This window comes from Equus quagga, chromosome 8, assembly GCF_021613505.1.
Source record: "Equus quagga isolate Etosha38 chromosome 8, UCLA_HA_Equagga_1.0, whole genome shotgun sequence".
In the NCBI taxonomy this organism is placed as follows: domain Eukaryota; kingdom Metazoa; phylum Chordata; class Mammalia; order Perissodactyla; family Equidae; genus Equus; species Equus quagga.
In genome coordinates, this window is record NC_060274.1 from 66,194,908 (window position 1) to 66,247,839 (window position 52,932).

Below are 52,932 nucleotides of genomic sequence, written 5' to 3' on the forward strand. Positions count from 1 at the left end.
CATTCCAGCACACAACAGGCACTCAAGACATGTTTGTGGAATGAACATGAGTGAATAAATCGTGAACCCAATACTCTAGACTTTCTACTACATTGATGGCCCACAATAAACTTTTAACGAAATTTAAAGTGATCAAATGAGCTAAAGCGTGCGAAGTGCTTGAAAACGACACCGCAGCTCTGACTGGCCGTCCAAGTCCGCGTACGCCGGATCCCCGCAGCGGCTCCAGGGGCGGGGCCTGCTGAGGCACCGGCGCGCTCGGCCGGCAGGCGGGGCCTCCCGGGCAGTGGCCCCGCCCCGGGGCGGTGCTCGCGCATGGGGAATTCCCCTTCCGAGGCCGAGGCTCGGGTGAGGCGTGGACCCCGGCCTGGGAGCCCAGCTTACTGGCCGCGCCCCCGGCGCCGCCATCTTGCTCGTGTTGGGACTCCCGCGGCGAGAGGGGCGGCGACCGGCCCGGAAGCGGCTGGACGCTGGCCGCGCTGCCTCCTCAGGTCGGTGAGTGCGGCCTGGGCCGCGTCTCCGCTCTCCTGACGGCCGGCCCCGGGTCTGTGGCTTGGGACGCCGGCGCCGTCGCGAGGGGCCCGGGAGAGCCCAGTTGAAAGGCCCGGGCGGGGGCGGAGCCGGGGCCTCCTCCGAGCCGAGGCGCGGGGCGCGGGCAGTAGCGTTCGGCGCGGCCGGGTGACCGCGCTGGGCCTCGGAGGGGCCTTCGGAGCTGCGGGCAGCCTCAGGGCGCGCGGGGGCTCCTCGGGGGCCGCGCTGCAGCGTCCGGCGCGGCGGGACGTGCGGCCCCGCGGCCTCGCCTTGGACGAGAGGCGCAGCGCGGCGTGTGGAGTGTGAGAGTCGCCCTCAGACTCCTGCCTTACCCCTAATAGCAATGCTCTCGGCTCTGGTTGTGCTCTATGACAGACCTCTTAAAGGGCCTGTCGCCCGGGTAACGCGGTTCCCTGATAGATAGGAGTGGTGAAAATTCCCTAGGAGGATGAATAAAGCTGCTCGCTTAGGCCACAAGCATTGCTAAATTGCTTAGCAAGTGACTGCGTTTGCAGGCGTTTTCTATAACAATATTTTATGGGGAATTTGGATATATACAGTGCATCTCCTTGAAGGTGGTGATGGTGGAAATTTCTTGAAACTGCTACTATTTATGTGTAGTGGTAAGAAAAGTGGAAGACAATGACAAAAAGGATGTGAAAGGGTGATTGAATACCTTATACAGTTAGTATTATAGATCTTCGCTGTCCAATAGCCACATGGGATTGAGATGTGCTCTAAGTGTAAAATACGGAATGGATTTCTAAGACTTGGTACCATAAAGTGTAAGAATTCTCACTAATAATTTTTACGTTGTTACCTGTTGAAAAAGATAATATTGTTTGATGTTGGGTTAAATAAAATATATTGTTAAATTTAATTTCTACTGTTTCTTTTTAGTTTTTCATTGTGGCTACTAGAAGATTTTAAGTCATATGGCTCACACTATATTTCTGGTGGACGATGCTTTTATAGATGTTCTAGTGAGGAACACAGAATTAACACGGCTTTCCTTTGCTCAGAAACCATTGATGGGAATTGAATACCTGTTAACCTTGAAGGTGATCTAAATGTAAGCTATAATGATTGCAAACCCCCAGTTTTTCAATCTCTCCAACATTTGAAAACACTAACTTCCAGGGCTGTTTAAGGGAATGGTACTGACACTAACGTGTGATGCAAAGAACTTACTTAATTTGATTGTCATAGCTTTGTGAGATGGAGATAGGATGCATTCTGTCTCATCTTGGACTATAAAGGGACTTGCTAGGGTCTAACTAGTGGCCAGAGGTCTTCGGCCTCCAGGTTCAGTTTTTTCTGCTCTCCACCATATTCCTAGTGTTAATGTTCATGAGTTAGGATCCATCTGTATTGTGTGTTGGATTGTAAAGAAATAGATTTCTTCAGAGGGTGCTTATAGATATACCTCTCTCTTCAGGGCTAGCTTCATGGCATGTAACCTGTGCAGTCATGCAAGGCCCATCGTTTAGAAGGGCTGGCACTTTGGTTTAATGCTCAGCTGTTACCGTCTTGAAATTCTTAATAATTTTTTAACAAGGACGCCTTGCGTTTTCATTTTGAAATGATGTAGCTGATCCTTTATGCATAATCTAGGGTGGGAGTTGGGAGGTGTTGGACAAGAACCAAAACATCTGATCTTCCCTTTAACTCCTGTGTGAAATGAGAAGGGTTTGCTGTTGGCTTTCTGGCTCTCAAGTTCTGTGATTCTGTACGTTACTGTAGTCATATTTTGTGGATAGTAATACAAATATTTTACATGCTTAACGTCAGAAGAAATGCTGCTAATTCTCCACTGAGAGTCATGTAAATCAAATAGTTTTCTAAATTACAGTATCAATTTCTATTTGTGTTTTTTAAGATGGGTTTTTCCATGTGGCACCAAATTTTCCTACTGTAGATCTTTTAAAGAGTGCGGTCTGCAATGGAAGTCTAGATAAAAAGTGTGTTTATTTAAGCATTTATCTTTTATTGAGATATGAAGATGGGCCAGCTCTTAGGACACTTCAAATTAAGAGGTTTCCTCTGAGGGCATGAGTATGAACACTTACCTGGCAGTATCTGCTCTTTTTATTGTCTTAGCTACTTCCTATTGCATGAGGTTCCTCTCTTCCTTCTCATTCTTAAATTTTTAAATTCTCTTTAAGGTTGGACATAACTTCAGCACCAGAATGAGGGTTTATTAGACTAGTCTATTTGTCTGCTTGGGCTGCCATAACAAAATACCATAGACTGGGCTGCTTTAACAACAGAGATTTATTTTCCCACAGTTATGGAGCCCAGAAGTCTGAAATCAGGGTGCCAGCATGGCCCAGTTCTGGTGAGAGCTCTCTTCCTGCCTTGCAGACAGCTGCCTTTTCGTTCTGTCCTCACCTGGTGGGGAGAAAGCTCTGGTATTTTCCTCTTCTTATAAGAGTACCAGTCCTATCTGATCAGAGCTCCACCCTTATGACTTCATTTAACGTTAATCACCTCCTTAAAGGCTCTATCTCCAATACAGTCATGGGGGATTAGAGCTTCAAGATATGAAGTTTGGGGGAACACAGTTCAGTCCATAGCAGCCAGGGCCTTATCTGTCACTGTTCACTACTGCATTCCCAGCATTTAGAACAGTGTCTAGAACATAGAGGATGCCCAATAGATATTTACAGAATAAATGAAAGGCAGTGTATTAGAGTGATCCTTTCTTAGGGTGGCTCACTGTATGCTCTTGCCAATCATGGGAACCAGTTTTGACAGTAGGCACATTGCTCTTGGCTGAAGCCAACCTATACTAGGAAGGGTAGTGGGGTGGAAGCATGAGATTGGTAAAATTAGGGGATAGCAGTGTGAGAAGTGTCACAAGGAGCATTTAACAAATAATTATGAAATATCTAGGGGCTGGCCCCATGGCTGAGTGGTTAAGTTCATTCTCTCTGCCTAAGCAGCCTGATGTTTCACTGGTTCGGATCCCAGGCGCGGACGTGGCACTGCTCCTCAAGCCATGTTGAGGCGGCCTCCCACATAGCACAACCAGAAGGACCCACAACTAGAATATACAACTGTGTACCGGGGCGGGGATGGGGGTGGTGGTCTTGGGTGTTAGTGCAGGTGCCAATCTTTAAGAAAAAAAAAAATCTACAAAGTGCCTAACACTGTGCTGAGTACTAGAGGTACAAATAGAGAGCAAAAGATACTTTACCTGCTCTTATGGAGCTTATAATCTCGTAGGAGAGACAGAGAACGTGGTTTAAATGGAAGAAATACTGTTCAGTGAGAGTATACATCTCGGTAACCTGACCTAGACCGGGGAGGGGATAGAGTACGGGTTGTTGTCAAGGTTGAACAGGTGTTAAAACTTGGCCAAGAAGGGAGGGAGAATGCTCCAACCAGAAGGAATAGCGTTTGCAAAGATGTGGTGAGTGGAGGCGGCACGGGGGTTACAGTCTAGGAATTTAAAAGGACGATGTAGCTAGAACAGTTTTCAAGAAGGAGAATGGGTGTGCCTTGAGGTCAGAGCAGTAGATAGAGGCCAAAGCACTTAGGGTTTTGTAGGTTGTGTTGAAGATTTGGAAGTCTGTAATAAGAGCAGTTGGAAACCATTAGGGGGTTTTAAGCAGCGGTTAGATAACCTGGTTAAGTTTGTGTTTCAAAAGGATCATTGTGGTATTATATAAGGATGAATTTCATGAAGGCCAGAGTGGAAAGATGAATAAAAGAATTGCTGAACCAGCACCACAGGCTAGACATGTCGTATACCTTAATTTCTTATGGAGTCAGTCTGGAGAGCCGTGAGACCCGGCAGCCTGAGTTGAGGAAAGAAGACGGTAAATAATTGGGTTAATCTAGGGTTGGGGAAGGCAAACCCAAAGTGGCAAGGACATGAAGAAGTTGAGTGTGCCAGTAAGAATATAGTTGAAATGACTGATTCTTGGGCTTCAGAACTGTTAAGGAAGGAAATAAGCCAGTATAAGAATTCTTAGAGGTTTTTTCCAGTCATCTAAATTTTATGTCTATTGAAATTCTAGACTGATAATTCCTGAAGGAAACTTTTACAAGATCAAAAAGTAAAGCAAGTATGTTTGAATTGAATTTATTTAGTAATCTTTAATAGGAGTCTGTGCCAGCGTCTACATCTGGTACAGAGGATAGAGAGATGAATGAACCGTAGCTTCACCTTCTAAGAACTGACAACATGGTTGTACAGGTACCAGTTGCCGTGAAGATTGTAAGTATCTTTGTTCATTTTTAATCCAGACTGTACCCTCTAGCCAGACTTGGTTAGAAACTGACGTTTAAATTTTTGTAGGCAGCTTTTATTATTAAATTAACATTTCTAACAGAGCTGTTTTTGGTTTGTGCTTAAAGTGTTAGATTTCTTTTCAAAAATCCCATTTCGATACTTATTCAAAGTTTATAGAATTGAAAACTGAAAGAGCCTCTAATGATCACTTAGTTTCCCAGAATGCGGTATGTGTACCACTGGTTGTAAAGAGGATGATTTTAGGTAAAACTCAAGCATGTTTAATAGTTATATATTTACTGTATGTTGGAAAAAATATAATTAGCATATTATATCCATGGTTTATGCATCTTATGATGAGGTAAAAGTTGATTTTCAGATTTTAGAAATGAGTCGATTTAAAGAAAAATTTTAAATGATGGCACAGGTGGTACTTGAATAATTGAAGTTTGGGAAACACTCATCTAAACCAACTCTTACGTTATACAGATGAGAAAACAAAAGAACCCCCAAACACAAGGCATTTCCAAGGCATATAGCTAATATATATCAGAGTTAGGAATAGAACTACATTCCAATGTTTATTCTGCCTTATAGGGCTGCTGCTTACTCTTGAAAGTTGAGGAAGAGACCTCTGCTTACTAGTAGCATTGTGCTTTAATGCTGCATTGCCTGTTATGATGGCCACGTGTGGCTATTTATATTAAGCAATAAAATTTAAAATTTACAGTAGGTAGCGCTCAGTAGCCACATGTGGCTAGTAGCTACCATGTTGGACAATATAGATATAGAACGTTTCTATGATTGCAGGAAGTTCTGTTGGATAGTACCGCTCTAAACTATTGCTTGGGAACGTGATTCATAACCCTTTAAAGTTTTATCCCCCTTCAAAGGGATGATACTTATTAATTTGGTCACCACACTGAAGTTGTTTTTAACCCTAAGGTTAAATTGAAGGTGCTGGTAACAGTGCAATTAAGATAATTGATCATGGGAAATAAAGCCAGAATGGAGTTTTCTGATTCCTACCAGTGCATGTTATTGGAGGAAGTTCTTCTTTTTCCCTTTTAATTAATAAATATTGTCTTGAATTCATAGCAAATAGAAGAAATATAAATATATTGAAAAACAGGGTACCTGTATAATTTCCTGACTTTCTGAATAGTTTATTCAACTTAGAATTATATTTTGTTGACATTTTAAAACTTTTTATTTTTAAACAGATTTTCAGTGAATGGACCTGACTGGACTCTTTGAGCACATCAATAAACATGAGTGGTACCAAACCTGATATATTGTGGGCACCACACCAGGTTGATAGGTTTGTTGTGTGTGACTCAGAACTGAGCCTTTATCATGTGGAATCTACTGTGAATTCAGAACTCAAAGCCGGATCTTTACGTTTATCTGAAGACTCTGCGGCTACATTACTGTCGATAAATTCAGATACACCCTACATGAAATGTGTTGCCTGGTATCTCAGTTATGATCCTGAATGTCTCCTAGCAGTTGGACAAGCAAATGGTCGAGTTGTTCTTACAAGTCTTGGTCAAGATCATAACTCAAAGTTCAAAGATTTGATAGGAAAAGAATTTGTTCCAAAACATGCACGACAATGTAATACCCTTGCATGGAATCCGCTGGATAGTAACTGGCTTGCTGCTGGTCTAGATAAACATAGAGCTGATTTTTCAGTGTTGATATGGGATATCTGCAGCAAATATACTCCTGATATAGTTCCCATGGAGAAAGTGAGACTTTCAGCAGGTGAAACTGAAACAACATTATTAGTAACGAAACCACTTTATGAATTAGGACAGAATGATGCCTGTCTTTCTCTTTGTTGGCTTCCACGAGACCAGAAACTTCTCCTTGCTGGTATGCATCGTAACTTAGCCATATTCGATCTTCGGAATACAAGCCAAAAGATGTTTGTAAATACAAAAGCTGTTCAGGGGGTGACAGTAGACCCATACTTCCATGATCGTGTTGCTTCCTTCTATGAAGGTCAGGTTGCAATATGGGATCTTAGGAAATTCGAGAAGCCAGTTTTGACTTTGACTGAGCAACCAAAGCCCTTAACAAAAGTAGCATGGTGTCCAACTAGGACTGGTCTACTTGCCACTTTAACAAGGGATAGTAATATTATTAGATTATATGATATGCAGCACACACCCACTCCCATTGGGGATGAAACCGAACCCACAATAATTGAAAGAAGTGTGCAACCTTGTGACAATTATATTGCTTCCTTTGCTTGGCATCCAACAAGTCAAAATCGAATGATAGTTGTAACTCCCAACCGAACAATGTCCGACTTCACTGTTTTTGAAAGGATATCTCTTGCCTGGAGCCCAATTACATCTTTAATGTGGGCTTGTGGTCGTCATTTGTATGAATGTGCAGAAGAAGAAAATGATAATTCCTTAGAAAAAGATATAGCAACAAAGATGCGCCTTCGGGCTTTATCAAGGTATGGACTTGATACAGAACAGGTGTGGAGAAACCATATTTTAGCTGGAAATGAAGATCCACAGCTCAAGTCACTCTGGTATACTCTGCACTATATCCTTTGCGTTGTGAATTTTGTGAAATGAATCAGATAGAAATGTTCTTGAAGTTTACTGAAAGGTCAGTGTGTAAATATAATGCTGAATGTTTTATATGCAAATACAAGTTACATAATACTAAAATTACAAAGTAAAATTGTTTAAAACTGTTGAACTTGAAATACTGCTTTGCAGATCATGTAGGAGGAAGAAACTGTATCTCTACAAGAGAGTAGAACCAGCTTACTTGCACTGATGCCTATTATGAATTGGCTCCAAATCAAAAGAAATTTAGCTTTGAAATTTTTATTATGCATCACTACTAGTATTTCCTATGCATTTAAATACTTATGAAGCAGTATACAGAGGATATGGATCAGAAGTCTCCAGGCAACAAAGGATCGTTGGTTTATGCAGGAATTAAATCAATTGTAAAATCATCTTTGGGTAAGAAAATTCCGTTTTATTTTCTGCAGTTGTTTATAATTTTTCTACTCTTATTTTTCCCCATCATTTAGCTATTTCAGGATAGTGTACATAAATGTTCTTTTTTAAAAATTTCTGATTAGATGCTTTAGTGAATTGTTGAGTTAAATGCATAATTGTTTTTATATCCAAAATTTTTTCGGAGGAAGTCTTGAATTCTTTAAGTGATATTGACTTTCTAAATCTATTCACTCATTTATTCAGTATTACTTTTTTTGAAGATCCACTTCGAGAGGTATTACATTAGATGATTTGCAGGATCCTGGTTGTTACTTCAGGTTTTATTACAGTATTTTGCTTTTATAAAAACTAAATTAAAAGATTTCTAATAAAGAAGTCTTTCTTTTCATTTTCCTGCCCAAATATTTTGCCTTAGCTACTTAATGGCACGGTCATTAAATGACATGAAGTATGGCCTTACCAGAAGGAGCCTTACCCGAAATAGTCCTTAATGATTGAGTGAATGTATGAATTAATGTAGGATGGGTATTGATAAACTGTTTAAGAATAAAATAAAGATGACAAAAGAGCCAAACTCATTATTTTTTCACTAACTTATTTAAACAGTTGTTCTTATTGTTTTTATTGGAATTAAATTGTGGGTTATATTATAATCACCCCCCCCAACCTAGGATTCAGTATCTAGCTTTTGTTAGCAATGGTATTTGGGCCCAAGTCAAGCTGCTAGAAAAGTAGCTCATGTTAGTTAGTCAAAGAGTAATAGTAGAAGTAAAAATCCAACTTGGTTTTTATAACTTGGACCTTCATAAATACTATACAAGTAATACAAAATAGAAAATAAAATGCCGTTTTTTTAAAAGAGTAGGTTAAGCATTTCAACTAAACTGTTGTTATAGTGTGTTTTGTTTTTAAAGGACTTTCAAATTGCTTTGGTCCGCATTGCTGAGAGATGCAGTAGACTTATCTGATCTGTTTCATTTTAGTGTTCTCTCATTAGCTCTCCACCAAAAAGTAACTTCTACTATAAATAATAAAATGAATGAATTCAATTAAACTGCCATTTTTGATAATATAAGTAAAAGGGTAGATTTACTATGTTACCCCTATAAATGAACCTGAATACCATGGTTCATGATCTTAGAACCACTGCTGTAATGAAACATCAAGTTTATAGAATTTTTAGTATTTTGGCTATATAGTAGGTAAGGCCACCTTGTTACTCTGAGGTTTATTTCTATTTTTGTTGTATTTTGGTATATTTTAGGGGAAAGCCAATGAACTACCTTTGAGGAAAAGCAAGGGAGAAGGTGGAATATCTTTATATGCTTCTGGTGCAGTAGAGACAAACTGAGTATATTGACTTGAATCAACAGTAGTCTTTACCCAGACTAAAAATGACTACTGTTGTTGGAAAGATTTCCTCATTGCTAGACTTTCAGCTTTTTGTTTGGTTTGGTTTATATTTTTGTTTCTCCTACCCAAAGGTGAAAAATAGATGACTGTCAAAGATGGCTCTCCTGCATCTTAGTCTTCTGTTTTATCTGGCTACACTTCTTTCTCTAATTGTGTCTCTAATAATTCAACACACAGTAAGTCAACACATTGAGTCATTTTGTCCACAGTAATCTAACGTACAAGTTTATTAGAGCACACAGCTAAATTTTAACTTTGGTGACAAATAAAATATATTGAGCGCTTACTATGAATTAGACATGCTAGTTGCTTTCTTCATGTTACTTTATGTAATTCTTACAACTACAGTGTAAGGTAAATTTATTCATTCAGCAAGTATTTGTTACTTGCTCACTATGTGCCAAGAATTGTCCTGGGAACTGGAGACATAACTATCAACAAAATAGGTAAGTCTCTTTCCTCATGGAGACTGAATAGATAGCATCCCTGCTCTTGGGGAGGTTACATTCTAGTTCAGAATATGGATAAGTAAATAAGCAGTTACAACATGAGGAAGAACAGTCAGTTATGAATAGAAGAATTCCTAATCTAGTCGTAGGGATTAGAGAAGGTTTCTGGAGGAGGAAAAGGCAAAGATGACGTCCAGGCAGGGAGCATCATATGCAGTGAGCCCAGAGAAGAAGGAGCATAACACATCCAGTATTACTGGAACAGAGCATGAGAAAGGACATGAAGAAAGAATGGAGGCTAGAAAAGCAAGCAATAGGGTAACTCAGGACTTAGAAATCATGGTAAGGATTTAGGGAGATTTATCATCCTGTAATGGTAAACCAAGGAAAGATTTTAAATTGTAGTGATAGAATTAAATTTGTGTTTTGGAGCTGTCACTCTGTGTGTGGAGTGAATTGGAGAGGATCAAGATTGATAGCATGGATCTCAGGAGCCACAGTAATCAGGCAAGATATAATGCTTTTCTTACTAAGGTTAGTGGCAGAGAAGCTAGAGAAATGTGAATAGATTAGAGGGTGGGACAAAATTTAATGATCAATTGGTTAAAGGGGATGGAGGAGAAGGAAAAGTGAAAGATAACATACATATATTTAGGTTAGGAAACTGAGTTATACTGGTACCAGTTAGGACAGGAGTAACTTATGAAAAGTGCATTTGAGAAGAATAGTTTATTTTTGAGTAAGCTGAATTTGAGATAGAAAGGTGGAGATGTCCAGTGGGCAAGAAATTTAGAGTAGGCTGAAGAAGTGAATTCATCCATTTTAAATAATTCTTTCAAGAAATTTGACTACATCAAGGAGGATAAAAAGATAGTAGTAGCAGCAGGCAAATCTGGGGTCAAGGGAGGCCTTTTTTTTTGCTTTGTTTTTGTTTTTAACATGAGATTGATTTAAGCATGTTTCAATGCTGGCATGAGGAGGCCCATAGAAAGAGGTTGAAGATGCAGAGGAAAGAGGGTGAAGAGTAAAATTCTTGGGAATGGGATCCAGAGCAGAGGTGAAAGATTATCTTTAGATAGGAGGATGTACACCTTCTTCCTGTTAGCCAGAGGGAAAGGGACAAAGTGTGCAAGTTGTATAAGGTTCACTGACGCGAGGCTGGGGGGTTTCCACCTGATCGTTCCTATTTTCTCGATGCAGTAGATTTGCTTGTTGAGTAGGAGCAGGGAGGTTGTGGAAAGAAGATACGGAGAAGAGGGAGTTTTTTTTGAGAAACATTGAAGGATTGTGGGGCAATGTTGTTTTACCAGAAGATAGAATAAAGGACAATGGGAGAAGGGAATTAAGGATACGAGCAAGAGAATGATTCATTTGTTGGTCCTTGGGATCTAAGTTGGATAGGGAGGAAAATGACAGGAGAAGACTGATAAATAAAGATATGAGTGGTCAAGAGATTGTGAGGTTGAAGAATATAGAAGTGAGATTTCTGAAAGGCTATGAGATTGTGGTTAGAATGTTGCTGTTTTGGAGGAGGAACAATTTGGAGTGTGTCCATGAAAGGAATGGGTAAAGTCTTAGAGGTGTAGACCACTGGAGATGGCACAGATGTTAGCTCAGGGCCAATCTTCCTCACCAAAAAAAAAACCCCACAATAATATCACTTTGCTTATTTGATAACCCTAATTACCTATAGGATAGTTATCATAGTTATAAGGAGGTCTCTGAGCAGCCAAAGTACATGACATAATGTCTATGCACTTGACTTACAGGATATCTTTCTGCCTCCTAGCAGTGAAATTAACTCTTTGGGTTCATATATATTGATCTCTATTCTATTCCATGATAGAATTTCTAGACAATAAAAACTGTAAAAAACTTGGAACATTATTAAACTGTGAGGAATTGTTTGAAAAATAGCTGTTTTTTATTTAAAATTATTATTTTTACCATTAGTTATCTTCAGCAATGAATCCAAAATTTATAGGAGAGATAGGAAAATAAATACAGTACATCTGTAGCTTGTTCTGCCTGAAATTTAATAGCTACATTCTGTCTAAACAATTTAGTTATTTGGGAAAATAATGTTTATTTTTTTTTTTTTTGAGGAAGATTTGCCCTGAGCTAACAGCCACTGCCAATCCTCCTCTTTTTGCTGAGGAAGATTGGCTCTGAGCTGTCATCCGTGCCCATCTTCCTCTACTTTATATGGGACACCTGCCACAGCATGGCTTGATGAGCAGTGCATAGGTCCACACCCGGGATCTGAACCAGCGAACCCCTGGCCACTGAAGCTAACCACTACGCCACTGCGCCGGCCCTTCCTTGTTTAATTTTTAACATGTGTTTATTAACTTTATTATTTATTCAAGGTTTTCTCATAGTTTTTAAATTTTTATTTGCATAAGTTAAAAGTGATTTTGACTCAACTGACTTCCCTCATGGTTGCTAACGGAGCATCATGCTTCCTCTTTTTGATGGGTAGGGGGTTCTCTTAAAGGAAGAAAATTTCTTTTCAGAAGTCTCCTCTAAAATCCTTGACCTGAATTGGTAACAGTTTCCAATAGTAAGGTTAAAAATAAGTAATTCTACTAGATTATTTAACTTTTTAAAATTTCTGAAATTTTACAAGTAACTCATCTTGAAACTTTTTCATAAAGCAATGATATATCATTTAAAATGTGTCCTAATATGAATAATATTGTAGACTTTTGCCATAACCTAACATCGTATAATCAAACAAGTTATTTAAAAGTATGAATTAGGTATGATGGAGAGTTTAGACTTTTCCTATGTACTGTTTTTACTCTTTCCAGTTACTTAAACTAAATGAATTTTAAGAAATAATGTTTTGCATTATACATATACACATATTTGACTTGCAAATGACAACTGATTTTATTGTTAGTATTTTCTCATTTTTGCTTATGTTTATTGCTTTAATGCCTTATCAGACTGAGTATAACTATAGTCACCTTTGTACAGTATGTTAGTTTTCTACAGTTTGCATTTATTGTCCCATCAGTTACATGGGTCCAGAGTCTGGGCGCAGCTTAACTGGGTCTTCTGCTCAGGGTCGCACAAAGCTAAAATGAAGATGTTGGCCAAGCTTTGTTCCTTTCTGGAGGTCGGAGTACTCTTTCGAGCTCATTTACTTGTTGGTAGAATTGGTTCCTTGAGGTTGTAGGACTGAGGTATCCTTGCTGGCTATCAGCCAGGGACCACCCTCAGTTCCTAGAGGCAGCTCAGGCTTCCTTGCCACATGGTCTTTTAACAGACCCTCCCACAACATGGCAACTTTTACTTTCAGACCAGCAGGAGGATCTCTCTCCTGCTCCTCCTCTCTTACCTCCGGACTCTCTTTTAAAGGTTTCACCTGATTAAGTCAGGCCCACACAGGATAATCTCCTTTTGATTAACTCAGAGTCAACTGAATAACTTTACTTACACCTGCAAATGCTTTCACTTGTGCTATATTCTCTTGTTTAGAAGCAAGTCATAGATTCCACCTGTACTCAAGTGGAGGGGATTATACAAGGGTGTGGCTACCAGGGGGCAGCACAAGCCCATTTGCCTACCAGACAAGTTAAATTATTTCTTAAAACCTATGTATTTGTTAGTGATGTAGTTATTTACAAATTTATAATTACTGTATCGTAGTTATATAAGTGTAGAATTACTGTAAATTACAAATGTAAATTACTGCTAATACAAGACATTTGTAATGTTGGACATTTTAGCTACCTAATTTCTAATTCAGTTTATTCTGAAAATCCTTTTTGCTAAAATAACTATAGATAATTACATAGTGGCAATTTTGATGGTAAGAGTCTCTAAAACATTTAAAAATTTGAGTTGCATTTAATAGAGTCCTTAACTGTTGTCTTTGTTTTACCTTTATTTGACATGAAGTATCATCCTAACTGAAATTATCCTGCTATTAAGATCAGCTGCCTTAATTGCAATCTAAATAATGCTACAAGAATTATTTAGATTCCTTATGAAAAGAGAATGAGAATATAAAGTCTCCTGATTTAATAAGGGGGAAATCACCTTCAGATCAGTCCCATTCTATTTAAGCTTTAGTACTTACCTTAACCTTTCAAAGTACTTTAATGTTTATGGTGTCATTTTTTCATATATAGGTTTATACACATACATACAGAAACAGAAAGACAGACAGACAGATGGAGAAAGTAGGGGAAGGAGAGAGAGCAGCAGCGTCTGCTGGATCTCAAGCACTGGGGATACCTTTGAAATAAAACAGACAAGGTGCCTGCCTTTTTGGAGCTTATGTTCTAGTTGGAGAAGAGATAAGACTGAAAGATAAATTAGTAAGTGAAACATGGGAGCCTATGTTAGTGCTGAAGGAAGTAGAGGAAACAATGCTTAGTTAGATGACAGCAGGTGGCGCCTATTTTAGGTTAGGTGGTCAGGGAGGCTTCTCTGAAGCAGTGACTCAGCTTGGTCCATGGACCATTCACTCTTGTTCCAGTAGCTGTTTTTGATAACTCGAGAAGCTATTGTAATTAGCAACATGTAAAATATGTTTTGTTTGTGGCATATTTTATATTTATGCTGTCATAAAATTGTGGCTGAGAAGTCACATATTCAAAATCTGATGCTGAAATACTTCTCTGTAAAACTGACTTTCCAAATAGATTTCAAAAAATAATAAGCAATTAATACAAAAATGGTTCTCTTTTTAGGAATGGTGGAAAGCAGCAGACATAGTTGGAGTGGACTGGATAAGCAAACTGATATTCAGAATTTAAATGAAGAGAGAATCTTAGCTTTACAGCTTTGTGGGTGGATAAAGAAAGGAACAGATGCGGATGTGGGGCCATTCTTGAACTCCCTTGTGCAAGAAGAGGAATGGGAGAGAGCTGCTGCTGTGGCGTTGTTCAACTTGGATATTCGACGAGCAATCCAAATCCTGAATGAGGGGGCATCTTCAGAAAAAGGTATTAGGTTATATTCTAAGATACTTGTAGTTCATAGAATCCTTTAAAGAAAAGATGCTGATAATTTTCAAAAATCTTATCAGTATTTTTATGTAAATATTTTGAAAGCAAAATTAGCACAGAACTGTAGCTACGAAAGTAAATGTTAGCCCATCCCTTTTGTTTATGTGTTGGTTTATGTCTGTATAAAAGAAAATATGTCTTGATTATCATTCTAATATAAGGAATGCTCAAATGTGTCCATTTTCAATTTTTTTTCTTTTAAAGATACATTTTTAAAATATTTTCTTGGAGATTAGGACTACTTTAGCTGGCAGGCATTTTTATGGCAAAGACTTGAGTATAGTTTAGTTTATACTTTGTCTTTTGGATGGTTATTTGTTGACTTTTAGGAAACTCTGACTCAGTGGTTTCAAAGAAGCAGCATTCAAAGAAGCTAATTGCTTTGTTGTTCGTGGTGGTGGTGGTGTTTAATCTTAAAAGATTTTAAATCTATTTTGATAGAGTAGGAAGAGGAAGCAAGCACGAAGTAACTTGGGGAAAGTTTATAGAAATGAAGAACAAGGCTATTAACATAAAGTGAGAAGTGCCATTTTATTTGGAAAAGAAAGAAAATGATTAGGATCAAGAAACAGAATAAGAAAGCTGCTATAATAAATGTAGAAAATACTTAAGAGTAAAAGTTAAAGGTGAATTTAGTTTCCTCTTTGGTAGCTATGCTTGTGTCAGAAGGCTAGGCAGCCATAGGGCTGACTGCCAAGTTAACAGCTTAGCAGCAGCCAGATAAACTACTAAGGACAAATGTTTAAAAGACTATCGGTAACAAATGTGTTGTTGCAAATGTGTCTAAATACAATTCTGTGGTAATTCTGATAGTTAATTTTGTCCTAGGAAAATTTAAAGTATAGTAATATAAGGAAGCTGAAATATTGGCTTTCAGTACCTTGCAGTTAAAACATAAACATAAGTATGTACATTAGGATATTTAGGAATCGGGGAAGAAAAGATTTTGAAAATTGCCTCCTGAGATACAGTAATATTTACTATCAATCCTTTGAAATATCACAACATTTGTGAACTTGTTGATAAAGTTTGCAATGGTTCTGGTAGGATGGTTTCACTTTTCTTCATTTAGGCCCTAAACGGTAACATACTGTATAGGAACCTGCCTGGAATGAGGACCTGAAAATTAAAAGATATACTTGTCCTGCACAGGGTTTGCAATGTGGGTACAGGTTTTGAAAGAATGGAAATTTTTGCTTCTGCTGCTTATCATATTTTCTAGTCTGAATCAAAACCCTTGTTCTAGTGGGCTTATTTTTCTAGGGGTAAAAGTCACCCTCTCATCTTTGTTTATGGTTTAAGAACTGGAAGGAGGAGATATTAAGCTTTGATGACTTTGATTAGCTGGCTGTTTCTAACCTGCAGGTGATCTGAATCTTAACGTGGTAGCAATGGCTTTATCGGGCTGTACGGATGAGAAGAACTCACTTTGGAGAGAAATGTGCAGCACTCTACGATTACAATTAAACAACCCGTATCTCTGTGTCATGTTTGCATTTCTGACAAGTGAAACAGGATCTTATGATGGAGTACTGGTGAGAAAATTTCTGTTTCACAAGACTTTCCTTTAAAGATAGGAGTTTTTATCTGTTAAAATGTTCAAATATCTGTTGCATAAAATATTACTATATTTTGATGCCTTTTATATTACTTAAAATAAACTATCTTAAACATTTTTGGGGCAACTCTTCTTGAATGTGATCCCCAACCTAAAGTTAATTAGCTGGTAGCAAACTGAACTTGATTTTTTTAATAGTTTTAATAATGTAATCTGCAGACATAGAAGGAATAGGATTTCATCCTTTAGCTTAAGAACCCAGCTCCAGAATTCTACAACTATATAAGCATAAATTTTGTATTGAAATAGAATTTTTCAGAAGTGTTTGTGGGGCTAGCTCTGTGGCTGAGTGGTTGAAGTTCCATGCACTCCGCTTCAGCGGCCCTGGTGTGCAGGTTCGGATCCAGGGTGAGGACCTACTCTACTCATCGGCCATGTTGTAGAGGCATCCCACATACACAGTAGAAGACTGGCACAGATGTTAGCTCAGGGCTAATCTTCCTCAAGCAAAAAAAGAGGAGGATTGACAGTGGATGTTAGCTCAGAGTGAATCTTCCTCACATACACACACACAAGTGTGTGTGTGGGTTTTTTTGTTTAAGTAAACCAAAATATGATCGGTTATGGTCAGAATGACCATGTATCTTGTCTGAATTAGTATTTGTCATTCTCAGACATGTCCCAGTTTGGAAGAGAAATTATATGATCACACTACTTATACAGACTGTTTTATTTTTTTATTATTTCATCTTTCATTGCTGTTTTTTCCTCTCTTGCTTTAATCACCTGTGACCACATCACCAAGTGGGTTTTTTATCACAAAGTAGGGAAGAAAGAATTAAGTGAGATTTGCTATCAGGCTCAGGTATTGCGTGTTAAGCTTCACATGAGTACCACAACTTTTTTCGCATTGCTGGGCAGCTTTCTAGCACTACAAAGAGCTTTCTAATGTGAAATTTTTTCTGTGTTTGACATTTCTTATAAAATATACATTTCTTGAATAATTGATTTAAATGTCAGTCCCTACGAATTTATAGAAACATGTACTTCTTGAGGTATTTTAATGAAAATTTTAATAAATGTTGTTAGTGTCCATTTTGGCAATTCCTTAGTTTATTTATTTTGTCCATTACTTTTAATAAAATACTATTGAGCTTTTCTGCAACTTCAAATAAATATCCAAGAGGATGTTGGGTTTTTTGTTTGTTTGTTTTTATTGTTATTACTTTTTTTTTAAACAGAAGACTTTAAATATTGTACCTTGAAGAAATAAAACAGTGCTTTCAGGAAATGTTAGAGAATGATGAAGGCTAGAAAAAGAAGTAGATTGTTCAAATTTTAAATTGGTAGAGAAGTATATTGTCTAAATATTAAATTTCTGTATTTTAAATTGTGACCTCTTATAATACTCTTCCTATACCTAAATTTGGGTTGTTAGGTAAGGGATACATTATTTTGAGTAGGAAGTTCATATTTCCAAACTGTTTCAAGAGTGTACCTAGTTATACTTTATGTGTAAATAATTATAATTAATGTTCTTTTAAAAAAAACTTTTAAGTTGTAATCTAGTGAAGAGTACTGAATTGGGAAATCAGAAGATAAAGACCTGATTTCTTGCTCTGCCACTTACCTTAGCTGGTCAGTTAAATTTTGGGTTTTAGCTTTCTCAGCTGTAAAATGGGGCAGATAGTATTTATAACTCTTTCTAGGATCAAAATTGTAACACGTGCACCTGAATCTAAGAGTTAAATTCAGTTTGTACCAAACATCTTCCCTCTTTAGGGCAGAACCATATTCATTTTCTCATGAATGAGAAAACACACTAAGATAGGTATCAACTGAAGTAATCTTATGTTTAAAGGAGGAAAACTATTTCAGAGAATGACTTCAATGGAAATAAGGTCTTTTTTTCATTTTTAAACTGTTTTTTACTTATCACAAAGTTGTACCTTTCCACATTTATAGTGAACATTTTTCAAAATAGTGTTTTATAATATTGACAAGTATACAAAAATTTATTTATCGTGCCTATGAAAATTTTGCCACAAACCACCTATATGAGTATTTTACTATAGCCACAAAAGTATGCCTATTTACTTAAAAGGATATGTTTTAAAACTTATTGCTTTGTATTTAGAAACATTTATTAATTTTCTTTCTAGATTCTGTACTGGTGTATTCACACTAGTATAGTCACTGGTAATTCACAGATTTCCTAAATTTGTTGATTAACTTAGCAGCCAAGGAAAGATTTCCTCACTTTTCCCACAACTAATTTCTATGATGGAACGATTAGATGGCACCTTAAATTTGATAAACTGTACATCATTGCTTTTATTTTATGTTGGAGTTATATAAGACTGAACTGGAATTTTTTAAAACTGAATTGGTCAGTATTTAAGAGGTGAATCTTTACTTTTCAAGGAAAATAATCTCAGCACTGAGTTTTTTGAGAGACAAATTAAAAATGGCATCTTAGGCAATCAACAGCTCTGCCAGTGTATACACAATAACTTATTAATACATTTGAAAATAAAATTGCATATTAGGTATATAAAACACTTAGGCTGCAAAGATTTAAAACTCATAGCACCTACAAGTAACTCCTTGCTCTTTCTCTTCTTTTCAGTATGAAAACAAGGTTGCTGTACGTGACCGAGTGGCATTTGCTTGTAAATTCCTTAGTGATAGTCAGGTAAGAACTGATTTAATTCTTTATTTGAAGTAATAATATTTACTGTCACTGGGTTAAGAAACTAATCTTTATGTATAAATATGTATGTGTGAGATTTATATATAAATCCTTCTGAAAAGTAAAGTTATAGTTTATTAGGTCACGATATTGTAAATGTGTTGTAACTAGATTTCCTTAAGAATGCTGACTTAATATTTTAGTTTGTTTCTGCTTTTGGGAATGAGATTAATCAGTAGATAAAGATGTTAAACTCACCTATTAGGGATGCCATAAAAGGATTCCTTCATTTTCTAATATAATAAACAGGTACTGAATGCATGTGCTATGTATATAGTGAGAGAAATGCACATAAACAGCTAGTAATACAAAAGTGCTAAGTACTATAATAAGCAGAAAGTGCTAGGGGAATATAGAGGAATCTTGGCTAGAGTTTGGGGTGGGATGAAGTGGGGAAGATGTTACAAGAGATGATCTTTTTATTATGTATTTTTGATAATCTTGAAGTTCCCTTCCAACTCAGATTCTATGAGTCTATTACATCTGGCTATAGTAGATGGAAAGAACTTTGCAGAAAATGAGGACAGTTCTCTTTAAAATTAAATTAGTAAACCCTCTTTTAGTTCTTTTATAGAATAATTATCAAAACATAGTGAATGCCTTAGCCTTTTTAAAAAAGTATTTTAAATTCTTGGATACTGTGTTGCAATTTATAATAGATGCAGACTTCTTAGAGATCACATATCTAGACTTTTGCAAAGGCTTTTGTTTTAAATTCTTTTCCTTTAAGAGTAAAATTGGTACAAATGTAGAAATTTTGTAGTGCAAAATATCTGGTAAAATGTATTGCTTCAGAAAAATCGTTTTGAATTTTCCAGTTAAATAGATACATCGAAAAGTTGACCAATGAAATGAAAGAGGCTGGAAATTTGGAAGGAATACTGCTAACAGGCCTCACTAAAGATGGAGTGGACTTAATGGAGAGTTATGTTGACAGAACTGGAGATGTCCAAACAGCAAGTTACTGCATGTTACAGGTTAGTGTAGTGTGGCAGCAGCTTAAAGAAAAAATGCATAACCAGCTTCCGTATTTTCTTCCCTCATTAGGTAGATATGCCCTTTTGCCTGCTTAGGATCTTTAGAAGGCATTTAGCTGTAACTTAGTCACTTGATCTACAGAGGACTTCTGCCTTGTCTTACTTTCTCTAAGTCTCCCTACATTGGGTTACCCAGTTTTTCCTTTCACTTTGGGGGAAGTGTCAGCCTTGAATTTATATAAAGCTCAAATGGAGCAGCAACATCTTTCTTCAGTTTCTCCAATTGTTGACAGAATACACCTTGTACGAAAGAGATTGCTTTTCCCTGATCTGAACTATGGTGTCACTTAAAGTACAGAGGGCAAATTATACTACAACTCTCTTAACTCTCATTTTCCCTTTTTATTATCAATAGGCATGATTTGGGGTATCCGGTTCACCTATTTTCTCTCTGTTTTTACTGTCCTGTGGTTAAAAACAGATTCCTGGCAAAGGTTCCCTTCTATTTTACTCTTGTTGGAAAGATGGTGAAAATTTAGGGCATTTCCCTGAAATTTCCTGTAGTCGTCCAATTAATCTTATCCTTTCATGTTGTCCTCTTTCCTGTCCTCATCCTTTTATACATTATGAAAGCATGCTGTGTGCTGGGTAAACATAATAAAATGCCCCCTCCCACACCCTACCTTCTTAAAAACAAGCATAGATACTGGCCCACATACCACAATGTGAACTTACCCTAAGTTATCAGGCCACTGCCCATGGAAGAAAAGATGTCCTTCTATAACATAATGTATCAGTTTTTTCTTACTGAGATGAGATTATGTCTATTAAATCAAACTGTAGATATATGGCTACATAGTGCAAATGGATTGGTAACCTCTTAACATTTATAAAATATATTTAAAATGCAGGCAGTATATAATTGGATCTTGCTTTTATTTTTTATTTATTTATTTTATTGAGTTAATGATAGGTTACAATCTTGTGAAGTTTCAGTTGTACATTAATGTTTGTCAGTCGTGTTGTAGGTGCACCACTTCACCCTTTGTGCCCACCGCACACCCTGCCTTTCCTCTGGTAGCCACTAATCTGTTCTCTTTGTCCACATTTTTAAATTCCTCATATGAGTGGAGTCATACAGAGATTATCCTTCTCTAACTGGCTTATTTCGTTTAACATAATTCCCTCAAGGTCCATCCATGTTATTGCAAGTGGAATGATTTTGTTCTGTTTTACAGCTGAGTAGTATTCCATTGTATATATATACCACATCTTCTTTATCCATTCATCTGTTGATGGGCACTTAGGTTGCTTCCATGTCTTGGCTATTGTAAATAATGCTGCAATGAACATTGGGGTGCATAGGACTTTTGGAAATGCTGACTTCAAGCTCTTTGGATAGATACCCAGTAGTGGAATAGCTGAGTCATATGGTAACCACCGATCGGTTCTCCATGTCTATATGTTAACTTCCACCTGTAAGTGGGGTCATACAGAGTTCGTCTTTCTCTGTCTGGCTTAATTTGCTTAACATAATACCCTCAAGGTCCATCCATGTTGATGCGAATGGAACAATTTGGTCCTTTTTTGTGGCTGAGTAGTAGTCCATTGTGTATATATACCATATCTTCTCTATCCAGTCGTCATTTTCTGGGCATTTAGGTTGGTTCCACATCTGGGCTATTGTAAATAATGCTGCGATGAACATAGGGGTGCATGGGATTCTTGGGATTGCTGATTTCAGGTTCTTAGGATAGATACCCAGTAGTGTGATAGCTGGGTCATAGGGTATTTCTATTTTTAACTTTTTGAGAAATCTCCATACTGTTTTCCATAGTGGCTGCACTAGTTTGCATTCCCACCAACAGTGTATGAGGGTTCCTTTTTCTCCACAACATCTCCAACATTTGTCACTTTTGGTTTTGGATATTTTTGCCAATCTAACAGGTGTAAGATGATATCTTAGTGTAGTTTTGATTTGCATTTCCCTGATGATTAGCGATGATGAACATCTTTTCATGTGTCTATTGGCCATACTTATATCTTCTTTGGAGTAATGTCTGTTCATGTCCTCTGCCCATTTTTTGATCGGGTTGTTTGTTTTTTTGTTGTTAAGCTGTGTGAGTTCTTTGTATATTATGGATATTAATCCTTTGTCGGATAAGTAGCTTGTAAATATTTTTTCCCAATTAGTGGGCTGTTTTTTTGTTTCAATCCTGTTTTCCCTTGCTTTGAAGAAATTCTTTAGTCTGATGAAGTCCCATTTGTTTATTCTTTCTATTGTTTCCCTCATCTGAGGAGTTATAGTGTCCAAAAAGATTCTTTTGAAACTGCTGTCAAGGAGTGTACTGCCTATATTCTCTTCTAGAAGACTTATTGTTTCAGGCCTAACCTTTAGGTCTTTGATCCATTTTGAGTTTATTTTTGTGAATGGTGAAAAAGAATGATCGATTTTCATTCTTTTACATGTGGCTGTCCAGTTTTCCCAACACCATTTGTTGAAAAGACTTTCTTTTCTCCATTGTAGGCCCTCAGCTCCTTTGTTGAAGATTAGTTGTCCATAGATGTGTGGTTTTATCTCTGGGCTTTCAATTCTGTTCCATTGATCTGTGGACCTGTTTTTGTACCAGTACCATGCTGTTTTGATCACTGTAGCTTTGTAGTATGTTTTGAAATCGGGGATTGTGATGCCTCCGGCTTTGTTTTTCTTAGTCAGGATTGTTTTAGCAATTCGCGGTCTTTTGCTGCCCCATATGAATTTTAGGATTCTTTGTTCAATTTCTGTAAAGAATGTCCTTGGGATTCTGATTGGGATAGCGTTGAATCTGTAGATTGCTTTAGGTAGTATGGACATTTTAACTATGTTTATTCTTCCAATCCATGTGCATGGAATGTCTTTCCATCTCTTTATGTCGTCGTCAATTTCTTTCAAGAAAGTCTTGTAGTTTTCATTGTATAAATCTTTCACTTCCTTGGTTAAATTTATCCCAAGGTATTTTATTCTTTTTGTTGCGATTGTGAATGGGATTGAGTTCTTGAGTTCTTTTTCTGTTGGTTCATTGTTTGTGTATAGAAATGCTACTGATTTATGTATGTTGATTTTATACCCTGCAACTTTGCTGTAGCTGTTGATTATTTCTAATAGTTTTCCTATGGATTCTTTGGGGTTTTCTATATATAAGATCATGTCGTCTGCAAACAGCGAGAGTTTTACTTCTTCATTGCCTATTTGGATTCCTTTTATTTCTTTTTCCTGCCTAATTGCTCTGGCCAACACCTCCAGTACCATGTTGAATAGGATTGGTGAAAGTGGGCACCCTTGTCTTGTTCCTGTCCTCAGAGGGATGGCTTTCAGTTTTTGTCCATTGAGTATGATGTTGGCTGTGGGTTTGTCATATATGGCCTTTATTATGTTGAGGTACTTTCCTTCTATACCCATTTTATTGAGGGTTTTTATCATAAATGGGTGTTGGATCTTGTCAAATGCTTTCTCTGCATCTATTGAGATGATCATGTGGTTTTTGTTTCTCATTTTGTTAATGTAGTGTATCACGTTGATTGATTTGCGGATGTTGAACCATCCCTGTGTCCCTGGTATAAATCCCACTTGATCATGGTGTATAATCTTTTTGATGTATTGCTGTATTCGGTTTGCCAGAATTTTCTTGAGGATTTTTGCATCTATGTTCATCAGTGATATCGGCCTGTAGTTCTCCTTCTTTGTGTTGTCCTTGTCAGGTTTGGGGATCAGAGTGATGTTGGCTTCATAGAATGTGTCAGGGAGTACTCCATCTTCCTCAATTTTCTGGAATAGTTTGAGAAGGATAGGTATTAAATCTTCTTTGAATGTTTTGTAGAATTCTCCAGAGAAGCCATCTGGTCCTGGACTCTTACTTTTGGGGAGCTTTTTGATTACTGTTTCTATTTCTTTGCTTGTGACTGACCTATTCAGATTCTCCATTTCTTCCTGGTTCAGTTTGGTGGGGTTGTAAGAGTCCAGGAATTTGTCCATTTCTTCTAGGTTGTTCAGTTTGTTGGCATATAGTTTTTCATAGTATTCTCTCATGATCCCTTGTTTTTCTTTAGTATCTGTTGTGATTTCTCCTCTCTCATTCCTAATTTTATTTATTTGAGATTTCTCTCTTCTTTTCTTGGTGAGTCTGGCTAAGGGTTTGTCGATTTTGTTAATTTTTTCAAAGAACCAACTCTTTGTTTCATTGATCCTTTCTACTGTCTTTTTAGTTTCAATATCATTTATTTCTGCTCTTATTTTTATTATTTCCCTCCTTCTACCGACTCTGGGCTTTGTTTGTTCTTCTTTTTCTAATTCTGTTAGGTGTCATTTGAGGTTGCTTATGTGAGCTTTTTCTTGTTTTGTGAGGTGAGCCTGTATTGCGATGAATTTCCCTCTTAGGACTGCTTTTGCTGCATCCCAAATGATTTGGTATGACATGTTCTCATTTTCATTTGTCTCCAGATAATATTTGATTTCTTCTTTAGTTTCTTCAGTAATCCATTGTTTGTTCAGTAGCGTGTTGTTTAGTCTCCACATTTTTGCACCTTTCTCTGCTTTATTCTTGTAGTTGATTTCTAGTTTCATAGCATTGTGATCAGAAAAGATGCTTGATATTATTTCAACTCTCTTATATTTATTGATGCTTGCTTTGTTTCCCAAAATATGGTCTATTCTTGAGAATGTTCCATGCGCACTTGAGAAGAATGTGTAGCCTGCTGTTTTTAGATGAAGTGTTCTATATATATCTATTAAGTCCATCTGGTCTAATTTTTCATTTAATTCTATAATTTCCTTGTTGATTTTCTGTCTGGATGTTCTATCCATTGGTGTTAATGGGGTGTTGAGGTCCCCTACTATTACAGTATTGTTGTTGATGTCTTCTTTTAGTTCTGTTAAGAGTTGCTTTACAAATTTTGGTGCTCCTGTGTTGGGTACATATATATTTACAAGTGTTATGTTTTCTTGGTGGAGAGTCCCTTTTATCGTTATATACTGTTCCTCTTTGTCTTTCTTTACCTGTTTTACTTTGAAGTCTACTTTGTCTGATATTAGTATAGCGACACCTGCTTTCTTTTGTTCATTATCAGCTTGGAGTATTGTCTTCCATCCCTTCACTCTGAGTCTGTGTTTGTCTTTGGGGCTGAGGTGTGTTTCCTGGAGGCAGCATATTGTTGGGTCTTGTTCTTTGATCCATCCTGCCACTCTGTGTCTTTTGATTGGAGAGTTCAATCCATTTACATTTAGAGTGATTATTGAAATGTGGGGGCCTACCGCTGCCATTTTATGTCTTGTTTTCCAGTTCTCTTCAATTTCCTTTGTTTCTGATCCCATGGTTTAGTCTGTTCTGATGGAGAGCTGCTACTCTCTGTTGTTGTCCTTCTACTCATCTCCTTTGCTCTTGGTTTTGTAGTCCCTTTCCTTTTTTTGATTTTTCAGGAATGAGGGTTTTCCTGAGCATTTCTTGAAGAGGAGGTTTGGTGGCAATGAACTCCCTTAATTTTTGTTTATCTGGGAAAGTTTTTATTGCTCCATCGTATATGAAGGATATTTTCGCTGGGTAGAGAATTCTCGGCTGCGGGTTTTTGTCCTTCAGATTTTTGAATATATCATTCCACTCTCTTCTAGCCTGTAAAGTTTCTGCTGAGAAATCTGCTGAAAGCCTGATGGGGGTTCCTTTGTAGGTTAATTTCTTCTGCCTGGCTGCCCTTAGTATTCTCTCCTTGTCATTGACTTTTGCTAGCTTCACTACTATATGTCTTGGGGTTGGTCTACTTGCATTGATAAAGTTTGGAGATCTTTTGGCTTCTGTCACATGAAGTTCCATCTCCCTCCCCAGGTTTGGGAAGTTTTCAGCCATTATTTCTTTGAATAGGCTTTCTGCCCCCTTCTCCCTCTCTTCTCCCTCTGGTATACCTATAATCCTTAGGTTGCATCTCCTAATTGCGTCAGATAATTCTCGGAGAGTTTCTTCATTTCTTTTTAGTCTTAGCTCTCTCTCCTCCTCTGGCGGCAGCATTTCTATATTCCTATCTTCCAAATTGCTAATTCTTTCCTCCATATTATCAGCCCTACTGTTCAGTGCGTCTAGATTTTTCTTAATCTCCTCTATTGTGTTCTTCATTTCCAGTATTTCTGTTTGGTTCTTCTTTATAGTAAATCAAACTCTTTTGTGACATAGCTCCTGAACTCGTTGAGTTGTCTATCTGAATTCTCTTTTAACTCATTGAGTTTTTTAATGATGGCTGTTTTGAAGTCATCATCATTTAGGTTGTATATTTCATTGTCTTTGGGATTATTTTCTGTGTGTTTGTCATTTTCCTTCTGTTCTGGAGATTTAATATATTTTTTCATATTGCTTGATGGTGTAGATTTGTGCCTCCACATAGAGATAGAGTTTAGTTACTGCTTCCCCTTGTTTCTACTGGTGTGGTGGGGGAACAGCTGTTTATACTGCACCAACCAGGAACCCTATCAGCTGTTGCTAACTGTGCCTGGGCCCCTCCACGCAGTCACAGTGATCCTGTGGGTTCCCTCTTCAGCTGTGGAGCCTGTCACAGGGGGGCTTCAGACTGCTGGTGCCTACTATTACAGACCACCTAGACGTGCTCCCTCCTTATGTTCTGCAGCGGTTTTATGGGCTTTCCCAGTGGCCAGGGGCAGGGTCACTTATATTTGCAGCTCTGTCACTGTCGGCGCCCACAAAATCTCGCTTGTCCACTATGGGTCACAGCAGAGCTATGGGCATTTTCTACAGTCTGTGGTTAGCTCCCCTGGCTATGCTACTTTTGTCCCAGGGTCTTCCAGCCTTGTGGTTGCCAGATGGGTGCTCTCTACTAGTGCTGTGCAGAGGCTATCGCTGAGGCTTCTGTGAGACTGTAGAGTTTCCCCCCTGGGCCACAGAGCCATGTCACTGGAACTCCACCCAGCCCCAGTCCTCTCCCCTAGGATCTCGGGGAGCCCATTGCCCTGACTGGGTGATAGCCAGATACCTTGAGTTCAGTAGCAGCTGGTCGGCTGCTGCCCTGCCTGGGATTCTCCTCTTTGGGACCCTCCCCGCGTTGTGGATGCTGGGTGGGGCCTCTCTGGTAATGGCAGGCAAAGACCCTGCCTGCCTCCTGGACGGAACTTCAGAGTTTCTCCCCCAGGCCGTGTTGCCAGCCGCTGGAGCTCCACCCAGCCCCGGACCTCTCCCAGGAGATCTTCAGTAGTCCCAATCCCCTCCTGGGTGAAAGCCCGGTCAGAGGAGCCAGCGGCGGCAGCTGGCGGGCTGGCGTGCCACTTGGGATTCTCTCCGGGGGCCCCCAGGCGTTGTGGATGCTGGGCAGGACCTCTCCGCTAATGGGTAGGGGTTTTCCCCACGGCCTCCGGTGTGTAACTCTGGAGCTTCCCTCTGGGCTCAGGTGTAATTGCAGGGGGCTTAGGTAGGGCTCTGTTCACCTGTTTCCACCGTTGCTCTTCTGGTGTGCGCTCCCTCCTGCCCTTGGCGTGTGGCGATGTTCTGGTGGCGTCTGCTGGAAGAAAGCCGCCCGCGGGCTCTAGGCTGTTCGGGGGTCGAGGTTGGAGAGTTTTCACCTATTTCCACCTCCTCCTGGAGGGAAGTCCCTCCGCCTTCCGATGTACAGCAGTGTGGGTCTCTCTGACGTCCTGAGATGCTATATAGATATCCTTTGTCAAGGGATGGATGTCCAGTTAGTTGTAGATTCGAAGGGGGAGAGACAAAGAAGTCTGCTCGTGCCGCCATCTTGGATCCTCTCAATCTATTTTTAATTTTTTGAGAAATCTCCATACTGTTTTCCATAGTGGCTGCACTAGTTTGCATTCCCACCAGCAGTGTGGGGGCTCCTTTTTCTCCACAACCTCTCCAACATTTGTTACTATTAGGGTTAGATATTTTTGTCATTCTAATGGGTGTGAGGTGATATCTTAGTGTAGTTTTGATTTGCATTTCCCTGATGGTCAGCGATGATGAACATCTTTTCATGTGCCTATTGGCTATCCATGTATCTTCTTTGGAGAAATGTCTGTTCATGTCTCCAGCCCATTTTTTGATCGGGTTGTTTGATTTTTTGTTGCTGAATTGTCAGAGTTCTTTATATATTTTGGATATTAAGCCTTTGTCAGATATATGACTTGCAAATATTTTTTCCCAGTTGTGGGTTGTTTTTTTGTTTCAATCCTGTTTTCATTTGCCTTGAAGAAGCTATTTAGTCTGATGAAGTCCGATTTGTTTATTCTTTCTATTGTTTCCCTTCTCTGAGAAGACATGGTGTCCGAAAAGATCCTTTTAATACTAATGTCAAAGAGTGTACTGCCTACGTTTTCTTCTAGAAGCCTTATGGTTTCAGGTCTCACCTTTAGGTCTTTGATCCATTTTGAGTTTATTTTGGTGAATGGTGAAACAGAATGGTCAATTTTCATTCTTTTACATATGGCTTTCCAGTTTTCCCAGCACCATTTGTTGAAAAGACTTTCCTTTCTCCGTTGTATGCCCTCAGCTCCTTTGTCAAAGATAAGCTGTCCATAGATGTGTGGTTTTATTTCTGGGCTTTCAATTCTGTTCCATTGATCTGTGCACCTGTTTTTGTACCAGTACCATGCTGTTTGGATTACTGTAGCTTTGTAGCATGTTTTGAAGTCAGGGATTGTGATGCCTCCCGTTTTGTTCTTTTTTCTCAGGATTGCTTTAGAAATTCGGGGTCTTTTGTTGCCCCATATGAATTTTAGGATTCTTTGTTCTAATTCTGTAAAGAATGTCCTTGGGATTCTGATTGGGATAGTGTTGAGTCTGTAGATTGCTTTAGGTAGAACGGACATTTTAACTATGTTTATTCTTCCAATCCATGTACATGGAATGTCTTTACATCTCCTTATGTCATCATCCAGTTCTCTCAGAAAGGCCTTGTAATTTTCATTGTATACGTCCTTCGCTTCCTTAGTTAAATTTGTCCCGAGGTATTTTATTCTTTTTGTTGCAATTGTGAATGGTATTGTGTTGTTGAGTTCTTTTTCTGTTAGCTCATTATTAGAATATAGAAATGCTACTGATTTATGCAAATTGATTTTGTACCCTGCAACTTTAACTTTGCTATACTTGTTGATTACTTCTCAGAGTTTTCCAATGGATTCTTTGGGGTTTTCTATATATAAGATCATGTTGTCTGCAAACAGCGAGAGTTTCACTTCTTCCCTCCCTATTTGGATTCCTTTTATTCCTTTTTCTTGCCTAATTGCTCTGGCCAGGACCTCCAGTACTATGTTAAATAAGAGTGGTGATAGAGGGCATCCTTGTCTCGTTCCTGTTTTCAGGGGGATGGCGCTCAGTTTTTGCCCATTGAGTATGATGTTGGCTATGGGTTTGTCATATATGGCCTTTATTGTGTTGAGGTAGTTCCCTTCTATGCCCATTTTGTTCAGAGTTTTTATCATAAATGGCTGTTGGATCTTGCCAAATGCTTCCTCTGCATCTATTGAGATGATCATGTGGTTTTATTCCTCAGTTTGTTGATGTGGTGTATGGATCTTGCTTTTAAAAAAAAACCATTCTGATAATCAGCTGCCTTTTAATTGGGATGTTTCCTCCATTTATATATATGTATATATGATCAAGATTAAGTCTACCCCTTTGCTGTTTGTTTTCCTTTTTGTTTTTCCTTCTTCTTTTTGTTCCCCTTTTCCTTTCCTGCCTTCTTTTGGGCTAATTGGATATTCCACTGTTTCGTTTTATTTCATCTGTTGGCTTTTTAGCTATATCCCTTTTGATTATCTTTTTTTTGAAGTAGTTGCTCTAGGTCTGATGATATGTATCGTTAACTCATCAGTCCACATTTTACCTTCTTATACTTCACATTTTACACCTGACACATCATGCTTTGTACTTCACTCTTTCCCTTTCTTACCTTGTATCTGACATGTTCTGCTTTTTGCTTCATACTTCACGTTTCACAAGTGTTACGACAGTGTACTTCCATTTCCACATGCTCCTCCTTTGTCCTATTGTCGTATATTTTACCTCTACATATGTTATACACTCCAGCTTACAGTGTTAGTATTTGTGCTTTGAACAGTCAGTTGTCTTTTATGTAAATTATGTGAAGCATGAAAACATGGGCGTTTGTATTTATTTACCATTGCTCATACTGTTTATTCCTTGCAATAGACCCAGATTTCATTTGGTATCATTTCCCTTTGATCTTTTTCTTTACGTTTCTTGTAGTGCAGATTTACTAGTGACGATTTCTCTCTGCTTAATTTTAACTGAAAATGTCTACTTTGCCCTTGTTTTCCTTTCAGCACTTTAAAAGATGTGATTTCATAGTCTGACCTCCATTGTTTCTGATGAGAAGTCAGCTATTATTATTCTTATTTCCCTTATGTAATGTTTCATTTTCCTTGGGCTGCTTTCAAAATTTCTTTTTGATTTTCAGCAGTTGAACCTTGATGCCTAGTTGTGGGTTTTTTTGAATCCTGATTGTGGTTCACTGAGCTTCTTGGATCTGTAAGTCAGTGTTTTTCGTCAGATTTGGAACGTTTTTAGGCATTATTTCTTTAAATTTTTTTTCTGCCTCAATCCCATCCTCTTCTTTTAGGACTCAATACACATAGGTTAAACCATTTGATACTGTCCCACAGGTGTCTGAGGCTCTGTTCATTTTCCTTCCATCTTTCCTTAATCTGTTCTTTAAATTGGATAAATTCTATTGATTTGTTCATCGATGCTTCTGTAACCTTCTCTCTGATGTTAAGTTTTCCAGGGTATTGTTTTCTTTTTGAGGAAGATTAGCCCTGAGCTAACATCTGCTGCCAATCCTCCTCTTTTTGCTGAGGAAGACTGGCCCTGAGCTAACATCTGTGCCCATCTTCCTCTACTTTATATGTGGGATGCCTACCACAGCATGGCTTGCCAAGCAGTGCCATATCCGCACCCGGGATCCAAACCGGTGAACCCCGGGCCACTGAAGTGGAATGTGCGAACTTAGCCGCTGCACCACCGGGCCAGCCCCCGGGGTATTCTTAATTCAGTTATTGTACTTTTTGGTTCTAGAATCTCCGTTTTTGTATAGTTTACATTTTTTCAGCTCAGATTCCTATCTGTTCACTATTTAAAAAACTATTTTCCTTTAAATCTTTGAATATATGTCTAATAGCTGCATTGAAGTCTTTGCTAACTCTAACATATAGGTTATTTTAGGTTTAGTGTCTTTTGACTGCCTTTTTCCTTGACTTCACACCACGTTTACCATTTCTTTATGTCTACTGATTTTTCATTGAATACTGGACGTTGTGTATAGTCCATTGTAGAGACCTGGGTTCTTTTACCGTTTTCTGAAGATTGTTGGTTAATGCTTTTGGGAATTCAGTTACTTGCTACTCACTTTGGTCTTGATACTGTTACTGTGGATCTGTCGAAAGCCCGAAGCGTTTCCCAAGCCCTTCTGATTTGGTCAGACTTAATCTCTGAACTGTTTCCTCTGCAGATTTTGTTGCACATTGATTTTAGATTTTCTCAGGGCAGATCTAGAAAAGACTTACCAAATATGAATTGACCAAATTCTTCCTTAGTTTATCCTTACTACCCTAGACGGGAAAGAGTGGGCTATGAGGATTTCTTATTTTTCTGTGAATTTTCTTTTTAAACCAGAGATTGTATTTTGCTTTAGTACTTAGTTCTGGCAGGTTAGTCATAATTAGGACTGGCGTAGATGTTTACTTTTTTTAAGAAATGAAATTCTCAACTAAAAGTTTTTCAGGAGGCCAGCCCCATGGCCGAGTGGTTAAGTTCACATGCTCCGCTCCAGCAGCCTGGGGTGTCACCAGTTTGGATCCTGGGCGCGGACATGGCATTGCTCATCAGGCCCTGTTGACGTGGCGTCCCACATGCCACAGCTAGAAGGACCCACAACTAAAATATACAACTATGTACTGGGGAGATTCGGGGAGAAAAAGCAAAAATAAAAAGGAAAAGATTGGCAACAGTTGTTAGCTCAGGTGCCAGTCTTTAAAGTTTTTCACATGTCTTTTAGCTAAATTTAACTCTGGTAATTGAAATTAATACCTAATTAATAGGTGAAAGATAGGCTCCTCCCATTCTGATGGAATGTCTAAAGATAGATTGTCTTTATTAGCTGTTAACAGGTTTCTTCCCTTTTCCCATAAGTAACATGCATACTAAGTTCTCTCTAGCATTTCACTTTCTCTCTGGCCCCAAAATAGAACTGGCAAAACTGGGCTTCAAATTGATGCCCATGGCATCATTGGAGGTAAAGACTTTCTCTGCTTTCTTCATCATGTGAAGTTAAGGAAGATATCCTGGATGGAGCTAAAAGCAGTCTGTGAAAGCCCAAAGTAGGCATAGGTGAAATATGGAATGTCCTGGCTGCCGGGGGAAATACAGCAAGAAATGGAAGTTCTTAATGAGAAGAAATCTAAAGTAAATTTAAGGAAAAGAAATTGTTCCTTTTCACTGTGGCCTAGGGGCAAAAGAACTAAGAACACTTTTGGTTTTGTTTTGTTAATTTTTAAGGTGATAAATGTATGTTTTAATTGACGGCAGGAGAAAGAATAGAGAAGTTTAACTTTCAGATAAATAGGTATACCAAAACAGTATCTCAATTCACAGTACATTGCTAGATATGAAGGACCAGGTTCAGTATTATTTTAAATGTGATTGAGCAGTATTTGGATTAGATAGTAAACAGATTTTGTGAACCCAGAGGTTTTAATTTTGGGGACAAAGAGTGTTCACATCACTTTTTACTGTATTCAGCCAGGAGGTGAATTATTTGCTTCTGGGGTCTTTGAACTTAAATAAAAGAGAATTACACTTCTCTGGCTAGGTATAATGCTATATACAGTACTTATTTATGTCATTAGTAGAGGCCCACTTAAAGTAAAATAATAGAACTTCCATCAATTATTTTATCTATATCCTCATTAGGAGCCAGCTTTTGGGAAAAAAGAGGCCTGTTTCTTCCATGTGACTCATAGTCAAGTGTTCCCTAGAATCCTCTGGCTTAGCCAGGAAATGTTATTTTTATTTTTATTTTTTTTTATTTATTTATTTATTTTGAGGAAGATTAGCCCTGAGCTAACATCTGCCAACCCTCCTCTTTTTGCTGAGGAAGACTGGCCCTGAGCTAACGTCCGTGCCCATCTTCCTCTACTTTATATGTGGGACACCTACCACAGCGTGGCTTGTCAAGCCGTGCCATATCCACACCCAGGATCTGAAATGGTGAACCCTGGGCCGCTGAAGTGGGAACATGTGAACTTAACCGCTGCGCCACTGGGCTGGCCCCAACCAGGAAATTTTTAAACAACTGAAATAATTCATGTTTCTTTTTAGGGTTCTCCTTTAGATGTTCTTAAAGATGAAAGAGTTCAGTACTGGATTGAGAATTATAGAAATTTATTAGATGCCTGGAGATTTTGGCACAAACGAGCTGAATTTGATATCCACAGGAGTAAATTGGATCCCAGTTCCAAGCCTTTAGCACAGGTAAGTACGTTGTTCGGGAGAGAATCAAATTGTAACATGTTCCCAATAGTCCAGCCAAAATAGAAGTGTTTACAGCATGTTACATAGGAAAAATTTGGAGTTCACTTTAATAAATCATTAGCTCATTCTTTTCCTTATATTGAGTTCCCATTGAAGTCTTTATCTATTCCAGACTGTACTTTGTCCTTGATCTTCCTGTTTTTTTGGTCCTGCCACTTCCTAATAATCATCTCAGTGACTTGAGCTTTAGTCTGAGAGAGAGCAAACTACAGGCCTAGAGGATCTTAGGTAAACCTAAATCAATCCTAGGACTGTCTGAGGTTTTCTAGGATATTCCAAACCCTTTCAGAATCTAAACTGCTATATGATCTTATAAATTCTACTTATATATTAAGTTTTTGGTACTATTTATATGTAATAAGGTAGGATTTGTTTTTTTCTCTAACAGTATATATCTATGTCTAATTACACATGGAATTTTTTAAATTTTAGCATTAGTTTAAGAAACAGATCAATTATCTCATAAAGCACATGACACAAGAACACCATATCTAAGACATTAAATATCAGGTATATCCTCAATGCGAGCACTGGATGGTGCTATTTCCTTATTTTAGAAAGTTGAGAAATAAGTGCTTACATTATATTATACAACCCAACTATTAGTAAAATAACATTCCATGATAAAATTTGTTACTAATCTATATGATAAGCATTTAAGAGCCTAGGAGTTTGATGTAAAAGCAAAATGAACAGTTCTATTGCTATTCTTCTAAAGTTTTAATTATTTACCACTGCCAGATTCTTAACTCCTTTTTATCTTAGGAAATGATTGTTTTCTTTAGAAGAAAATTTTGTTCAGGAGATTATATCATTGAACTTTGGAATCATAGAAGTCATAGAGGGATATTTGGTAATGTCCCAGTGTGAACTGTAAAGTCCTTCTTATTTGTAAAATGTTGGGATCTAATGTTTCCAAGTTTTTTCATGGACGTCAGTGGTATTAGGAAGAAAATAACTAAACAAAGGTAACAGAAGTACTCAAGTAACGTAACTGCTAAGTGCAAATCTTAATTGAGAGCTAGTCAAACTTAGCAGATAACAAATTATTTCATAATATAAAGTTTAAAAAATTATTCAAAAGTAATTTTTTAGGATCAAACTTTGAATTTTTAAATTTTATTTATAAATGTTACATTCTATTTATTCCTCCTTTCATTTGTCTTGTAGGTGTTTGTGAGTTGCAATTTCTGTGGCAAGTCTATCTCCTATAGCTGCTCCACTGTCCCTCATCAGGGGAGAGGTTTCAGTCAGTATGGTGTCAGTGGCTCGCCAACAAAATCGAAAGTCACAAGTTGCCCTGGCTGTCGAAAACCCCTTCCTCGATGTGCACTTTGCCTCATTAATATGGGAACGCCTGTCTCTAGCTGTCCTGGTATGACAGAATTCTACAGTATACTTTTCTGAGTTGGAATTATTCTTCCATAATTGATTTAATGTTGTAAATAAAAGACATACTAGATTGAGTTTATATTATTTGTCAGAGTGAGCCACTTTGCTGACTTGAAGATTTTTATGTTCCCTATAATTTATAAAATCTCTTCATTGAAAGTAAAATCTATATCCCTGATATCTCAGGTCATCTCACAAATGCTGGCCAATTTAAAGTTTGTGAGAAGCGCTTGAATATTAAGTAATCTTATACCGTTTTCTTAGCACTTTTTCTGAGAAGACTTCCCTCACATTTTATGTTTGAAAGTTGTTGTGCCCTCGTCTATTAACCAATACCTTGTTTGCATAAAGAGCTTTTGATAGTCTCAAAGCACTTTCACATGTTTTCTTATTTAATCTTCAAAAACATCCTGTGAAATACATAGAGAAATTATTAACCTACAAGTCAGAGACCCTTCCTTCTAGGTTTTGGTGCTGCTGCTTCTATATTTGTTAGTTACCTACTAAATATATATATTTATATACATATACATAAATATGTATATTTTTGTGTATATATATATATAAATGTGTACATGTAAGTATGCATTTTTAATGGTTAGACATATGTGTATAAACAAGTATTTTTTAATGGTTAGAAATATTAGGATTATTATTTACTGTTTATAGTAAACATACAGAAAAAATTTTGAGAACAGTAGGTAGTTGAATATAATATACCCAACGGCTAGAAAAATTCCAGCTATTTATATAACTTGAAAATGATACTAAATTTTAATTAAAAATATTTGACTATTTTGCATATTAGTGTAATTGAACAATGAATAAAGAACTGGATATAATGTCAGAATGCCTGTTTTAGTTCTAGCTTTGTGATTTTCAGTTCGTGACCCTGAGAGGTATTTTAGCCCTCTTTCATATAAAGTGTTGGAGTGGGAAATCCTTTCTAGTTGTGAAATTTTGCAGTTCTCTTCTGCAGCTGGTTCATGTAAATAGTCTATCTTATTGTTAGATTGACATCTCTGAAAGAGATTTGCTGGTATCGTTGGCTGAGTATTTTTCAGTCTTGATACCTTTTTTTTTGACAGGCAATATGTAATGTTTTCAAATGCACATGTTACTTTTGATTTAGATTTTAATCAAGGATTTTCATTTTATAAGTTGTATGTTGATCACTTGTTTTTATAGCCCTGATACTAAAAAATAGAAAGTAACAATTGTGAGTAAAAATCTGCTACAGATGAAAGAACAAGGAGACAGAATATAGCGTAAATAAATTTTGTGTGAACTGAGATACACAGAAATAAATTTAATACACCTTTTAGACCATAAGCTTTGGGAAACTTTAATGGCCTGAATGCTGTTCATTTTTGCTAAATATTAGCTTTCCAACCTTTTCTATTTTTGAAATAGATAAGAAAAGATAAAAACAATTTTCTAGAATTTGAAGAAAATTAAGTCATAAAACATTTCAAGCTCTCTACTGTGGAGGCTTAATTTTTTAAAATTATTTTATCGAGGTTATATTGGCTTATAACATTGATAATTTCAGGTGTACATTATTATATATCAGTTTATGTATAGAGTGCATTGTGCTCACCACCAATAGTCTAGTTTTTATCTCTCACCATAGGTATGTGCCCCTTTACCCCTCTTGCCCACTCCCCAACCCCTTTCCCTTCTGGTAACCACTAATCTGTTCTCTTTATCCATATGTTTATTTATCTTCCACATATGAGTGAAATCGTGCGGTGTTTGTCTTTCTGAGTCTGGCTTAGTTTGCTTAACGTAATACCACAAGATCCATCCATGTTGTTGCAAATGGGACAATTTTGTCTTTTTTATGGCTGAGTAGTATTCCATTGTATATATATACCACACCTTCTTTATCCACTCATCAGTCAGTGGGTACTTGAGTTCCTTCCATGTCTTGGCTATTGTGAATAATGCCACAGTGAACATAGAGATGCATAAGTCTCTTTGAATTGTTGATTTCAAGTTCTTTGGAGAAATACCCATTAGTGGCATAGCTGGATCATATGGTATTTCTATTTTTAATGTTTTGAGGAATCTTCATACTGTTTTCCATAGTGGCTGTACCAGTTTTCATTCCCACCAGCAGTGTATGAGGATTCCCTTTTCTCCACATCCTCTCAGTATTTTTTATTTTTTTGTCTTGGTAATTCTAGCCATTCTAACAAGTATAAGGCGATAACTCATTGTAGTTTTGATTTGTATTTCCCTAATAGTTAGTGATCTTGAACATCTTTTCATGTGCCTTTTGGCCATCTGTGTATCTTCTTCGGAAAAATGTGTGTTCATATCCTCTGCCCATTTTTTGATCAAGTTGTTTGGTTTTTTTTGTTGTTGAGTTGTATGGGTTCTTTATATATTTTGAAAACTTACCCCTTGTCAAATATATGATTTGCAAATATTTTCTCCCAGTTTGTGGGTTGTCTTTTCATTTTGTTTATGGTTTCCTTTGCCTTGCAGAAGGTTTTTAGTCTGATTACTCCCCTTTGTTTATTTTTTCTTTTGTTTCCCTTGCCCGAGTACACATGGTATTTGAAAAGATGCTGGTGAGATCAATGTCAAAGAGTGTACTGCCTGTATTTTCTTCTAGGAATTTTATGGCTTCAGGTCTTACACTCAAGTCTTTAATCCATTTTGAGTTAATTTTTGTGTATGGCGAAAGATAATGGTCTACTTTCATTCTTTTGCATGTGGCTGTCAAGTTTTCCCAATGCCATTTTTTGAAGAGACTTTCCTTTCTTCATTGTATTTTCTTGGCTCCTTTGTCAAAGATTAGCTATCCATAGATATGTGGTTTTATTTCTGGGCTTTCAGTTCTGTTCCATTGATCTGTGTGCCTGTTTTTCTGCGAGTACCATGCTGTTTTGATTACTATAGCTTTATAGCATAGTTTGAAGTTAGGGATTGTGATGCCTCCAGCTTTGTTCTTTTTTCTCAGGATTGCTTTGGCTATTTGGGGTCTTTTGTCGTTTCATATAAATTTTAGGATTCTTTGCTCTATTCTATGAAGAATGTCATTGATATTCTGGTTGAGACTGTATTGAATCTGTAGATTGCTTCAGGTAATATGGACATTTTAACTGTGTTCTTCCAATCTATGAGCACAGCATATCTCTCCATTTCTTTATGTCTTCTTCAATATCTTTCAATAATGTCTTCTTGTTTTCATTGTATAGGTCTTTCACCTCCTTGGTTAAGTTTATTCCTAGGTATTTTATTCTTTCTGTTGTGATAATAAATGGGCTTGTGTTCTTTACTTCTCTTTCTGGTAGTTTATTGTTAGTAGATAGAAAGGCAACTGAGTTTTGTAAGTTGATTATGTACCCTGCAAGTTTGCTGTAGTTGGTTATTATTTCTAATAGTTTTCTGGTGGATTTGTTAGAGTTTTCTATACATAGAATCGTGTCATCTGCAAATAGAGTTTTACTTCTAGAGTTTTACTTCTTCCTTTCCAATTTGGATACCTTTTATTTCTTTTTCTTGCCTAATTGCTCTGGCAAAAACCTCCAGTACTATGTAGGAGTGGTGAGTGTAGGCACCCTTGTCTTGTTCCTGTTCTCAGAGGCTTTCAGTTTTTCACCATTGTGTGCTGTTGGCCATGGGTTTCTCACCTATGGCTTTTATTTTCTGGTGAGCTACTTTCCTTCTATACCCATTTTATTGAGAGTTTTTCTCATAAATGGGTGTTGGATCTTGTCAGATGCTTTCTCTGCACCTATCGAGATGATTATGGGATTTTTATTCCTCATTTTGTTAATGTGGTGTATCACCTTGATTGATTTGCAGATGTTGAACCATCCCTGTGTCCCTGCTGTAAATTCCACTTGATCATGGTGTATGATCCTTTTAATGTATTTCTGTATTCTGTTTGCCAGAATTTTGTTGAGGATTTTTGCATCTATGTTCATCAGCCATATTGGCCTATAATTTTCCCTCTTTGTATTGTCCTTCTCTCATTTTGATATCAGGAGTTAGGAAGCATTCCATCTTCTTCAATTTTTTGGAATAGTTTGAGAAGGATAGGCATAAAATCTTTGAATGTTTGGTAGAATTCTCCAGAGATGTGACCTGGTCCTGAAATTTGTTTTTTATGAGGTTATTGATTACTATTTTAATCTCTTTACTTGTGCTTGGTCTATTGGTCAGATTCTCTATTTCTTCTTGATTCAGTTTTGGGAGGTTGGATGAGTCTAAGAATTTATCCCTTTCTTCTAGGTTATCTAATTTGTGGGCATATAGTTTTTCATAGTTTTCTCTTATACTCCTTTGTATTTCTATGCCATCTGTTGTAATTCCTTCTCTTTCATTTCTAATTTTAGTTATGTGAACCTTCTCTCTTTTTTCCTTAGGTGAGTTTGGCTAAGGGTTTGTCAATTTTGTTAATCTCAAAGAAGCAGCTCTTAGTTTCATTGATCCTTTCTACTGTTTTTTTAGTTTCTGCTTCATTTATTTCTACTGTACTTTTTATTTATTTCCCTCCTGCTGACTTTGGGCTTTGTTTGTTCTTTTTCTAGTTCTGTTAAGTGTAGTTTAACATTACTTATCTGAGATTTTTCTTGTTTGTTGAGGTAGGCCTGTTTTGCTATAAATTTCCCTATTAGTATCACTTTTCTACATCCCATAAGAGTTGGTATGTTGTGTTTTCATTTTCATTTGTCTCTAGGTATTTTTTTATTTCTCCTTTGATTTCTTCCTCAATCCAATCGTGGTTCAGTAACATATTGTTTAGTCTCCACCTATTTGTGACTTTTCCAGCTTTTTCTTAGTAGTTGATTTCTAGTTTCATAGCATTGTGGTTGGAAAAGATACTTGATATGATTTCAGTCATCTTAAATTTATTGAGGCTTCCCTTGTTTCCTAACATATGGTCTACCTTTGAGAATGTTCCATGTGCACTCGAGAAGAATGTGTGTTCTGCTGTTTTGGGATGGAATGTTCTATATAAATATATTAAATCTATCTTGTCTAGTGTTTCATTTAAGGCTGTTTCCTTGTTGACTTTCTGTCTGGATGATCTATCTATTGAAGTAAGTGAAGTGTTGAGGTCCCCTCCTATTACTGTGTTGCTGTCAATTTCTACCTTTAGGTCTGTTAATAGTACTTTATATACTTTGGTGCTCCTGTGTTAGGTGCATATGTATTCATAAGAGTTATTTTCTTTTGGTGGACTATCCCTTTTATTGTTATGTACTGCACCTCTTTGTCTCTCGTTGTCTTTTGTATCTCGAAGTCTGCTTTGTCTGATGTAAGTATGGCAACACCTACTTTCTTTTGTTTGCCATTAGCATGGCGTATCGTCTTCCATCCCTTCACTCTGAACCTGTGTTTGTCTTTAGAGCTGAGATGTGTTTCCTGGAGGCAGCATATTGTTGGGTCTTGTTTTTTAATCCATCCAGCCATTCTGTGTCTTTTGATTGGAGAATTCAGTCCATTTACATTTAGAATGATTTTTGATGTATGAAGGCTTAATACTACCATTTTATTGTTCATTTTCTGGGTGTTCTGTATTTCCATTGTTTCTTTTCCCTAGTATTGCTGATTGCCATTTCAGTTTTGTGGTTTTCTGTGCTGGTGTTCTCTTCATTTATGATTTGTGGCTCTGCTCTAATTATTTTTGTTTAGTGGTTACCATGAGATTTATATAAAAAAATCTCATACATGAGATAGTCCATTTTTTCATAGCCTTCTATCTGCATTAGCCTAAGCAAGTTCTATCCCTATCCTCTTCCCCTTCTGAGTTATTGTTGTCACAAATTCTTTTTTGTGTTGTGAGCTTATGACTAAATTGAAGTGTTTATAGGTATTTTTCATGCTTTCCTCCCTTTACCATTATGTCATAATTGTTTGCTAACCTTTTCTGATAGAGAGCTGCAGTTTTCTGGTTTTGCCTACTATCTCCTTTCTCAAAGTTTTGTAAACCTTTGCCTTTTTGTTTCAGGTAGGAGAGCTTCCTTTATCATTTCCTGTAAGGCAGGTGTAGTGACAATGAACTCCCTCAGCTTTTCTTCATCTGGGAAGGCTTTTATTTCTCCGTCATATCTGAAGGGTAGTTTTGCTGGCTAGAGTATTCTTGGCTGAAAGTTTTTGCCTTTCAGTATTTTGAATATATTATTCCATTCTCTGCTAGCCCATAAGATTTCTGGTGAGAAATCCACTGAAAGACTAATAAGGGTTCCTTTGTAGGGTATTTTCTTCTGCCTTGCTGCTATTAATATTTTTCTTTGTCATTGACTTTTGCCAGTTTTAATATATGCCTTAAAGAAGGTGTTTTTGCATTGATATAATTAGGAGTTCTATTGGCTTCATGTTGTAAGTCTGGTTCCTTTCCCAGGTTTGGGAATTTCTCAGCTATTATTTCTTTGATCAAGCTCTCTGTTCCTTGCTCCTTCTCTTCTCCCTCCAGAAATATCTTTTATCATTGTATTGCTTTTGCTAACTGAGTTGAATATTTCTTGAAGAATTTCTTCATTTTTTTAAAAATCATAGTTCTCTCTCCTTCTGCACTTGAAGCATTTCTAGGTTTCTGTCTTCTAGGTGACTTATTCTCTCCTCCGTAAGGTCAGCTCTATTTTTTATGGTTTCTAGATTATTTTTTATCTCATTAATTATGTTCTTCATATCCAGAATTTCGGTATGGTTTTTTTTTTAAGGGCTTTAGTCTCTCTGGTGAAGTATTCCTTCTGCTCATTAATTTTATTCCTGAGTTCATTGAACTATCTTTCTGAGTTTTCTTGTAACTCATTGAGTTTCTTTATGACAACTATTTTGAATTCTCTGTCATTTAGATTGATAGTTTAAAATGAGCATTTTTTGAGCACTAAAAGTTAGGTAAATGTGTGTTTGAAGATATATATGTATAGACGTGCATGTGTGATAACATTTTTCTTCAGTTTTTTTGTGAACTATAACACAGATAGGAATGCATATATCATGTTCTGTGATAAACATCAATGAGTTCCCTACCATTCTTAAGATAACATTGTCTATACCAGTGCCTTTGCCTTTGATCATTTCTCCCTGCTGAGTGCCATCTCTTTCAGTCTCTTGCTTGTCTATATAATTTTATCACATTAGTTTTGTATGTGTTTTAAATTCTATATAAATGAATCATACAGGATACATCCTTTACTTGCCTTTTTTGCTCAACATTGAAGTTTGGCTTATTTTTGTAGTTTCAGTTCTGCTGATGAATGTAGCTGTAGTTTATTTTTCATTGTTGAATATTTCATTCATTACTATAACAGTTCTCCCACTCTACTATTGGTGGACACTTTGGTTATTTCCAGATTTTTACTATTATAAGCAGTGCTGCTATGAACATTCCTGTATGTGTCTCCTTTTAGAACGTGTAAAAATTTCTCTAGTGTATTTACCTAGAGCTAGAATTGCTAAATCATACTGTTTGCTAATGTTTTACTTAAGATTTTTATGTCTATTCAGGAGGGAGATTGGCCTGTAATCTTCCTTTCTCATATTATCTTTGTGTGGTTTGTTAGCAGAATTACACCAGTGTCATGAGTGCATTGGGGAATTTCCCTTTTTTCTTCCCTAGTCTTTGGAAGAGTTTGTATAGATGGAAATTACTTGCTCCTTCAATGTTTGGTAGAACTCCTCTGTAAACTGGGCTTGGTATTTTCTTTGTGGGAGGATTTTAAACTACTGATTGTTTTTCTAAAGTTGTTAATTCAGATTCCTTCTTAGTAAGTTCAATAATTTATATTTTTCTATTTTTATTGGCGATTAAAAGTGTTAAATAAACTCCTTTTATATGGTATTGTTTTAATCGAAACTGGATCCCAGCATTAAAATTGCTATTTCAATATGATATGTGATCTGTATTTGGACATAGTTTTAGAAAGACCATTTAAGAAACTGTGAATAAAATATTGTGATATAGTTAACGAAGACAATTGTTTTTAACCCATAGGAGGATCCAAATCAGATGAAAAAGTAGACTTGAGCAAGGACAAAAAATTAGCTCAGTTTAACAACTGGTTTACGTGGTGTCACAATTGCAGGCACGGTGGGCATGCTGGACATATGCTTAGTTGGTTCAGGTAATCAGCACATTCCTTCTTTAACAGGCTTGGAGTTAGAGGAGATAAAACAGCCTTTTAAATAGTTCAGGTTTATACAGCCAAAGGATGAATTTCTTTTTTACTGTCACTTGAGTTAACAAAAGTGGTGTCAACATTTCTGTCGTTAGATATCCTATGTAATCTTAAAGTATAAAATTAATTTATAAGAAATAGTTTAAATATTATGTATGGGTTAAATGATAGCATTCTTTAACTGTATTTTATTTATTTGAGGAAAGCATATGTTTGTTTTTTACAGCTGACTGAATTTCCTATCATGTATAATATATGATTGAATTAAATGATAGAGTACATATCAAACCATTACATCAGCTATCTTCTAAGTAAGCTACTTAGGTAGTAAGTGAACACCTCATGCAATGGAGACTCTCAAGACATATTTAACTTTTACTTTGAAGAGTGCCAGTGGCCCTGTCCTCATTACTATAATTTTTACACCCAGTTTGTCACATTGGCTTTAATTTAAAATCTGAGCACATCCCTGTCACCTTTGTAACTGTAAATGAGATATCACATTATATATTTAGAACATAAAGCTATTCATTCATTTTTTCAGTAACTTTCTCTCCAATTCAGCTTTGCAATCATTTCTAATTTAATGCTCTTAGTACTTTTTATCTTTGGGTTTTAATTCCTGTATTTTTCCAAATGCCATTTTGAAAAATTGCATTATAGGTATTGATAAGTATATAGATAAATAAATGTATATATATGTATAATCTAGATGTTTAACTGTTACTTGACCTATTTTTTTAGGGACCATGCAGAGTGTCCTGTTTCTGCATGCACGTGTAAATGTATGCAGTTGGATACAACAGGGAATCTGGTACCTGCAGAGACTGTCCAGCCATAAAATGTTATCACCGAAAGAGAAACCTTCAAGTGTGGAGCTTTCTAATAGATGTCCTTCATAGCTCGAAAACATACCTCAGAACAAGTCACTCATGACTTTCCTGTAGTGGGAAAATAAATCATTCTATAAAATCAGCAGTTTGATGTTTGAGTGATTTCAGTGTGCTTCAACAGAGACAAATACTGCTGAAATGAACATCAGAGTGTGGACATGAATTCTGTTCAGTAGGTTGAAAAAGTTCATTTTGTAAGAACTAGAGGGTTTTGTTGAAATTATGAACACTGTGCAAGCAGAGTTTCTGGAATAATCAAGAACAAACTTTGAACCTGTGTCTTCCAGGCTGAAATTGGATATCTTTCAGTAAAATCTGTACACTTGAAAATAGAATAAAATGACCAATTCAGTGATTCAGATGACAGTTTAAGCTCACTCATGCTTAGATTCCTTTCAGATGAAATTGTAGATTTTTACTTTTAGAATTGGATAGCCCATACCCCACACTGGAAAATAACTTTTATCGAGGTATGGTTAATATATATTTTTTAAGAAGTCTTTCTCTCATACACTTTCATTTTAAGATAAGAAATCTTTTGGCACAGACCATTATTGTCTTCCTAAGAAAAGCCAAAATTGAGAATGTATCTTACACTTTTTCTCTCCTGAAGCAAAAAATATGTACCATTTCAGGGAAACATGCTATAAAATTTTCAGTTCCAGTCTTTTGCTTTCCAATGTCCTGATTTGTCTTCAAAGATTTCTCTCCCTGTGAATTCATCATCTTATGCTCATCATCTCAGAGCATTTTACTGAACACAAAGTCTATGCAAGATTATATGTGATCACCATTCAGCATAATCTGTGTCAGTATGTCTTGCTGTCAAATTCTGTCCTGTTTTGGAATACCTTTTTTTTTCCTAAGGTAAACTGGGAGATGCTGGGGAAAAAAGGGTCACTTTGGAGACAATTTTACTTTAAATGTAGTTTCTAAAAGTAAGTATACTCAGGCCAATTTAGTGGCTTCATTTTAAAATTTTATTTTTTCCTTTTTCACACCTGGATAGTTGGAAGAGAAATACCAAGGATTTGTAGCATGCTTCTCTATCATCTGACATATTCAGAGGACTGACCTGAATTTTGTAGTTGAAGTTGTATTCCTAGATAAAATAAAAGGAAGCCTAAAACAATTATTTTATAGATTTTGGAGAAAGAAATATCTTAAACTAAAGAATTTTAGGAGCTTTCATGTTAGCACTTTTACCTGATGAAATTAAGGTCTATTAGATTAGTTTGAGGTGTGACCTAAATATTGAACAAAAGTAAGTTAAGTTTCTTTTTACTTTGAGATCTGATACAGAAGACCCTTTTCTAGGAAAACATTGCATATCTACTGTATTACATATTGGCTCTAAACCCTCATCTAGGTGACAATCTGCTTTTGAAATGAAAGAATTGAGAATGGTTAGTAATTTTTTACAAAGATTTTATTAAGGGGACTTTTTCCAGTCTTCTTTTAAGTAAATCTTCCTGATTTCATTTTACTAAAACATTACCTTTACCTTTAAAATTGCTTGAAGTGTTCCTTTCAAATTTACTATGTCCTAAATATGAAAAGTCAGCTTTAAGTAATGTCAGACTATCATATACATTTTCATTTCTCCAGAGCTAAAGTAAGATAAAATTACTGAATTTATATTTAGAATAGGGTTATATCTAAAATATTTATGATTTTTGGAAATATAATAAGACAAACATAAAGTCTATTATTTAAATAATCTTGTTTGTAATCATATAGGGTGAAATTTTTAAGATTATTTGTTTATGCCTATGTGTCAATCTCCTAATATTTTCTGTGAAGCCCAAATATTCATATGTGATGTCTGTTATGTTTGTTTTACATTTCCCTATATGTGGACCATGAAAATAGATTCAAATTATTTTTCTGTTTTTGTTACTAGGTCGCTGATGTTTGGGTTTCTAAACTCAAGATATTTTACCTAAACACATTCAATAGAAGTGTTTAATAAAAGTGTTTTTATTACTTTTCAAAAGTTGAATAAATCTGAGTTGAAGTCAACATGTCTAATCTAGAGATTATCTATTACTCATCTACAAATAATCCAATAAAGTAGTATTTGTACTTACTTTGATGGAAAATTTGATACTTAATCTTAGAAGTAACATTTTTTTAGGCTCTATTTTTCAGTTTAATATGCTTTCCAGAATCGTTATTATTATTTAAAATGGTATATTTAAAAAGTAGCTTTCCGTTGTTAATGCTACACATGGTAAGTACTGTATTAAAGTTAGAATCAATATAGTTCTGCATTTAATTGCATGGCTGGATTTAATTTCAGTCACTCATTTGACTGCAAATATTAAAAGTATGGGCTTTGAAATTTAAATTATAATCCTAGCCCCAGTATCTGGGCCAAGTGACTTGACCTTTCCTCCTATGTTAAAGGTACAGAAATACATGCCTCATAGGGTGATTGGGGGTGTTAGGTGATGAAAGAAACAAGAAGTGCCATTTCATTGTCACAGAGTAAGTGTCCTATAAAGGTATTGATTAACAGGCACTATAACCCTAATCTTTACTAGTTACTCATGAGTTAGTACTTTGAAATTGAATATGGTATGATTTAAACGAAAGATCTACATTTGTCTCAGGAGTGAAAATTTCCCAAGAACTTGTTTTCCCAAATCTGGATAAATTATGGCATTTCTTTTGATGTAGGACTTAGCTACTTTTGTTTATCCTATATTTAGATTATTACTTTTTGCTGTATGAAGGAACCCTCCAAATGACCACCTTGGAGTTTAATGTGATATAGGAGTGAACCCAGGGATGAAAGTTTGGTGAATCTGGACAGTTAACCAGTAATTCTTGAAAACTTGAGGTTTTCATATCTGTAGTCAACTCTTAAATCCTGGCCTTCTTTGGAGAAAGCATCCAGCATTATCTCGGTGAAAGCCTTCCTTCTCTGCCTTTCTATTAGAGTTGATGTTCATTTAAGTTAAAATGTTGGGGCAGTAGTGGTAATAAAAGAGGAAGTACACTGTGAGATTTGTTCCCCCTTGGGACAACCATAATTAAAACAAGTGGGCACTAATTAGTTGTACGTGTCTAACATCTGCTTGGATACGTCAGAGGAGAGACGACGTGTTAGGTGTTAATTCAGCGTCCTCATATGAAGTGCTTGTGACCCACGTGGCTGTGGGGCTACTTCTGTGACATCATTGGCCTGTTTTCCCTCTTGCCCCCAAATCTTGTAGGTTATTTTGCTGATTATAAAAAGCAGCACTTTACAAAAATATTAATTTTTCCAGAGTATCGAGACAGAAGGAAAGCTTCTCAAATGTCTTTAAAAGCTAAAGTAACCCAGATATCAAATTAACGTAGATTGCCAGAACAAAGAACTAATTTCACTTAGGAATATATGTGATAAATTCATAAGTAAAATGAATATCAAATCCCACAGTATACTAATCAGAATAAGAGTTACTGTTGGTGCTTATTATGTGCCAAGTATCGTGCACATTATCCCCTTTAGTCCTCAGAGTAGCCCTATGAGGCGAGTGTACTATTACGGTTCCCACTCTATACATGAGGCAGTTAAGGTGTAGGGATGTTAGGTTATTTGTCCTGGGTTACACAGCTCGTAAATAGCAGAGCCGAGATTTAGACTCCAGTAGTCTGACGTCCCAATCTGTGCTTTTAATTACTCTCTTATACTTCTATGTACTACTTTATGGGCTTTGTATAAAAGCATAATCCACTATTGACAAAGAAGGGTTTATTATATTTCGTATTAATACGTCAAAAGAGAAAAACCATGTCAGTAGCTTTTTGGATGTAAAAGGCATTTGATAAAATTCAAAAATTGATTCCTAATTTGTTTTTAGGATTTAGTTTTTAGAAGACAAAGGAGATGTTTTTCCTCTGTTTTTTCCTCCTGTCTATCTCAAACAGCTGGCATCATGCCTAGTGGAGAAATACTAGAATCCTTCCCATTATAGACAGGAATAAGACAAGGATCCTGTTATTACCACTGATTCTGCACATAACAATGCAGAAGAGGAAAGTGGAAGGAGGCATGCCCTTGCTTCTTTTCCAAGGCCTTGAAGTTTGCTGTGGCAAAAGGACCATAACAGTTAAAAGGCAAGCAAACTGGTAAACTACAACATGCATGACAAATTTAACAGCCTTAATTCTCAAAGAGCATTCTCAAATCCATAAAGAAAAGGCACAACCAATAGATAGTATTGATCAAGGATTTGTACAGGCAACATAAAATGTCCAATAAATATATACAAACGTTTCATCAGTAACAAAGAAATGCTGATTAAAATGATAGTAGGATACTGTTTACCTGCCTATGTAGGTTAAAAAGAATAATAAGAATTTTCATAGATGTGGGAAAGGAACATTCTCAGATAACAGCTTGTGAGGGTATATATCAGTACAAGTGTTCTGAGGACAGGTGAGCAATATGTATCAAAAGCCTTGTGCCAGCCCCGGTGACCTAGTGGTTAAGTTCACCGTGCTCCACTTTGGCAACCTGGGTTCTGTTCCCAGGTACAGACCTTCACTGCTCTGTTAGCAGCCATGCTGTGCTGGAGGCCCATATACTGAAAAATAGAGGAAGATTAGCACAGATGCTAGCTCAAGGTTGAATCTTCCTCAGCCCAAAAAAAAAAAAAAAAAGGCCTTAAAAAGATTTATACCCTTTGACATAAGATACTGGGATATTTTCTGAGGGATTGATTGGATAAGTGCACAAAGATCTGTGTTTCTGTGAAGTGGTTCATCACAGGATTGTTTATAAGAACTTGGAAACCTAAACTTCCAATAATAGGAAAGAGTAAAGAAATTGTTATATGCAGTAGAGTACTAACAAACTATTCAAGTAGTATAGGTATTTTTATTGACAAACGAAGATTCACGATATATTGGTAAATGGAGGGAAAGGCAGTATAGCATATCAGTACATTTGCATGGAATACTGTTGAAGAATAAAAATTTTAACTGGTCATCTTTCAAGAGCAAGATTTTTAAGTGACATTTTTCTTATCTGTATCTTCTAATTTTTCTACAATAATGATAAATGTATAAGTAAATGTGCATATCACACTTTCATGTTACTGGCTTTTATAAAAGTTATCCATGCATGACCTGGTCTCTTGTTATTACCATAATGAACAATCAAATACGGGTAATTTTTCTTTGAGGTGAAGAAACTTGCTGCAAGGTATTATGAAAATTAGTATTGAGATCTAATTGTTTGGAAAGCAATTTCTGGATTTCATACTCTACAGTAATATTTAGGCATAACAAGATGTGGTTGTCTCAATCATCTCGTCATATTTGGAGATAGTGCATTTTGTTCTCCATTTCGAATATTGGGAAATGGATCCATAAAAGAATTCTGATTTCCCTGGGGTTGATAGTACATAATTAATGACTATTTCAATCTTCTCTCTGTTAGATCTTCCTCGTATTTCCTGACTCCTCTGTTTTGGCTCTGAGCCTATGACAGGAAACCTGTCCTCTATGTTTAGAGTTTAGTTGATTATTGTCCAATCTGATCTAGAGTGACTTTTACTTGACTCATTTTCAATAATTTAACAAGTTACTTATATTTAAGCAATGAATTCAGAACATGCCTGAATGTCCATATTTTCGGCAAACTTCCAAGCACTTGCATGCCTACGTGTGCTGGACACTGTTACAGGTGGTGATTTCAAAGGATTGATGGGGCCACAGTTGCCCTGGAGGAGCTGTGTGTCTATGTAAGAGGTAGACATAAGCATAGTTTTCAGCAGACTCATATCCATTCAGATTAATATCTATAATTGTTGGAAAGGGTATCATTTTAGCACCTTGTCTCTTTTTGCAGCAAAAAAAAAAGTCAATTTACTTTAATTTTCTAATTTTGGACTTTCAAAAATTATTTTCTAATTAGAAATAATTTGAGGAAGTAGAGGTTATCCATAACATTTTTCTAAAATGTAATTTCTTACTGATATACTATTAATAGTACAATGTTTTGAAATACATTACTAAAAAGGTAACTTTAGGATTAAAGGATAATTTATGTAATGTTAGAAATAGCAGCAATAATAGTATTTCAGTGCATACAGTCTTTCATCGTTCAATTTATGAAAAGCATGTTGCCTTAATTTCATAACTGGAAATTCAGATATAGGAATCTAATTAGTTGGGCTCTTAAAATATAAAGTCATAAAGACAGGTAGGCTAGAAGAGCATTTGAGGGGATTAATGTCTCAAACTTGAAACAGGCATTTTTGTAAGAATTCATGCAAATTGTTGGTCTTACATCTTTTTTTTGGTGAGGAAAATTGGCCCTGAGCTAACATCTGTGCTAGTCTTCCTCTGTTTTGTATGTGGGATGCCACCACAGCATGGCTTCACAAGTGGTGTATAGGTCCTTGCCCAGGATCCAAACCTGCAAACCCCAGGCTGCTAAAGCAGAGTGTGCAAACTTAACTAGTATGCCACTGGGCTGGCCCTGGTCTTACATCTTTTTGTTTAGAGAATATTAGCTCCACGTAAATATAGATACATATGTGTCAGGGGGAGGGTGTGAGTGTGGTTGTGTATGCAAGAAAGCCTGGAGTTTATACTAGCAAATATCAAAAATCACGTTTATTCAGATTTATATCACATTGCAGCCACATATTTTGCTGACTACAGTTTAAGAAGTTGCCACTGTCAAACGTGGTAAAACTAAACATCCTTTTTAGCAGCAAGTGACTTGATAACTGATTATTTCATAGTAAAAATTTGGTACAAAGTTTCTGTGCTACATAGTTATGTCAAAAAATTATTTTCCCCATCAATTTGGAAATTTGTATTATGCATTAAGCAAGCATACTTAATATTTGTACAACTATGGGTATATATCTTTATGGTATATAAATGTTTCCCAAATAGATGAAGATGTATAATTTATGAGAAAAATATTCAGCAACTTGATAAATGTGAGAGAAGTGTCTCTGCAAAAGTCGTGTCTCTTCTCACCTTAAATCTGATCTTTTCCTTCCATTCCTCAAAAATGGAATGGAGGGTCAGTTGTTACTCTTAGGATAAATTGCCATTTTTTAACATAGATTTCCAAAATACATTAAATTCTTTTTGGAAAAGTGAGTGTAACTTTCTCAGTGAATGCTAAGATACTTCTGGCTTCCAAAAGAGAATACCTCTCCAGGCAGAGAACATTCTTTCCACTGGAATGATCAGACACAAACTGGAGGTAAGTAAGCTGGGGCAGATTCTCAAGGTCATTTGGGACAACTACTCTTTTGGTAACTTTGTTCACCTAATCTGGTGAACAAATAATTTTTTTTAGTCTCTTTTTTTGAACTCTGTTATCTCTATCTTCAGAAAATGTTATATGGGTTATGGAGTATGCATGTGCCCTCTGGGGACCTGAGAAATTAAAAACAGGTATCATCCATGTTGATAAAACATATCCTGTGGGGAAAAATTGGCCAAAAAGTTATTCAGTACCTCTCTTGGTTTGTCTCTTTTATTTCTCTATTCTTTTAGAGTCCTCTCCCAATATGTGGAATTCTACAGATTTCTAAATAGCTCTCCAAATATCTTATGCTAGACTTTGAGCAGTATACATTTTCTCAAGTAGAGACATCCGAGCAGAGTGAAAATGAATTCTCATAGGACAAAATTGCCAACCATATGTGACCAAACTGTAGGGAAAACGAGCAAAACTTTAATCTTCAAAGAAGCTTAAAAATAGCTCCACAGTTATTATGCACAAAGCCTGACAATTAACATTTCTCATTTGGCAGCATTCACCTATAGTCCGCTATCAGCAACTGAACATATTCATCTCTGGGACAAATGATTAATGAGCTGCCTATCATTTCCTCTCCTTTTGTACCAAGTGGTAGAGGCTTCAATTAATTATAGGCAGCCATCACCATCATTACTGAAATTGATTCTGCCCCTGGAGGGTGGTGCTAGGGTAACTGATTAGCGTTCAAATAAAATAATTGTTATGGCATTAAAAATAACACAAAATAATCCCTTCTGAGTCACTCTGTCGTGCCTGATAAGGTGGTTTTGTTATTGCTGATCAGCAGCATCATAAAACCTTAGATTGAGGAAGAAAGCATGGAAGCCATGGAAGTGGAGTTGTTCTGAGTACAACCCACTAAGATTTCCAAACTTCCTATTCTCTTCATTAGTCACTGTCGCATTGTATGAAATGTAAATTTATGAAATTGTGCAACTTGCATGCATTGGCGAACAATGAAGTTGCCAAATAACTAGAGAGAAAATAAAAGACTAGAGTTAGACATTTTTGAAAGGCCAGAATTAATCCGGAAAGGAGGGAAGTTGGAGGATCTAGATTAACAAATGGTACTCAGATACAGTGAAATAAAACCTTTCTTATGTATCAGCAAGCGGATGTGAGAATGAGGAGATAAGAACATCATTACTGCGATGTCTTGCTGATGTGGCTGCATTTCTAAACCAGGTGGTAGAGAATGAGGGTCTGTGTGGGCCTACAAAAAAGTAATAGATTGTAGTTTTGGTGAAGTGATATACCCAAGGAAAATGACTTCTATTTTAGCATCTCCCTGCTTCTGGGATTCCCCTGGGAGAGTTCTCGATATTACTGAACTTAAAACTCCTCATCTACTTTTGTCTTCCAGCAAGACACTCTGTTGTACTTTCCTCCTGTATTTCTTCATTGTTTTCTGTCTCTGCTCTCCTCTGAATTTCGTGAGACCAATTGTTTAAACAATCTCTGAATTAAGACGACTACCTGAACTACATCACATTGGTCACCCAGTCGAAGTGCATGTGCGTTTTCTTCAGAGCTGAGACTGATTATACAATGAAATGGAGCCATCAAAGCTTCTTCTCAGTTCAGCTGCTTCTGCCCCGTATTTGATTAAGATTCTTTCCATATTCTAGTTGTTAGGCTGTTCATGGTGGTATTATGAGTTTTCATCTTTTTCTGTTTTGTGGATATTTTTAGAAGCTAGAAAAGGCC

The 52,932-nt window shown here is 36.7% G+C and overlaps 1 protein-coding gene across 3 annotated transcripts; it reads left to right on the forward strand.

Moving 5' to 3' along the window:
• Window positions 1–349: 349 nt before the first annotated feature.
• Window positions 350–45,962, forward strand: MIOS (meiosis regulator for oocyte development). Of its 3 annotated transcripts, XM_046669800.1 has the most exons (13): window positions 391–491; window positions 1,432–1,603; window positions 4,643–4,756; window positions 5,995–7,336; window positions 7,669–7,767; window positions 14,336–14,590; window positions 16,019–16,188; window positions 18,841–18,906; window positions 19,782–19,940; window positions 33,299–33,451; window positions 34,682–34,886; window positions 42,864–42,993; window positions 43,792–45,962. In XM_046669800.1, the coding sequence occupies exons 4-13, from the start codon at window positions 6,043–6,045 to the stop codon at window positions 43,886–43,888; spliced, it is 2,628 nt and encodes an 875-aa protein (XP_046525756.1). In that variant the 5' UTR covers window positions 391–491; window positions 1,432–1,603; window positions 4,643–4,756; window positions 5,995–6,042; the 3' UTR covers window positions 43,889–45,962. The 3 variants fall into 3 exon arrangements, with proteins under 3 accessions (XP_046525754.1, XP_046525756.1, XP_046525755.1); XM_046669799.1 differs by lacking the exon at window positions 4,643–4,756; XM_046669798.1 differs by lacking the exons at window positions 1,432–1,603; window positions 4,643–4,756 and having other exon boundaries at window positions 350–491.
• The last annotated feature ends 6,970 nt before the right edge of the window (window positions 45,963–52,932 follow it).

Coding starts and splice junctions, on each gene's coding strand:
- MIOS (XM_046669798.1), top strand. CDS start 6,043: ATGAGTGGTACCAAACCTGATATATTGTGGGCACCACACCAGGTTGAT. Junction 7,768..14,335: donor AATTGTAAAATCATCTTTGG/GTAAGAAAATTC, acceptor TTCTCTTTTTAG/GAATGGTGGAAAGCAGCAGA. Junction 34,887..42,863: donor GCCTGTCTCTAGCTGTCCTG/GTATGACAGAAT, acceptor TTTAACCCATAG/GAGGATCCAAATCAGATGAA.